We start from the raw sequence: 60,948 nt of genomic DNA on the forward strand, positions 1-60,948 counted from the left end.
GAGGGGAACGCAGTGGCAGGGTACAAGAGGGGGACGCGGTGGCAGGGTACACAAGGGGGACGCAGTTGCAGGCAATATGAGGGGGACACAGTGGCAGGGTACACGAGGGGGACCCAGTGACAGGGTACACGAGGAGGATACAGTGGCAGGGTACACGAGGGGGGGCAGTGGCAGGGTACAAGAGGGGGACGTAGTGGCAGGGTACACAAGGGGGATGTAGTGGCAGGGTATACAAGGGGGACGCAGTTGCAGGGAACACGAGGGGGACACAGTGGCAGGGTACACGAGGGGGCGCAGTGACAGGGTACACGAGGGGGACGCAGTGGCAGGGTACACGAGGGGGGGCAGTGGCTGGGTACAAGAGGGGGACGCAGTGGCAGGGTACATGAGGGGGACGCAGTGGCTGGGTACAAGAGGGTGATGCAGTGGCAGGGTACACGGGTACACAAGTGGGACGCAGTGGCAGGGTACACGAGGGGGACGCAGTGGCAGGGTACACGAGGGGGACGCATTGGCAGGGTACAAGAGGGGGATGCAGTGGCAGGGTACAAGAGGGGGATGCAGTGGCAGGGTACAAGAGGGGGATGCAGTGGCAGGGTACATGAGGGGGACGCAGTGGCTGGGTACAAGAGGGGGACGCAGTGGCAGAGTACATGAGGGGGACGCAGTGGCTGGGTACAAGAGGGTGACGCAGTGGCAGGGTACATGAGGGGGACGCAGTTGCAGGGTACACGGGTGTGACGCAGTGGCAGGGTACACGAGAGGGACGCAGTGGCAGGGTACACGAGGGGGCGCAGTGGCAGGGTACACGAGGGAGTGCAGTGGCAGGGTACACGAGGGGGGGCAGTGGCAGGGTACAAGAGGGGGATGCAGTGGCAGGGTACAAGAGGGGATGCAGTGGTAGGGTACATGAGGGGGACGCAGTGGCTGGGTACAAGAGGGGGACGAAGTGGCAGAGTACATGAGGGGGACGCAGTGGCAGGGTACAAGAGGGTGACGCAGTGGCAGGGTACATGAGGGGGACGCAGTTGCAGGGTACACGGGTGTGACGCAGTGGCAGGGTACACGAGGGGGACGCAGTGGCAGGGTACACGAGGGGGCGCAGTGGCAGGGTACACGAGGGGGCGCAGTGGCAGGGTACATGAGGAGGACGCAGTGGCAGGGTACATGAGGGGGATGCAGTGGCAGGGTACAAGAGGAAGACGCAGTGGAAAAGTACACGAGGGGGACGCAGAGGCAGGGTACACGAAGGGCCATGTGGGTACTTGTGATGTGTGTTAGCATACTAGACTATATTGAAATCACTTCTTTTTTTTTTCTCATCAGGAAATCCTGAAGGCTTTTCCTGATGGTTTCCTGAAGGTAAAAACAGATTACTGTCAGTAAATCCTGATACTTTCCTGATGTCTTTTGAAGCCTTCTGATCAGGATTTCCTGACAGTAAAAACTGACACGGTCGTGTGAATTGGGGCCTTACTGTCGTTTTAAAAAACTTTTTGACATGTCAAAAATTTTGATTGGTCCGCGCCTGGGTGTTCAGACCCTGACCGATCATGAGAATGAGCAGAGAGACCTTACTGCAGTGGTCCGCTCCCAGCTCTTTGTCAGTGAAAGGAGTCTGTCTCATAGATATTCTTTATAAGTTTGATTTATCACGAACACAGCTGGGAGAGGACTGCACTGGGCGCACTCTTCTCCCGGCTAGTTCTCATGATGGGTCAGGGTCTGAACACTCAAGAGAGGGACCGATCAGAACTTTTGACATGTCTCTCTGACAAAACAAAAGGTGCAACAGCAACCCACAGGTGCAAGCGCTTACCGTATATACTAAATTAAAAGATAAAGATATTAAAAATTAGCAAACTATTTGATTTAACAGAGTGTACCATGTTGCCACGTTAAGGCGTCCTCAGAGACACGGTCCCTCACACTAGCAATGGCCTCTCCTGGGCTGAATAAGCCTACAACTGGGCAGATAGGAGCCAAATGATCTCTTTTATAGGAGCCTTGGGACATAGCCACACATGAGGTAGCCACACACCCTACATTCAACACCTTTTGCACCTTTTGTTTTTTGTCTGTACTTAAGCCACAAGCAGCGTGCAGCCTGCAGTGTAAACTGAGTCATAGATGTGCTGCCAAAATTTCCCTTTTTTTATGTCTCTATGACATGCCAAAAGTTTTTTTTTTTTTAAATGACAGTGACACTTTAAGGGTGCGTTCACAAGTACAGGATCTGCAGCAGATTTAATGGCGCAGATTTGAAGCTGCAGATTTGCTTTGAATCTGCAACTTTAAATCAGCACCATTAAATCTGTTGCAGATCCTGTATGTGTGAACGCACCCTAAAGAGGGTATCCCAAGATTAAAAGTTATTACTTATCTACAGAATATACAATATGCAATGCAGGAGTGCAGAACCCAGGATATTCTAGCCTAAAGACTCCATAGTAAGCTGAAACATTGCATAGCTGTTGACATGTGTAAATCAAGCACAGTTGTTTTTTACATCATTTTTGTAGCACTGCGGCTATTTCTTAGTATCCACAAAATAGATGATAACTTGCAGTGGTAGCAGAGCGCATTCTTCCTCCTTCACTTTGTTTTCTGTTATCTTCTAAGTCCTATATAGAGTAAAGGCAGTGGAGGCTGACTATGTGTGCTGCCACTCCATTCACTCGGGGAGCGAGGGACTTCTGTTCTCATGATTGTTGCTGCTCCCAATGGCTGCACTCAATCCAGTTAGCTAGTTTGCAGATTTGCAAAAAATGGGAATGTGTTAATAAAATTAAGGTGATCCGACAATTTTTCCGGATGCTTTCAAAATAACCACAAATTATGAATCCGTCTATAGACTAGGCAATAGGCCTTGTCAGTCATTTTTGCAGCACAAATTATGGATCTGTAAAATCAATGGGGCCTAAATTTGTTCGTAATTGCGCATCCACAATTCCAGACAAAAGTTCATAACATGTGAATGTGGCGATAGTCATGTCATCTAAAAGTCTCAGTTTACTGAGATTAAAAATCTATACCTGCTAGAGATGAGCGAACCTCGAGCATGCTCGAGTCCATCCGAACCCGAACTTTCGGCATTTGATTAGCGGTGGCTGCTGAAGTTGGATAAAGCCCTAAGGCTACGTGGAAATTATGGATATAGTCATTGGCTGTATCAATGTTTTCCAGACCACCTTAGAGCTTTATCCAAGTTCAGCAGCCGCCACTAATCAAATGCCGATCGTTCGGGTTCGGATGGACTCGAACCCGAACCTGCTTCGCTCATCTCTAATACCTGCTTATAACGCATTTACTCTTAATATACTTTCAGTACAATACATATAGCATCCAATAGCCAGCAAAGGAGCAGACTAGCTTAAGCTTACAAACACACACTGGATCCGCAGTGGATTTCACACTGCTAATTCGCAGAAAAATCCAGGATCCCTTGCCTGTCATTTTGAATTGAATTAAGAAGACATATTTGCAGCAGGATTGACACCCCGCTGCGAGTATGTAAGTGACATCCCCATTAAACCCCCAGCCAGCCGGAGCATACATTACCTGCTCATTGCTCCAGCTTGCTTCGGGGGCCCCAGCAAGGGATACGCAGCGGATCCGGTGTGTGTTTGTACCCTAACAATACATACAAGTATAAATATGCACTATTATGAAAAAATAAATCATAGATACAGTATATCTACCCTCAGTGATGTGATCTTTTTCCTCACAGCTATTTTATCTTCTTTTCCTTACCTCTATTCTGGACACTCTTTTTATACACCTTTCCGCTGCTGTACGTGGCCTGTCCTGATTGGTCATATCAATAGAGGAGCATGTATTTTCTAGTTAAACAAGTTTGTTTTCCTCTAAGTATGGCAAAGTTGAAATATGCCACATAGTTATTACATAGTTTAAAAACATACGGTTATTTAAAGGGGTAGTGCGGCGCTAAACATTTATTCACAAAATAACACACATAACAAAGTTATACAATTTTGTAATGTGTGTTATGTATGTGAATGGCCCCCTTCCCCGTGTTCCCCCCCACCCATGCTAGACCCGGAAGTGTGGTGCAGTATACTTACCACATTCGTGTTGACCCCACACAGTTATGCTCAGCCAATCGCGGCTGAGCAGCTGATGACGTGCCAAAGGGGAGCCAGCATGAGGGACGGCTGGAGCGGTCCGGGGGTCGACACGAATGCGGTAAGTATAAAGCACCACACTTCCGGGTCTAGCGTGGGTGGGGGGGAACACGGGGAAGGGGGCCATTCACATATATAACACACATTACAAAGTTGTATAACTTTGTAATGTGTGTTATTTTGTAAATAAATGTTTAGCGCCGCACTACCCCTTTAAAGAAAGACGCAGGGCATGTACAGCTATACATTATATCACTGGGTGCACAGTGCCAACATATAAAATTGACCTTAGTACAACCCACAAAGAAAGAAAGATTGAGTATGTTATAAAGGCAACACTGGCACACCAAAATGTATTGAAAAAGAGGTACAATTACACCAAAAACAACTGTCCCACTAGGGGTTTTAAATGACTTAACCTCTTAAGGACCAGGGTAAATTTTATACATATGACATATTGTACTTTACAATTCTGGTAAATTGGAGTCGATACTTATAACAAATCTTTATGAAAATCCCCAAATTAATGTAAAAAATTATGAAAAATTGCATTTTTCCAACTCAGAGACTTTTCTGCTTCTTCAGAAAATGGTTATGTCACATGAATTAAATATTAAATAGCATTAGCAATATGTCTATTTTATGTTGGCAGCATTTATTAAGGCTGGGTTTACACACAGTATATTTCAGTCAGTATTGTGGTCCTCATATTGCAACCTCAACCAGGAGTTGATTGAAACCACACAGAAAGGCTATGTGCACACAATGGTGAAATTGAGAGGATGGCCGCCATTTAATGGCAAAAATTTGCGGTTATTTTAAAACAACGGCTGTTGTATTGAAATAATGGCAGTTCTATACTGTTATATGGCTGCCATCCACTCAATTTCAACAGTGTGTGAACAGAGCCTTTCTGTGTTTTCAATCCACTCCTGGTTGAGGTTGCAAAATACTGACCAAATACTGACTGAAATATACTGTGTGTGAACCCAGCCTAAACTGTTCACACACAGTATTTTTGCTCAGTATTTTGGTCCTCATATTGCAACCAAAACCAGGAGTGGATTGAAAACACAGAAAGGCTATGCTCACACACTGTTGAAATTTAGTTGATGGCCATTATTTAATGGCAAATAATGGGCGTTATTTTAAAACATCGGCCGTTGTTAAGAAATTATGGCATTATTTGTCATAAAATGACGGCCATCCACTAAATTTCAACAGTGTGTGAACATAGCCTTTCTGTGTTTTCAATCCACTCCTGGTTTTGGTTGCAATATGAGGACCATAATACTGAGCAAAAATACTTTGTGTGAACCCAGCCTAAGGCCATGTTCACATGGCGTAAGAGACCGGCCGTTCCGTGACCCGGCCGGGTCATGGAGCGGCCTTTCTCAGAAAAGATCATCCTGGCCAGTACTGCAGTACCGGCCGGATGATCTTTCACGCCGCAGAGTTCTAATGCGGGTGCATCCGTGCATGCCGGCATCAGAAACCCCAACAGCAAAGTATGGAGCAAGCGGCCACAGCACATAGTGTGCACTGACATGGTTTTCTATGGCCGCTATTCACTAAATAGGGGGGCTTGTGATCGGTCGGCCGGGGGATCAGCCGGGCGGCAGGGACAGAGGCAGGCTGGGAAGGTCCCCCTATGCAGGGCCAGTGTGAGCTTCTGGCACAGACAGCCTGTCACACAGGCCGGAAGCTCACAGTGCAACCCTGCGATGCCCGAACTACTTCCCTGCTCAGCAGCGTGCATGTGACGTCATCACGCCGCTGCTGAGCAGGGAAGAAGTTCGGGCATCGCGGGGCTGCACTGTGAGCTTCCGGCCTGTGTGACAGGCTGTCTGTGCCAGAAGCTCACACTGGCCCTGCATAGGGGGACCTTCCCAGCCTGCCTCTGTCCCTTCCGCCCGGCTGATCCCCCGGCTGGTCCCTCTGCCCCCCCCCTGCTGGTCCCTCTGCCCCCTGGCTGGTCCCTCTGCCACCCAACTGATCCCCCTGCCACCTGGCTGATCCCTTGGCCCCCGACCGCTCCCTCTTCCCCCTGCCTGTCACCCCAGCTGCCCTCCCAACCTCTCCCCTGCAACCCCAGCTGCCCTCCCATCCTCTCCCCCTGCAACCCCAGCTGCCCTCCCATCCTCTCCCCCTGCAACCCCAGCTGCCCTCCCATCTTCTCCCCCTGCAACTCCAGCTGCCCTCACATCATCTCCCCCTGCAACCCCAGCGCAGCTGCCCTCCCATCTTCTCCCCCCTCATCTTCTCCCCCTGCAACCCCAGCTGCCCTCCCATCTTGTCCTTCTGCCACCCCAGCTGCCCTCCCATCTTCTCCCCCTCCCCCTCCCCCTGCAACCCCAGATGCCCTCCCATCTTCTCCCCCTGCAACCCCAGCTGCCCCCCCATCTTCTCCCCCTTGCCCCCCCATCTTCTCCCCCTGCCAACCCAGCTGCCCTCCCATCTTCTCCCCCTCCCCGTCGCCCCAGCTGCTCCCCCTGTTCCCCAGCTTCTCCCCCTTTCTCTGCCACCCCTAGCTGCTCCCCCTCCCCCTGTCGCCTCAGCTGCTCCCCCTGTTCTCCAGCTCCTCCCCCACTCCCTGCCACCCCAGCTACCCTCCCATATTCTTCCCCTCCCCCTGCCACCCCAGCTACCCTCCCATCTTCTCCCCCTGCCACCCCTAGCTGCTCCCCCTCCCCCTGTTGCCCCAGCTGCTCCCCCTGTTTCCCAGCTTCTCCCCCTGCCACCCCAGCTGCCCTCCCATCTTCTCCCCCTGCAACCCTAGCTGCCCTCCCATCTTCTCCCCCTGCCATCCCTAGCTTCTCCCCCTCCCCCTGTCGCCCCAGCTTCTCCCCCTACCCCTGCCACCCCTAGCTGCTCCCCCTGTCGCCCCAGCCTCTCCCCGTTCCCCAGCTTCTCCCCATTGCCCTGGCTGCCCCCGTCGCCCCAGCTACTCCCCCTTTTTCCCAGCTTCTCCTCCTCCCCCTTTTCCCCAGCTGCTCCCCCTGTTCCCCAGCTGCTCCCCCTGTCGCTCCAGCTTCTCCCCCTGCCACCCCATCTTCTCCCCCTGCCACCCCTAGCTGCTCCCCCTGTCGCCCAGGCTGCTCCCCCTGTTCCCCAGCTTATCCCCCTCCCCGTCACCCCAGCTTCTTCCCCTGCCACCCCACCTGCCCTCCCATCTTCTCCCCCTGCCACCCCTAGCTGCTCCCCCTCCCCCTGTCACCCCAGCTTCTCCTCCTGTTCCTCAGCTTCTCCCCCTCCCAGTCGCCCCAGCTGCCCCCTCCCTGTCGCCCCAGCTGCCCCCTGTCGCCCCAGCTGCTCCCCGTTTCCCAGCTGCTCCCCCTGTTCCCCAGCTTCTCCTGCTGCCCCTGTCACCCCAGCTACTCCCCAGCTTCTCTCCGTCACCCCAGCTGTTTCCCCTGTCACCCCCAGCTGCTTCCCTTCCCCAGTAACCCCCAGCTGCCCGCCTGTAGATGAGTTGTGGTTGGAGAAGTCTTCATGATGGCTGCACCAGATGGAGAAGAAAGCAAAAAGTGAGCGACGGCAATCGGAGAAAACGTCACCTGTGAGTCATTAGTAACTGCACTGTAATCACTTCTATAGTGTGCAGAGCCTGTGTACCATTGGGTTCTAAATGGGTCAGTGTATGGTTTGCGGTAGTGTACTGACACAGCCCTGCGGTCACTACAGTACACTAGCACAAACCTTTAAACTAGAATCCAACTACAACAGCTGCAGGTACTACAGCTCCCAGCATATCCTGAGGGCTGCAGACTGTCAGTACATGCTGGGAGTTGTAGTGCCTGCAGCTGTTGTAGTTGGGTCACATACACTGGATCAGAATACATAGATCTGTGGGGGCTCAGTGCAGGGAAGTGACCCCAGAACAGCACTAATAGGGGATAGAACAAAAACATCTACCACTATCCCTATTAGTGATGTTCTGGGGTCACTTCCCTGCACTGAGCCCCCACAGATCTATGTATTCTGCCCTCAGGATATGCTGGGAGTTGTAGTGCCTGCAGCTGTTGTAGTTGGGTCCTATACACTGGATGCTTTGTGGCATATAAGAATACATAGATCTGTGGGGGCTCAGTGTTGGGAAGTGACCCCAGAACATCACTAATAGGGGATAGGGGTAGATGTTTTTGTTCTATCCCCTATTAGTGATGTTCTGGGGTCACTTCCCTACACTGAGCCCACCGATCTATGTATTCTTATATGTCACAAAGCATCCAGTGTATAATGCACCTAGGACCCAACTACAACAGCTGCATGCACTACAACTCCCATCATGTACTGACAGTCTGCAGCTCTCAGGATATGCTGGGAGTTGTAGTACAGTAGTACAATCCTCTGATAACTGCTGCTGTAGGCAGATGTATTGCTGTACCTTCAGGGCTGATGGTTGTCACTCACAGATTGCAGCCACAGGAGCCTCTGCACACAGTGATTTATTACAGGGTTGTCCTCTGAGACTAAAACTCCCAGCATACCCTGAGAGCTGTATAAATGGAGGGTGTTCTGAGATTTGTCACAGATACAGATGAATTCAGGAAAGAAGCGGGTCAGCATATCGCGTTTCACTGGTTCTATATTGGTGGGCCCCAGGTACCCCAGTCCCACACTGGACAGAAGCGGTCCCCAAATTAAGTCCCCGGCCTCCTTCCTTCCTCCATCACGTCTGTTGATGAGAAGAGTGGGCATCAAGCAAAATGGCACCCCAGTACTACTGACAGTCGGGGGTGCCGCTCAGTAGTACTGGGTGCTGGAGTGCCTCAGCATGCAAAGTGCCTAGGGCCTAAATACAGGCCTTCTGCTTGTGCTACAAAGCTAGGACTATGGGGTTCATAATTTTGGGGGGCTGAGGTCCAGATAGGGTCACCTAGCAGCCCGAGGCATCCTCCTTGGACGCCTAGGTGGATATTCATCATCACTGGATGATGATGATGATGATGATGAATGGAGGAAAGAAGGATCCCCCCATTCATCCTCACTGGCCGTTTCGGTGTTGGAGACAATAATAGCGTATGCCTCCTCCGCCAAAAACACTCTCTGGGACATTTTTATATGGGGATTAGTATATGGGGTATGTAAATGTGTACTGTAATGTAGTGGTGTAGTGTAAAACTTTATTTCAAGTAGTGTAGTGTCATGTAGTGGTTTTTACATGTTTTTTTTAACAGTAAGAAGAAAAAAAAAGCCTAAGTAAAAAAAAGAGTTGCTGATAAATGTCGCAGCTTCAGCAGACAGTGGTGGTGGGATATAGAAAAAAAAGTGTGTTTTTTTTAACCAGGAGGGGGGAAAAAACACCACGACAAAAAAGAGTAGTTGCTAATTAGTGGCACACTTATGTGAGACGCTGATCAGCACTTAGCTACTATCAGTGTACTATATACACTAGCAGTAGAACGGACCTGGACGAAAATAGCCGAAGATGGAAGCAAACAGACGAAGATAGACTAAGGGGATGAAGATCAGGTGAGCATGGTGCGCACACACACCTGTTCTGCACCCCTCAGCTAACTAGTTGAGGGGTGCAGACCCAAGTAAAACATATATATATTTTTTTTTTACACTTCTCGCCGTGATCAGCCGTCCGGTCCCAGATAGCCAATAACAGCTATCGGGAGAGTGGCAGCAGGATTTAAATACCGATCGTTTAGACTTTTTTCATATTTCCCTCTACAAAAGTATACAAAAAAATTTAAAATTATTTAAAAAATTATATATATATATATTTTTTTTTTTAATTGTGTAAGAGAAACATACAACTCTTCTTGCACAAAAAACTAGGCCCTCATATGGCTACATTGATGGGTAAAATAAATACCATGCAGACCTGACTGGCCCAGTTATTAACCCCTAGACAACCCAGGGCGTACCTGTACGTCCTGGCAACACTAGGGGAGTTCAGAGGGGGGGGGCCGCACAAAACAATTCCAAAGTGCAAAATTGCGCATTTTTGGTTGCATCAAATGTAGAAAAATTTTAATAAAAAGTGATCAAAAAGTCGTATATGCGCAATCAAGGTACCGATAGAAAGAACACATAATAGCGCAAAAAATTACACCTCACACAGCCCCATAGACCAAAGGATCTGCAGCCGCAGATTTGTCGGCTGCACATCCATGATGCGAATCTCCCGTTCCACCACATCCCAAAGATGCTCTATTGGATTGAGATCTGGTGACTGTGGAGGCCAGTTGAGTACAGTGAACTCATTGTCATGTTCAAGAAACCAGTCTGAGATGATTCTAGCTTTATGACATGGCGCATTATCCTGCTGAAAGTAGCCATCAGATGTTGGGTACATTGTGGTCATAAAGGGATGGACATGGTCAGCAACAATACTCAGGTAGGCTGTGGCGTTGCAACGATGCTCAATTGGTACCAAAGGGCCCAAAGAGTGCCAAGAAAATATTCCCCACACCATGACACCACCACCACCACCAGCCTGAACCGTTGATACAAGGCAGGATGGATCCATGCTTTCATGTTGTTGACGCCAAATTCTGACCCTACCATCCGAATGTCGCAGCAGAAATCGAGACTCATCAGACCAGGCAACGTTTTTCCAATCTTCTACTGTCCAATTTCGATGAGCTTGTGCAAATTGTAGCCTCAGTTTCCTGTTCTTAGCTGAAAGGAGTGGCACCCGGTGTGGTCTTCTGCTGCTGTAGCCCATCTGCCTCAAAGTTCGAGGTACTGTGCGTTCAGAGATGCTCTTCTGCCTACCTTGGTTGTAACGGTTGGCTATTTGAGTCACTGTTGCCTTTCTATCAGCTCGAACCAGTCTGCCCATTCTCCTCTGACCTCTGGCATCAACAAAGCATTTCCGCCCACAGAACTGCCGCTCACTGGATGTTTTTTCTTTTTCGGACCATTCTCTGTAAACCCTAGAGATGGTTGTGCATGAAAATCCCAGTAGATCAGCAGTTTCTGAAATACTCAGACCAGCCCTTCTGGCACCAACAACCATGCCACGTTCAAAGGCACTCAAATCACCTTTCTTCCCCATACTGATGCTCGGTTTGAACTGCAGGAGATTGTCTTGACCATGTCTACATGCCTAAATGCACTGAGTTGCCGCCATGTGATTGGCTGATTAGAAATTAAGTGGTAACGTGCAGTTGGACAGGTGTACCTAATAAAGTGGCCGGTGAGTGTATATTTGTTAAAAATGGTTAGAATTTTTTTAAAAGCCATAAAATAAAAGTTATAAGGGTTACATATCGTTGTAATCGTAATGACTTGAGGAAAATATATAACAAGTCAGTTTTACCCCTGGGTGAATGGCATAAAAACTAACTCCCAAATAAAAAAAAATATTTTGTTTTTTTTTCAACTTTGCCACACATTTAGTTTTTTTCTGGTTATGCAGTGTACTTTATGAAAAAATTCAGCCTGTCATTGCAAAGTACAATTAGTGACGCAAAAAATAAGGGCTCATGTGGGTTTCTAGGTGGAAAAATGCAAGTGCTATGGCCTTTTAGGGCCAGTTCACACTGGAATCCCGCCGTGCTCAGTGTGCTGCTGTTAGTTCTTTGAGCAGAGAGGAGAGGGAGCGGACCAGCTTGCACCCTCTCATTCACTTACAGCAGCACACTGAGCATGGCGGAATTCCGACGATCTTGCTTAGAGTGAACTGGCCCTAAAACGCAAAAATTTTAATTGGCCCAATCCTCTAAGGGGATAAAGCAAAACATGGCATACAAGTGTGTGAAGGCTAGAGCAGGGACAGGAAACCTTTGGCCCTCCAGCTGTTGCAAAACTACAATTCCCATCATTCCTGGAAAACAGAATCCAAAGCTCTGGCTGTCCAGGTATGATGGGAGTTGTAGTTTCGCAGCGGCCGAAGTTCCCCCTCCCTGCCGGTACCGCCATTATACTTATAAAGCTCTTCCAATAACTTCTCTGTGATGTGACAGAGTAGTGCTGTGTTTTATGGTGAAACGAAATAAAGAGAAGGTGTAACCGCCTTCAGCGCAGAGCAGCGCGACAGTGAAGCCGCAGCACGAGCACGCTCAGCAGTTACGTCACTGCCCATGGGCGGAGACTTCAGAGGAAACTTTCTCTTCAACAGCCTCGCTATGGCGTTACTAAAGGCGCTGTTGCTAAGGAAGAAGCTTTGTGTCCGCAGTGGCTGATGGGATATGAGTGGTTCGTTCCCATGGTAACAGTGGACGCGCTTGTTTCAGTATACAGGTTAGGAGGTTTAAACGCCGTGGAAATCTCTCCCTGTTTGCGTCTATGAGGAGGACTTTTGGAGATCCAGTCGCTGTGTTTGTGAAGGTGAAATGCAGCCAGCAATAGAGCAGTGTCCTGAAGCAGAGCAGCAAGAAGTATGGGAGGAGAGTGAGGACAGCCGGAGTACGGAGTGCTGTAAGGTCCCGGAGAAGATATGTGATGGGGATGCGAGGCGGCCAGGTAGGTGACAGTCCTGTACAACACTACCTGCAGGAATACAGCAGCAGCACGAAGTCCCAGCATTGCTCACAGAGACCAATCAGATCATTGCTTTCATGTTACAAGCCTTGAAAAGAATGACAGCTGGATCCTGATTGGCTGCCACACTAACACTTTAGATTGGCCTTAATTTATGCATCATGGCTGTTTTTCCTTCTGATCCATTGAAAAGACAATTTATAAGCCATAGGCTGCTGGCCATATGACCGGCATTTGTCTGACTTGCTGAACTCCTAAAACCAATAGGAAGAACAGTCTACAGTGCCACACCTCTTTATGGGTCATGTCAAGTATTGCAGCTCATCTCTACTAAAGGGAATTGTGCTGAGCTTCAATCTGAACACTGGACCGGGGTGGCACTCTTTTCAGAAGAGACCCCCTAAGGGTATGTGCGCAAAAGCGTCAGAATTCTGACATGGAATCCCGTCTGTGTCCCCCAATGTCTCTATGGGAGGGCGTGCACGCCCCCGGTCAATTGTCAATTCTTTGAGCAGAGAATGACGGAAGGGGAGGCGCGTGAGCTATCCCATAGAGACATTGTGTGACACTGAGGCAGGTGCGATCTCTTCGCCACGGAATTCCGACGTTTTTGCTCCGTGTGAACATATCCTTATGATGTTTTTACACAGAAAGATTTATCTGACAGATTTTTGAAGGCAAATCTCTGTGTGTAAACACACCCTTAGGGCTTTGATTGCACAACACAAACATAGTGCTTGCTTTGCAGCAAGAGGTGAGCTATCTTTGAGCACGCTTGGGTTTTCAGCAAGTTCTACAGTCCAGCCGGCAGTGCCCATCCCCCCCCCCCAATGGTAAACTTCCTCCTAGAGTCAGAGTGGTGTCTACTACTGGATAAATGCTGTCTGCGGCGAGTCAAAACTCCATAACATTTCAGAAACCATAGGTTTAATTCGTCCTTCCTTTAGAAGTGACATCACACGGACGTCAGCCCCCTCCAGCCTGTTTGTGGCTACCGGAGGTGATTGGAAAGCTGAAAACAGGAAAGTCTGGTAGATTCTACAATTTAAATAACTCCCATTGCTTTTATTGGAAGTTGTGCAAGCGGTGTAGCTTCGAGCTATGCTACTTTTAAAGCTCCTATTAAGGTCAATAGGAGTTATGCAAGTTGTCTGTTTTTAGCTTCCCAACCAGATCCAGTGGCCGGAACAGGCTGCATGGGGGCAGAGAGCCCTCTGGGAGCTGCATCTAGATGGACACCTATGACATACCTTGTGGCGTCGTTATTATACTAACTTGCCGAAAGAGTGTGCTGCTGTTTTTACATCTCATAAAAACTGTGTATTTTTTTTTTCTCTTTTGTTCTTTATAGCTGAAAATCCTGCAGGTGCAGAAACTGGTGATCACAATTCAGTGATGAGCTCAGCAAATACTTCAAAAGTGAAAGACAGTGGCCCCAGGTATTTATGTACATACTGACCCCATACACATCATCGGCTGCATGCAGAAGTGGTTCTACAAATACCTCTAAGTATTGCTATAGTGGTTTAGAGATTTACCCAAATGCATATAGCTTTTTAATTATTACAATTTGTAATTAGGCTGGTACAGTTGTCAGCAATGTGCCAACTAGATCAGTAAGCATAATAGTGTGGCTACAGAGCAGTCATACCATTATGGCTGGCAGTTCAGAGATATGGAATGAATAAGATGCCGCTTAGACACTGGAGTATATAACAGGTAGTAACCTGGCTAAAGAGGTTAGTAGGAAGTAGGAAATGTCCACAGCAACCTGATCTAGTGCCAACTGCAACTGCTTGCCGATCTGGAGATGGAACCATTGTGACAGGTACTTTTTAAGATTTGATTTCACCATATCCAATAATTTTCTTTGGCTGGGAATAAGCCGTGCTCGAAGTGTGTGGCGGTAGCTTTCCCTATTGAAATTAACATGCACTCTTGTAACTGGAGATGCCTGCTGACTAAAGGAGTAATTGGCTGGCAGCTATAGTAAATGTGGCTTTAGTTTGCTTTTAGGTGTCAATGTCGTTTCACAAAACTTATGACATGTCATTAAGATATGTCAAAAGTTTTGATCGGTCTGGGTCTAAGTGTCCAGACCCGTATCGATCGGGAGATAGAGCCCGGAGAAGCACGGTCCTCACGTGATCAGTCAGACTTATCATTTGGGCTCCATAGAACTCCATTAAAAGTCTGCCTGATCACGTGACACAGAGCCGGGAGAGGACCACGTTTAGCGTAGTCTTCTCCCGGCTCTATCTTTCGATCGGTATGGGTCTGAACACTCAGACCCAGACCAATCAAAACTTTTGACAGGTCTCTATGACATGTAAAAGTTTTGTTAAACAAATTATTTTGGTCGGGCTGGTCAAAAATTTTATCTGTACAGAAGTATCCTGTTCCTCTCATAACAGCAGATGGCGGTGACCTGAGGATCAGGCATGTTAGCTTTCAACCCACCCTATCTTTTCATCTCACATGAGATAAGCAGATACAAGAGGTGTTAGGCTTCAGGCACTGTCTAAACTCATGCATTATATAAAATTTGCAATGTGCTTGCATTGTTTTGATAACTTGCTGCCATTGGTTACGACCCTCTAAAGTGGGCCAGGCATGCTCAGCTAAACTGCAATATTGGCAGTGGGTCTCCACTGAGGGCCAGGCATGCTCAGTTAAACTGCAATATTGGTAGTGGGTCTCCACTGAGCCTTCAAGCAACTGGGATTGTAGTTACCCCTCCTGTGCTCTCCAGTAGTGATTATAACCCTTCCTGTGCTCTACAGTAGTGATAACCCCCCCCCCCTCTTATGCCCCCAAGTAGTGATAATCCCTCATCCTGTACTCCTCAGTAGTGATAATCCCCCTTCCTGTTCTCCCTAGTAGTGATGATCTCCTCCTGTGCACCCCCAGTAGTGATGATCTCCTCCTGTGCACCCCCAGTAGTGATGATCTCCTTCTGTGCACCCCCAGTAGTGATGATCTCCTCCTGTGCACCCCCAGTAGTGATGATCTCCTTCTGTGCACCCCCAGTAGTGATGATCTCCTCCTGTGCACCCCCAGTAGTGATGATCTCCTCCTGTGCACCCCCAGTAGTTATGATCTCCTTCTGTTCACCCCCAGTAGTGATGATCTCCTCCTGTGCACCCCCAGTAGTGATGATCTCCTCCTGTGCACCCCCAGTAGTGATGATCTCCTCCTGTGCACCCCCATTAGTGATGATCTCCTCCTGTGCACCCCAGTAGTGATGATCTCCTCCTGTGCACCCCCAGTAGTGATGATCTCCTCCTGTGCACCCCCAGTAGTGATGATCTCCTCCTGTGCACCCCCAGTAGTGATGATCTCCTTCTGTGCACCCCCAGTAGTGATGATCTCCTCCTGTGCACCCCCAGTAGTGATGATCTCCTCCTGTGCACCCCCAGTAGTGATGATCTCCTCCTGTGCACCCCCAGTAGTGATGATCTCCTCCTTTGCACCCCCAGTAGTGATGATCTCCTCCTGTGCACCCCCAGTAGTGATGATCTCCTCCTGTGCACCCCCAGTAGTGATGATCCCCTCCTGATCATTCCCTGTTCTGTGCCTCCTGTGCTATTAGCATATCGTGCAACGGAATATGTGTATAGAAGCAGAGACATCAGTCTATTGCTATTCTCTTCTCCTGCACTGCAGTGAGCAGTCATGCATATAATATATGCATGGCTGCTCACTGCCTCCCCTGACATTTCCCACCCCACTCCACCCAAACTGAAGTTAAAAAAAAATTGTGTTAGGTACCTTTATATATGTTTATGTGGTGCAAAACTGATATTTCTTTGCTCTGTGTTACAGTTTCTGGTTAGACGTTAAACTGCAGATTTTTTTGGTCCGTTTTGTCTCGTTTTAGGTTAACCAAAAAGTATCTAAGAGAATTGTGCAAAAAACAGAAATTGTATACAACACCATATCTCAATGACACTTTGTACTTACACTACAAAGGTAGGCAAAAGGCAAAGTTACAAACTAAAAGTTAAACAGTGAAAATTATTAGTGATTAAAGTGGAACTTCAGTAAATTTTCTCTTTTCATTCAAATCAACTGGTGTCAGAGGTTATATACATTTGTAATTTACTTTACTATTAACAAATCGTATGTCTTCCAGTACTTATCAGCTGCTGTATGTCCAGCAGGAAGTGGTATATTCTTTCCAGTCTGACAAAATGCTGTCTGCTGCCACCTCGGTCTCTGATTTTGGAGTAGGTCAGGATGAGCAGTCAGCTATTCTCACACAAAATTGCAACAGTTTTCAGTACAGTATGTGGCCATGTTGACCTAGATTTATCAGCCTGTCTGAGAAAAAAAAACTATTAGCCTATAGCATCCAATTAGAGCTTTGGTTTCATTTTATTAAAATAGTATGAGAAATGAAAGCTGAGCTGTGATTGGTTGCCATGAGCAGACCAGACAGTTTTGTATCTGGGTCACTGGATGAGATTTATTAAAGTCTGTGTAATAGACACTAGTGTAAACTTCCCACAGCAACCAATCACAGCTAAGTTTTCAACACTAGTAAAGTGAAAGCTGTGCTGGGATTGGTTGCTATGGACAGTTTATACCAGTATCTATTTTACAGACTTTGATAAACCTGGGACATTGTTTTTACAGGTGAAACATGTCTCATCTGTAAATGCTGTATGGTATACTATTACAAGCAAAAAAAGGATTGCCGGACGGCACTGTGTTGGCTCAAAGGCTCAAGTCGGTGCACGAACTCAGGTAGCCAGACCCAGGCTTCCAAATCCACAACAAAGTTTGTATGAGGCGGCACTCCAGTATATAGTGAATGAAAAAGGTTTTTATTCACCCATCAATGTGCGACGTTTCGATCTCTCATGAAAGATCGAAACGTCGTACACTGATGGGTGAATAAAAACCTTTTTTCATTCACTATATACTGAAGTGCTGCCTCATACAAACTTTGTTGTATACTATTACTAGGTGTGCAGCACCATTATTACAATGCTATTTTGTAGCCTTAGGTTCCTTGATTCCAGGGCTGTATTTGTATTGTAGCTATGCCTCCCTTTCCTGAGATATAGGGATTTTACTACTTATTTTACTTTGGATTAAGAAGGGATATGAATGCTAGACTCTGGGTTGACTATGAATCACGTCCCCTCAGTCTCATATTCACATCTAGAGTGTGATTCCTGTTCCTTCAGCCTCATAGTCCCCCCCCACCACCACCATATATATACCCCTTTTTTTAAATCAATAAATAAGTTCACATCCACCTGACTTTACAGTCTGATATAATACAGCATAATTTTTTGGGGAAAATGTTGATTACAAGCTTCTCCGCATGTGTGTGTGTGTGTGTATTAGGCTATGTTCACACTACATAAAACTAAGGCCGTTGTTGCCGATGACAACAACGGCTGTCGTTTTTGCGGGGTGGAACAGTGCCTTACTTTCAGTGGGATCCCGGCCGGAGCGTATACACATCGTGTATTCATTCGCTTGCCTCACTGTCTGCTATGGGAAGCTCTGATGCGGGGGAGCTCTGCGGCTGGAAAGATCATCCGGCCGGTACTTAAGTACCGGCTGCGATGATCCGGCCAGAGACCGGCCGTTCCGTGACCCAGCCGGGTCACTGAACGGCCAGTCTCATACGACGTGTGAAGATAGCCTTATTCTGTAATAATATATGTGTTTTGTTCTCCACACCCACTGTAGGATTTATGCGTTTGGAAAACCTGGAGGAATACACAGGCTTAAAATGTCTTTGGCTTGAATGTAATGGTCTGCAGAGGATTGAGAATCTAGAAGCACAAACAGAACTGCGCTGTCTTTTTTTACATCAAAACATCCTAAATAAAATTGAGAATCTTGAACACCTGCAAAAACTTGACTCGCTCAACCTCTCAAATAATTATATCAGGACTATAGAAAACCTGTGTGAGTGCTAAGAATTATTGGTCTGCTTATGAATATGATATTGGTATCTTTTTGATCAGCCACTTTCATATGAAGCTAGAAAAATGATTGAATTGATGGCTATACACAGTAGTTAGATGACCACACCTCATATTGGTGGAGTCGGTGACTATGTGTTGTGTATCTCCAGGCTGTCCACCAGATAAGGATGAGCCATGTTAAATTTCAGCTTATCTGAAGATTTATTGGAGATAAGTGGCCTCAGATTATTCCCCTATCACCGTTTTTATGAAAATGCACTAACAGCCATGTTTTTAATTGAAAAAAAAAAAAAGTATGAAGTATCTGAAATATGGCCAACTTTAGCCGGCAATTACTAGCTGTATACATATGAACCGAGTATGAGATTCCATATCGTAGTTTTAGGGTATTCTGACAATACAGTATGACATTTATGGACTAGGATGCATAATAAATCCAATCCAATAGATAGGGGTTTCCTCTTGGAGAAAGGTGCATTATTTGAGAAAGGAAAAAGAAAAAAGTTGGGAGAGGAACAGTATCTGGGTATATAGGAAAAACTGAGATCTTAATTCTAACGTGATACTGTTGTCATGGTGTTTGTATTCCAGCTTGTCTTCCAGTTCTGAACACTCTACAGATTGCTCACAATGAGTTACATACAGTAGACGACATACAGCATCTTCAGGACTGCCACAGCATTAGTATCCTTGATTTATCCCACAATAAACTGGATGATCCTGCAGTAGTCGATATCCTTGAGAAGATGCCGAACTTGGTAACCTGTGCTTGAAGCTGGCTGCATGCAAAACACATTTTTATATTTTTATTCAGAAAAACTTCAAAACATGGTCTTATTAAGTAAGCAAATTGTCATACATAACTTTTTTCCTGCTTACTTTCTTACTTTTTCTAACACCATATTTTGAACTTTGTTTTTCTGAATATTTTAGAAAATTATTTTATTACCCCACAGCAAATAATTTTAACAGGAGATTCATACCCTTTCCAATATTTATCTTTTGTGTGTATACTGTCCAATTAAAAAAAAAAAAAGTCCAGAAAGAAAAGATGGCACCTCTTCCCACACTGACTCCCTTTATGATATCTTGCTTTCTCTGCAGCATGTATTAAATCTGATGGGAAATGAACTCATTAAGAAGATTCCTAATTACAGAAAGACGATTACTGTGCGGTTAAAAGGGTTAACGTATCTGGATGACAGACCTATATTCCCAAAAGAAAGGTAAAAAATATCTACAACCTGATTCACTGTGAGATAAGAGAAGATGTGACTTCATGACTGTAATTCTTCTGACAGAGCATGTGCAGAAGCCTGGTACAGAGGAGGACGAGAAGCTGAAATAGAGGAGAGAGAGCGATGGGAGACCAAAGAAAGGAAGAAAATCCAAGATAGTATTGATGCTTTATCTGAAGTGAGAAGGCAAGCTGAGGAGAGGAAGCGCAGAAAGAAAATGGAAAAAGAAGGTATCAAATATTGTACATGTTGAAGGCCCTTGAATTTTCTTAGGGTACTGCAAGGCCTAGTTCACACTTTTTTTTAAATCAGATATTTTTAGTCAAATATTTTTCTTTAAGTTCAATGAAAACCATACAAGAAAGAATATTTGTACTGTCAGGCCATGTTCACACAGCGTAAGAACTCTCTGAAAAGATCATCTTAAAAGGTCTCTGAAAAGATCATCCCGGCCTATACTGCAGTACCAGCCGGATGATTTTAGGGCCGCAGAGTTCTGATGAGGGCGCATCCGTGCGCACCCGCATCAAAACTCCCCACTGCACACTATGGAGCGAGCGGCCAGAGCCCATAGAAGGCAAGGCAATGTATATTTTCGTACAAAGTATGGTCGCTCTTGCCGATTGCAACAGCGGCTGTACTTTTATGAAAATATACGTTGTGTGAAAATAGCCTAACATAGATATCAATATACAAAGTAGTAAGCAATAAAAAAAGAAAGAGACACGAGAACAGAAGTAAAATAAAGTATACTGGTGTGTGTTCAATAACAATATGGCATAAACCCGACTTTAGTAGGTAAACTGTAAAATATATAAATCAAGAGCATATGTGGTAATCTAACCTGCAGTCAAATAGAAAAAAAGCACACATGCCCATGCTAAAAATGAATACACAGAGTACTTGTGTATAGAATAAGGCAAGAAGCTAACTATCAATAGGAAAATAACTAACATAGACAACTATCTTAAGAAGTTACAGTGGTGCCTTGGATTACGAGAAAAATACTCTTAAACCAAAGCAAATTTTCCCATAAGAAATAATTGAAATGCAGACAATTGGTTCAACACCCTAAAGATAATTATATTTTATTCTAAATAACATGTAAAACAAATAATACAAACATTTAGAAACGGCTGAATCAGTGATATTATAAGTTACTTTACAGTAATGGAGAGGATGGGAAACACAAGGACTGACAGAGACTGCAGGGAGCATGATGGAATGAGCAGGACATATGTGGGCACATACATGCAGCTCTCTGTCCAGGGAGAGAGGGGTTACAGCTAAAAGCTAAGAAATTACCTCCACAGTCCTGCCCCTTAATCTGAGCCCCAGCCTGAAGTGGATCTGCTATGATTTGGAAGGTGAGGGAGACTTCCATGGTCCGAGTACAGTCCTGTAGACCCCCTATGCAGACCATGCCCCTCCTCCACTCGCGCTCCCACCCAGTACAGGAAGCTCTTAAACCAAAGCAATGCTTTTACACCAAGTCACAATTTTGCAAAACAATCTTGCAAAACACTCTCAATCCAAGTTACTCTTAAACCAAGGTACCACTGTACTGAGAAACATTTCCAATGAGTTTCCATTACTGGCAGCAGTAAGGGGCGAGACAGACTCTGCCACCATTAATGGCTGTGTCTGGAATTGCAGAGCTTCATAAGCCCTGGTCCTGGCACAGTTAGCTATCACTGACACTGCGAAAACTGTGTCAGGAGTGGTGCAGACGCGTTGATTGACAGTTACCCTTATAATTCTTATTCAGTGGTGATCAGTTTTCTAATTTAGTCCATTATATGCCTTAAGTAATATGTTATATGTTGTCCTTCACTGCTGCATAGGAAATGAACAGACAAGTAACACAATGGCCACTGAGGTGGAAGAGAGACACTGCAGAAATGAAGAGTCTAAAGAGAAGATTCAGAGATTTGTTGAAGAGACTTTAGAGGCCTGTGCGGAATTGACCAGCAACATAAGCAGTGAATCACTGAGAGGTCCACTTATACAGGTTCTGGAGGCAGATGAGCAGAAGCCGGCTGAGAAATATGCTGACATAGATCATGATCACTACGCATTTAAAGAAAGAGACTACAAGGCTGAGAATAACAGATTGCAGAGTGTGGATGCAGATTCTAGTTGTGTCATAAATGGTAAGCAAAATGAAAAGCAGTACACTGTGGGGGACATTTATCAACCCTAGTGTACTTGTACGCCAGTCTTAAATAAAGCCCCTCCCCCTTTTCCCAGGCCGGAATTACTAAGAGGAGCACACCTCTTACTACAGCCGACCTGCCCTGCACCCGGCGCAGGCATTGCACAATAATCTACACCCACTCTGCCGAGTTCAAGGGTTCATGAGGCTCTGACTGTTATTGCAGTTTCCATTTCGTTTCTTAGCTTCTTCTGTTTTGTATGCCACACTATATCTGTCATTATTGTTTTTACAATTAATACACAACTGATTAATCACATTATATTTTGTTTTTAGAATCACAGGAGGAGATAAATAAAGAAGGTTCACTGACCACTGGACTGGTTGATGATGAAGATATAGAGAATGTTCCTCTGAAGGCCACAGAAAAGCTTTATATTGATGTAAGGGACACTGACCCCTCAATATACCACTCACCTAAATATGGGATGAATGCTGTTGGAATTTAAAGTATTACTCTCTCTGTGACATGTTGCACAGACCCCACCAGTCACTAGATGTAGCCAGGAGAATAATATGGCTGTGCACTTCATTCCCCGGGGTTATCGCTCTGTGAAATAGAGAGGACGATCAGCCGATGATCGTGTCATCGGCTGATCATTCATTTAGGGCCAGACCTAAAATCATCGTTCCCCCACCGTGCATCGCTACGGTTGAATAGTGGTGCACGGCGGGCGACCGACGATTTGAGAAGCAGCATCAGCATACATTACCTGTCAGGTCTTCTGCTCTGCTCTGTCCTCCTCCCAGGGTCCCGCACGCTCTGGCTTCAGAATGGCCTGTCAGCTGACGGAGCGCTCAGCCAGTCACAGGCCGGGACCCCCGCGGCCTGTGATTGGCTGAGTGGCCTGTCAGCTGACAGGCCATTCTGAAGCTAGAGCGCGCCGAACCCAGGGGTTAGGATGGAGCGGAGCAGAAGACCTGACAGGTAATGTATGCTGCAAGGGCTGCAAGGACATCGGTAATGATGTCCCTGCAGCCCTCGCTCAACGATCATTGGGCCGTGGAATAGGCCCAGTAAACGAGTGGCGATCTAGCAGATCGGCGCTCGTTTACATCTTTGATCGGGCCCTGCTCGGCCTGTGAAATAGTACCCTAAGACCCCTACTGATGAAAAGTTAGATCATTCAGGAGACACAGAGAGACATCAGAACTATTGTCCATAATGACCAGTTTAATCAGAGTTTACTCTTCCCTATAGGCTAAAGTAATGAAAACAGCCACTTAATGGCAATGATCACCATGTCCACTTGTTAAGGCACCTTTTTTTCAAAACTGCATCTGTCTGACAGACTTGCAGAGTGGACACTGAGGCCCAGATTTATCAAAGTGTGTAAAAGAGAAGCTGGTGTTAAAGTGACACTGCCCCCCCCCCCCCCTTTTGCATTTTGACATCTCTACACAGGTGTAAAGGGTAAATTTAGCAGTTTTCATACCTTATTTTATAACATACATCATGGTGCTTGTTCCAGTAAAAAGTGATCTTTTATTATCTGCGGATTGTGCTACCTGAGTGGGGCTTCACGGCCAAAGTGCCACCTAGCCCCACCCACATCATCACCGTTGGCCCGCCCCCAGTGGCCATTGGGATGGGGCGACCTAGAGGGGATGGGGCCTAGACCTTTAGGCTGGCCTGTTCCAATGGCCGTCAAAGGGTCGGGGCCTATGCGCCGATGACGTCACAGGGGCAGGGCCTACTGTAGCGATGTGGGCGGGGCTAAGTGGCGCTTCGCCCATGAAGCCCCGTCCAGGTAGCACAATCCATAGATGATAAAAGATCACTTTTTACTGGAACAAGCACCATGAAATATGATCTAAAATAAGGTATGAAAACTGCTAAATTTACCCATCACACCTGTGTAGAGAAGTTATAATGCAAAAAGATTCTGATAGTGTTACTTTAACTGCCCATAGCAACCAACCAGCTCAGTGTTCAGCTGGTAAGATAACATAAAGCCACACGACCACACGACTCTCAGAAAATCTCTTTCAGAGAATCTGAGGCTGCCACACAGCAGCCGCAGAAATCTAGCTCTTAGCTGGTGTAGATTTTTGCCATGGTTTATGCCTGCTAGCAGGCATAATTTATGATAAATCAGGCACAGGAGGAGGCCACTCCTCCTCCCTGTCCGGCCATTAGGCAAGCAGAGTGTACTAGAGTTACAGATCTGCTCCTTTTTCCTGAAGTTCATGATTATCATTTACAGACGTCATTATCAACAGATGGCCGTCATTTCGCGCCAAGATCACGTTGTGGGAACATAATCGAAATGTAACAATTTGCTTTCTAACACAGGATTTACCAGATTTGGAAGATGTGGCCATTGATGAGCTGCAGGGAGCCATTACTACTAAGAAGGTAAGTAATACCATTGGGGCTAGGTTCACACACAGTTAACTAAAAACAAAATACGGCTGTAATTTTAAAGGAAAGTAAAACTATGTGAACATTTGTATTTTGCATAAAGAGATAAGTAATTAGCATGCACAGTGTAGAATATAGGCTGTAATCGATTACAACCGTCCCCATAGTCAACATGCTCATTATTTACCACGTTTTTTATCTCAAAAGTTAGTGTTAGCTGTTATTTTACAATGATATTTGTGGAATAATGTCTGTTATTTTAAAATAACAGCCTTTATTTGGGCTCAAAATAATGGCTGTCCAAAAAAAAAAAAAAACCTGTCATACAGCCAATAAAAGATGTTGTGTGGTTGTAGCCTAAGTCTGTGTTAGATAAATATACAGTGTGTGTTTTCCAGCATTGAAACAACTTATATTCTAAAGCTGGTCATACATTTTTAGTTAGTGTGTGTTCACGTTACGTTTATGCCCTTCGTGGCATATATATTTCCATGTATATGCACACCAGCAAAATAAAATGCGATGTATTCATGTACAGACAGGCATAGGCCCTATTGATTTCAATGGCCTAAACCTAGTGACTACATTTAGGTTGTGCCCAGTAATATACATGTTCTGATATAAAAGCTTTAAAGAAGCATTCCACATTTTTTTTAATTTCTTTGCCCGGTGCAGGCTGGTGCATATATCATTGGTAAGTATATGCACCAGCCTGCGGCTGGGGCACAAATAAATAAAAAAAATGTGGAATGCTTTTTTTAATGCAAAATCTGCTGTTTTGGCAGCTACATTGCATTTCTTACATTTTACAAATCTCACACATAGCGAATATTTTATGTCTTGCTATCTGTAATCATTTGATATTACTACCTAATGGAAGTTAATGCTTATTGAATATAGTCATCATTGTGTCTGTGTAACACTGGGCCTCATTGATCAAAACTTGTCTTGTCTTTCAAAGTACCCAGTCAGCTTTTGTTTACCTGTCATGTCTTTTTACAGGTATATCGACCAAAGATTGAAGTGATATCTGCGGACAGTGATGAGAGTGATGGTGAATGGGAGAAAGAAGACATGACCACAAGCATGGGGGACAATGAGCAGCCTAGACATCATCTACTAAGTTTATTTACCAAAAATAATGTTGAATTGTCAATGTCTTCAGATATTCAATCAGAGTCAACATTCCCACCTAAAAGACCCCTCATCCAGGAAATAGTTAATGAAGACCTGAATGATAGAGACCATACAGGCAGTCAAAACGGGAATCATGATCTAGATTTACTGGGTTAACAAACGTCAGGTAATAATCTACTTACTCTTGCTTACTCATTTAGGTCTCATGCACATAACAGAATGAAAATAGGCAGCCTTGTACCTTGTCTTGCTTTTAGAAGAAACTTTGTCTGCACACATGCTGCTTTTTTTTTTTTTTTTTTGAAGGCATGGTACTTTCCTATCTCTAAAAGTTTTAAAAAGATAGGGGGCAACAAGCTGATCAGGAGGGGGCCGGGGTCCTACAGCTGTAAACCCCACTATTTAAAGGAATAGAGGATAGTTGTATAAAAAGAGCTCTCTCTGCATGTGTGGCCAGCACTGCACTCACTTTCTTCGGGGCATCCAAATGTTGACAAGCTCGTGATTTTTGGGAGTCACATCGGTCATACCCTGACCGATCAGCTAGTTATATTAACTTTTGAAGCTATAGCAAAAGAAAATAGGGAAAGGGCGCCTCCTAGTGCAATATCGTAGTCAGGAAATTGTGCACAAGATATCTCAAAATGTGCTCACCTTTTTGTGTTGTGCGAAAATTATAGGCACAACACTATATCACACATAGCTCCAATACCGCAACTCAGCCCAGGATCCTAAGCTTGAGAAAGGCACGGATGGATTATAGTGCCGAAACGCGCCGCTACTTTTAATAAATTTGTTTTATTTTTGATACTGTTATCTCGGTTGGGAGTCATACTTATTGGTAGTTATAACTGCTAAATCTACCTTTGACTACCCTTCTTTTACCTGCACCGCCACAATAGAGGATCTTGTTTGGTTCCTGAAGTTCCTTAAGGACTTTTGAAGCTTGAAATACTCCTTTAGGGTGCGTTCACACCTACAGGATCTGCAGCAGATCTGCAGCAGATTTGATGCTGTGTTCAGTTATTTAAATGAAATCTGCTGCAGAAAATCAGCTGCAGATCCTGTAGGTGTGAACGCACCATTAAAGGGGTTGTCCTGCATTAGATAACTTTTATTATATTGCTGCTGGTATATAGAATACAATAAAGCGCTTATCCTTACTTCTCCATGCTCCCCTGTTGTCCTTTTGCAGTGTTGCTGTTGTGCTCGCTGACTGCAAAGCCACCGCTTGTCTCGAGAGTAATAGCCTGCTCAGCAAATCACTGATTGAGATGGGACAGCGCCGCAGCCATTAAAATTATGAGTGGGCTGTCATTACCCAGATGAGTTTGTCTTGGAATTGGAGGCTCTGCAGTCAAAAGGGGATACCAGGGGAGCACGGAGAGGTAAGGATAAGCCCTTTAAGACACATGTTGGTCATATTGTAAAACAAGTGCATGAGGCTTAAAAGGTCACGTAGCAGGTTTAGTCCTCACTATAACGTGTATTGGGGGGATGGGTCTCTCAAGACTCAAACAACAGATGATAGGGGTTAGACGTGATGGAATTCCACTCCCAAACCATTTTTTTTTCTCAGAGAGATAAGCCACTGCCAGAGCTTTCTGGCTGCAGCTTACCCATCCCCATAGAGATTGTTTAGTGGACAGTTATTGAAGGTGTACATGCAGTAACCTTGGTTTGCTAGGTGTTGTTAGCAAGGGACTAGGTGTTGTCGTACCAACTAAGCATTTGTCATAGTGGCCAGGATACTAAGGGTCCCAATACAAGGGCAGATGACGGCTCAATCAGTACTGTAAATCTGCTAGATCGGCGCTCATTTATTGGGCCTATTACGCTGCCCGATAATCGATCATTAAGGGCTGCACAGACATCATTAGCCCTTGCCCAAACAGTTTACATTACCTCTTCACGTTCCCGGTCTCCTCCTGCTCTCTGCTACCTCCCTGGTCCCACATGCTGCAGCTTCAGAGCGGCCTGTCTGAGCTGACAGACTGCTCAATCAACCACTGGCTGTGACTACCGGCTGAACCTGCAGCGTGCGGGAACTGGGAGGAAGCAGAGCACAGGAGGGAAACCTGGACAGGTAATGTAAACTGTTTGTTGAATCGTCAGCTGTCGGCCGCTCATCGCTATTACACGTAGCAATGCACGGTCAGCAGCCGATGATTTTAGGTCAAAGCCTAAAGAAACCATCAGCCAATGGTAATTTCTTTGGCTGATCGTTCTCTCTCTTACACGCAATAATCAGCCAAATTGGGGCGATTATCGCTCCATGTAATAGGGAATCTTCAGTGCAATACAGTGGAAAGTGGAAGGAGTGCGCAAAAGACAATCACAAAAATGGGCATACAACAATGTCCTTTCTCTTGATGGACAACACAGAGTGCTTTCCCTTGGTGCTTGAAGTGTGAGTAGTAAGTAGTAGGTATTAGGTAGGTGTTAGGTAGTACTTAGGTGTGGTAAAGTTCAAAGGCCTTGCCTAGTAGTGCAGAACTCTGCCGGGACAACTTGTAGTGTATGACTTTGTCAGACACGACAACTTGTAGTGTGAGGACCAGTTTGTGTCAGGAAAGCCCACGGAGTGTCAGGTCTGATAGTATGAGTCCCAGAGTTGAACAACGGGGGGTAGCAAACCCCTCAAGGTTTCCCGAGTAGGTTAAGCAGGAATCAATGGAGTTTGTCGACTTAAGCACTTTGCTCCACTGCGGATCAATCCTTGATAAGTGGATTGTCATGAGTATCTGTAGGACAGTTATCCCAGGTGTAGGGAGGGTTTTGCTAATTGAGTTACCCTACCTTTGGTTTTAGCACTGCATAGTTGTTAGTGCAAAGTCTCTCATGTGAATATGTAATCTGTGGTTCCTGTCAAAGGCCCTGGCCCTCAGGCCAGGCCTGGCATAAGCTTCAGCAGGAACAATCTCTTTGTCTCTCCAAAACTGAACCAAAAAAGCCCTCCTATCAGGAACTAGCTTTATAGGGGTGACCAGGACTAACCTCCTATTGGTGAAAGTGCTAGAAAGAGGTGAAGTGTTACAGTGTGATAGGTGAGGAAATATGAGGCACCTAAGCAACTGATTGGACAACAGATAGACAGTATGAACACCGTTATCCCTTTACAATCCTTCAGCTGTGCACAAGAGTAGGGGAGAAGTGAGACACCAAGTGGTAACAGTGCAAAATGACACCCATCATCCCAAAGTGTGGCACCTGACAGAGATACCTTTTGATAGGTGGAATAAAGATGTAGAGTAGTGGCACACCTGTACTGAAACAAGACATATAGGAACCTTTTAGGCCTAAATCTAGTCGCCTTAGTTGGGGGATGAACTATGCTCATGTTTTACATATTTTCTGGGGATGGCGTGAACTGAAAAGGGGGGTTTGTTGAAGGGGGTTATATGCATTTTAGTACAATACAGATTATCCCTGTTTAGAAATAGCATAGGAAAGTTGAAATCAGCTCACCTTATTGATTTTGTTCGGGTCTCAGTGCATTCGGGAGGTGGCACGGTTCCTGCGGTGGCTGACCGACTATGGACACGATGAGTATATTAAAATAAATAATTATTTATTAAATCATAATATAATCTATAGGACAATCCATGCTGTGTGGTAATATCGACGCGTTTCGCGCATGCGCGCTCAGTCATGATCTGGTGATTAGCATACAAACACGTGTTTAAAAGCAAATTACAGCCCATGGAAATGTTCCAAGTTCAAGTGTTACAAATAAAGTGGGTGGGTGCAATTAGTGGTTAGACTAGGTGTTTGCACTACCTACGCAGTATAGCGGCTAATTCACATGTATATACCAAGCTCCAACTACATGGAATATTTCGCTTATAGTGAATATATAGTCACAACTGCTGAGTGTTAAGGAGATATAGAGCATAGTATAAGTTACATTATGTTCTAGATAGTATAAATTGGAAATAAATGCATGTTTGTATGCTAATCACCAGATCATGACTAAGCGCACATGCGCGAAACGCGTCGATCTTGCCACACAGCATGGATTGTCCTATAGATTTTAATATTATGATTTAATAAAGTTTATTTATTTTAATATACTTTGGAGTGCCAGAACCACACTTCTTCCAGTTCATCGTATCCCTGTTTAGGCCTGGTTCACATCACGATTTTGCCGTTTAATGTATCCGTTCTATGATTAAAAAAAAAATGGATGGTAAAAACGGATGCTGTTGCATGCCATACAGTTTGATCCGTTTAGTAAATAAGCACCAATCTTCCCCCTGTTCACTTGTGCAAAAAAAAAACAAAGAAATTGAGGGTCCTAAAAACATCCAAACTGAATATTATATTTTATGTGTATGTGTGTGTGTGTGTGTGTGTGTGTGTGTGTGTATATATGTAATTGATTTTGAATTAATGCTTTGCTTTTATTTCCTTTGCAGAGAATTGCAACTATGTACATAAAGTGCTTAAAGACTTATCAACCTTTGGGAAGGAGACTACAGAGACTTATACATATGATTTGAAATAAAACACAAAAAAAAAAAAAAAAGCTCGATTTTTTTTTTTTTTTAATTACTTTGACAAAGCGTCCATTTTTTATCATACTATTTATAACTATTACGATTGTGGGCAACATTTTAGATACAGAGAATATGAAACTCTTTCTGCAAAAGTAAAATGTCACACAAACTACTGGTAGAGGACGTTGGGACTGACATAAAACTCCAACGTTATCAATAGCTATAGCAATGGTAGCTCTAGGGTCTATTGAATACAACTGCTGGCTGGTGTTTGCATAGTATGAATCCAGAAAGCCTCACAGTTATTTAATAGGGCTATCCAGTTGCCACCGCGTCTGGGAGGTGGGACCTGCTCAATGTAGAAAATTGAAACTCTGGATATACAGAGTTCAGGTGTGTATGCAATTTAAGCAGGTAATCCAATGGGCCCCTGCATATGCAGAAGATGTCATCGGTATTTTTTTGCCAAGTGTGGGCAAACTCAGTAAATAGTTGGTGAGGGTAGATGTAACTACTTTAAAAAAAAAAAGGTCAATGTATATGAAGGGGCCACCTTGGACCCCATCACTGTCCCTTGGGTCTGGAAGTAGATCTTGTCACCAAAAAGAAAGAAGTTATTAGTACAGTTTTAAGTAATTCAAATAACATTGAAGGTTAAATGTGTTAATTCCTATTTTGTAAAAGCTGCAATCCAGATAAATTATAGATATTTTGTGAGTCATCAATTGCACAAGAGGACACAATCTGATAAATGAAATTAAAACTATATTCAGTATATAGCTATGTAAGGCTTCTGTGTCCTCTTCATTTTAAAGGTTATTGTATGAACTATAATATTATATTAATTATCATCTTTACTCATTGGGTAAGTATCCTGCCTAATACCTACACCAGTTATTGTCACTGGTAGCAAAGGTAGTAAAGTGATTATGGTGCCAATTGATAGTATTGGTACTATGTAGAAAATTGTCACCAGCACACACAAATGCTTTTGTAATACTTCTAGGCCATATGGTTTTATTGAAGGGTTAACAGTTCCATGCTATATAGATTGGGACATAAATTTTTAGTAGGTTAGGCTGTATTCACATGTTCAGTATTATTCTTAAGTCCGTAGAGTGCTCCCACACAATCCGCTAACAATTACTGATCCGTATTGCAGCCATATTTCCGTAAATCCTTTTTTTTACTGAGTGCACAATACTAATTACCATATTTTCTGATGTATATGATGACTTAGGATATGATGACTGGGATACAGCCTATAGCTATGGCTATATCCCAGTTTTCCAGGCGATCCTCAAGGTTGTATCCACCCTCTCCATGGAGCGGGCAGACAGCAGGAATCAGAAGCCGATAGTTCAGGTTCATACGAACCTGAACCTCAGCCAGTTCGCTCATCCCTAGCCGTGACAAGTGCCTCCGGTTCACCACCATCAAGCCCAGCTATACAACACCTAGCAACCCCTGGTCACCACAATGCTTTGCGTGGCATCACAAACAGAATACAAACTATAAAACTGTGCAGGAAACCCCAAAAATGTAATTAAAGGCTTACCTTTGGATTTGAGCGTTTTGGTGCAACTTTGTAAAAAATTGGACACTGTCACTTCAAGAAGTGCGTTTTTACTGCGGTACTGCAGAGCCGACCGCTCATAGTTTAGCTACCTTGTGGATTACAAATAATACCCCCAGAGACTGTGGAAAAGAAGCCGGGGGTGGATTTGTTTATTGTTACCCAGGATTACAATTGTTACTGATTTGTGGAACTATAAGTACCCCAATAGCAAAGAAAAAAGTGGGAGAGCAGATCATCTGTATTTTATTTTATTTTTATTTATTTTATTTTATTGATGGTATTGTCAAAAACAGGAAACATACATATAATATGCAGTTTATCTGTATTTTATTGTCCTGTGGATTATGTTTTGCCCTGTGGATTACAATCACAAGAGAAGGAGCAAGACAATTTATTAGGGTGCGTTCACACCTACAGGATCTGCAGCTGATTTTTCTGCAGCAGATTTCAGTTAAATAACTGAACACAGCATCAAATCTGATGCTGTGTTCAGTTATTTAACTGAAATCTGCTGCAGAAAATCAGCTGCAGATCCTGTAGGTGTGAACGCACCATTAATTGTCTGTGTGGATTATAAAAATACTTTGTACAGCAGAAGAGCCGGAGCATTGTGTCAGCGCAGCACTACCAATTTCTGCTGCAACACACTCTTCTGTCCGCCTCAGGAGGGGTTAATGGTTCACTAGCAGAAGCGCGGGAAGAGCTCAGCACTGCTTCTGACCAAAGCGACGGTTAGCGCTGCCACCCTCAGAGTAGAACGTAATACAACCAAATGGCAATGGCAATACAACCAAACCCCATGTTATAAGACATTATATCGAATTCTCTCTGGTGCATAGTAACCCTCAGTCCCAGAATGTGCTGATGTGGCCGTCTATATACAGTATGATGTTTTCCAGCTTCAAATTCCTTTAGGAAAATAAGTGAACGGAGCAACAATTAACAGTTCCACAATCTTCCAGAATATAATTCTGAAACTTCTATAAGTCTTAGATGATGTTAATGATGTCATCATTGAATGTCGTCAAGGATGTCCAGTGATGTCATTGTTGATGTCATAAGTGATGTCGTAGATTATGTCTTAGATGATGTTAATGATGTCATCATTAATGTCATTGATAATGTCATCATTGGTGATGTTATTGATGATGTCAAAGATAATGTCATCAGTGATGTCAATGATGTCATTAGGGATGCCATTAATGATGTATTTGATTATCTGATGAGGTCATCGATGATGTCATCAGTGATGTCATCGTTGTAGTTAAGGATGTCATCATCAATGTCATTACAGATGTAAATGATGTCAGTAATGTCATGATGTTGATAATGTCATCAGTGCTGTCTTTGATAATGTCATAATTGATATCGTTGTTGATGTCATTAGGGAAGTCAAAGAAGTCATCAGTGACGCCCTTAATGATGTATACAATGTCATAGATGATGTCGTCGATAATGTCATCAGTGATGTCATCGATGATGTTGTTGATGATGACATCAGTGATGTCAACATTGATACTGTCGATTTCATCAGTGATGTCACAGATGATGTCATTAGTTATGTCTTCAGTGATGTCATCAGTGATATCTTCAATGATGTCAGTGATGACATCAGTGATTTCGTTGATGATGTCATCAGTGATGTCTTTGATAATGTCATAATTGATGTCGTCGATGATGTCATCAGTGATGTTGTTAAAGAAGTAATCAGTGTTGTCATAGACAATTTCATCAGTTTTGTCATGTATGATGTCATCGATGTTGTCATCAGTGATGTTGTCAGTGATGCCATCGCTTATGTCATCAACAATGTCATCGATATCATTGGAGATGTGAATCGTTATATCGTCGATTATGTCATAAGTGATGTCATCAATGATGTTGACGATGATGTCAATGATATCACTGATGGCATCAGTGATGTTGTTGATGATGTCATTGTTTGTGTCATCTGTGATGTCGATGCTCACCTCATTATATATTGAGGTGCAGCCTGTTTTTCTACACTCATTTCTGTGTTTTCTGCATCATGTTTTTCGGAGTTTAGTGGCTAGCACTCAGCTAGATTGCATTGATGGTGCCTGCAGAGGAGGTTTCTTATCAGTGATGTCATGTTGATGATGTTATCAGTGATTTAATCACTGTGATTTTTACTTTTATGGAAATTTTTTTAAACTTTTATTGATTTTTTTTTTTACACTTTTTAAGTCCCCTTAGGGGACTTTTACATAAAAAAATTGAATTACATTCACTGACCACTGCTATGCCATAGCATAGCAGGGATCAGTGTTATCTGTGATCTTCTGATAGAGCCTGCCTGTGGCCTGGTGTCAGACTGTATCAGAAGATCGGACTGCACAGAGGTAAGAAGTATACACCCGGCAGTCAGGCAGTGCGGTCAGGACCCCCGCAGACACGCTGCAGGGGTCCTGACCGGTAAGTGACAGGAGATGCTCCTGTCACTTACTCTTAAGTGCCCAGGTCGATGTTGATGATATCATAAGTAATGTTAACAATGATGTCATCAGTGATGTTATCGATAATGTTATCAATGATGTCATAAGTGATGTCATCGATGATGAGGATGTCATCAGTGATGTTATTGATACTGTTGATGATATCATCAGTAATGTTATTGATAATGTTGTTGTTTATGTCATCAGTGATGTCATTGATGATGTTTATGATGTTATCAGTGATGTTATCGATAATGTTGTTGATGTCATCAGTGATGCCATCGATGATGTCATTATGTTGTCGATGATGTAATCAATGTCATCAGTGTTGTTATTGATGATGTCGTAGATGATGTCTTCAGTAATGTCATTAATTTATGTAGTCTATCAATATTGTCGATGTCAATTGTCGATTGATGTTGTCATCAGCTATGTCATTGATGATGTTGTCAATGATGTCATCAGTGATGTCATTGATGATGATGTCATAAGTAATGCTGTAGATGATTTACAGTGATGTAATCGATTATGACTACATGAGGACACAGGAGGGGCATTATGACTACATGAGTGCACAGGGGGGGATTATTAGTACATGAGGAGAAGGGGGATTATAATAGTGCGGAGGTGCAGAAGGGATTTCTTTAAGCATTAGGGTAAAAGGGAGGTATTTACAGTGTGGAGGAAGAGGGGGGACTATTCATGTTGGGGCACTGTGGACGGTGCTTCTCAAACTTTTTCTACTGGAGCCTTACCCAACAGACCAAGGCAATGCCTGGGCCTCACCAGACTGACCAAGAGGGTGGCTGGGCCTCACTATCTGTGGTGAAAGTCCATTTAAAAGCTGAAAATAATGCTAGGGCTACCTTTCACCCATCTCCCACACTCTATATACTAATAAAGCAAGTACAAAATAAATTAATAATGTTGCTAAAATGGAGATTTTGGAGGACTGTGCAGATCATAGTTACTTTTGTGAAAATTGGCTCCCCAGCTGGGCCTCACCAACAACTAGGGGGCGCCTCACTGGTGAGGCCCGCCTCACAGTTTGAGAAGCACTGGTATAGGGGTTAGAAGGGTGCTGGAAAAGTGTGGAACCTAAAATATTTGACTGATAAATGCTGTGGGGACAAGTCATGGCTCACAGAAGTCTTCAGGATGGCCTAAACCGAATGGAGAAGAAAAGAGACAGTAAACGACTTTGATAAGAAAAGACATTGCTTGTGTGTGACTGGATGTAACTGCACCCTGATCACTATATTGTCACTGTGGGGGTAATGCTGCACTCTGTACAGTGGTTTTTATTCAGTAGCAGTACTAGTGGTATTGTTAAGCCATTAAGCAGGGGTAGCATGTTCAAGATGTGACAGGATTTTTTTCCCCTTTTGTAGTGGTAATATTGGTGACGTTACCTGACTAGACGATGGACTAGTTGTCCAAAATGGCTGTTGCATCCAGGTGTATGCCTGCTCCTTACATCCCTCTATCCCTCTCCATGATTGCCATTGAAAGCAAGTAAAGCCAAATTCTTCATGCATGCTTCTCTTTCTTCATGTCAATTTATATGTTTCAGTGTTGCACCACTTAGCTGTCACTGGCTACATTAAGGGATATCATCGCTACTTGTGGTTTACTTGCCAGATGTCTCCTCCAGTATATTGGGACTGTTAACTCTACTGGTGCTGGTCTGTTTTCAATATTGGTGATAATATTTAGTCACTTAGGGGTAGTGCTATGTGGTCATTGTGTGGCAGTATTATTTGGTGTTTATATGATGATCTCAGTATAGTGGGCTTTGTTCAGGAGCACTACGATGGTAATATGTATGGTGATTTTCTGCATGCAAAACTGATTTTTGGAGGAGGGGGGGCACTATTTCAGTTCTCGCCTTAGGCAGCAGAGAGGCTAGAATCGTCCCTGGACATTGGTAGTGGTTCAGTGCATGGAAAGCACCAAACACTTCTAATGTATATTATAGTGGGTTTGGTCAATAGTAATCTCAAGCCCACTTTGTGTAAACTGAAGAGTAAAATAAATAAATAAATGTGTTGCATGAGTATTGCCAGAAGGCATTGCAGGAGTAATGCCAGGAGATCTTGCAGGGATATTGCCAGGAGGTGCTGCAGGAGTAAGGCCAGGAGGTGCTGCAGAAGTAATGCCAGGAGGTACTGCAGGAGTATTGCCAGGAGGTTTTGCATGATTAATGCCAGGAGTTGTTGCAGGAGTATTGCCAGGAGGGGTTGCATGAGTATTGTCAGGAGGTGCTGCATGAGCATTGCTAGGAGGTATTGCATGAGTAATGCCAGTGGGTGTTGAAGGAGTATTGCCAGGAGGTGTTTGAAGGTATACAATACTATATTTTATAATGATTTAACTAATTACTATTCTCAGGGCTGCTCTCTTACATTTAAAGCTTCAATTGCACAGTCCGACTTCTGAACCCCCTGCCAATCTCCGTATCGGGCCCCGGCTTTTGTATTATGAATAGAGCCGCGGGTACAGCACGTGACTCCTGGCTCTATTCATTCCTATGGAGCAGATGGAAAGAGCGGAGAACATCGCTCTTCTGTCGTATTGGTCTCTTTATGTTGTCTCTATAGTAATGAATAGAGCCACGGGTCACGTGCCATGCTCACGGATCTATTTATAATACATAAGCCGGGGCCTGATAAGGAGATCATCAGGGGGTACAGAAGTCGGACCCCCCCACAATCTGTTTTTTTCCCTAGTTTCCCAAAGTTTGTTTTTCCTGGAATACCCCTTTAAGTCACACATTTGGGCTGTGTTCACACTACGTATATTTCAGTCAGTATTGTGGTCCTCATATTGCAACCAAAACCAGGAGTGGATTAAAAACACAGAAAGGATCTGTTCACACAATGGTGAAATTGAGTGGATGGCCGCCATATAACAGTAAATAACTGCCATTATTTCAATACAACAGCCAATGTTTTAAAATAACAGCAAATATTTGCCATTAAATGGCGGCCATCCACTCAATTTCAACATTGTGTGAACAGATCCTTTCTGTGTTTTTAATCCACTCCTGGTTTTGGTTGCAATATGAGGACCACAATACTGACTGAAATATACGTAGTGTGAACCCAGCCTTAAGGGTAAAGTTTTTTTATTCTGTCTCTGATTCTCGCTTATAATTTGATCTGCTAATAAAATAAAAATTTGGTGCAAACTCCCTCTTTCCCTGGTAGGAGGCACTAATTTGACCAAAATAATTGAATGCCACAATTCCTATACATTCTACATAATGCCCCGGTTCCAGAATACAATCTCTCTATAGGGATCTTAGGGGATAAAGTCGATCAGAGTGCTTGACCCTCACAGTTTTGCTCTTGAAAAATGTAGCATGAGGAGTGATTCCTGTCTATTTTTAAAAGGTAGCATCCCAGACTAGGCCACCAGATGCTCCGAATTATTCTTGAAATGCACAACCCATACTAAGTACACCCCCTTGTGGCGTAACCCTAGCTTTTCACACTTGAATAGTCTTGAAGGAGCTTCATTATGGGAAGTTAAAGGATTGTGTGCCCTATGACATTTATACATTAATGGCACATTCAAAACTTTTGCAGTCTGATTTAGACCTGCCGCATTCTGTATTATTTTTAGATACTTACAGCTTAGGCATGCGGTGGAGACACAGTTTGGGGGTGTATCTCTGGAATTTTCTCACACTCCTTGCTGGATTTGGTTCTTAAAGTCAATGGGGAAGATTTATGAAAGGGTGTAAATATACACCTGGTGTAAACTGCCCACAGCAACCAATCACAGCTCCTCTTATATTCTACCAGAGTTGAAAGCTGAGCTGTGATTGGTTACTGTGGGCAGTTTACACCAGGTGTATATTTACAACGTTTCATAAATCACCCCCAATAACTCTAAAGGTTTGATTCCAGTTAGTTAGAAGGATTTGTTGGATTCTTATCATGAGCGCAGGCCCCTGTTAGTCAAGGAAGGATGGAAAAGAAATGTGGGCCCCATCACAGACAATGGGCAGATATATTGGCTTTGACCCCTAAATTAGCACAGGCTGCCTGTAACAGTAATACTTCTTGCTGTTTGCTGGCTTTTAAGGCTGCCTGTTGAGCTCCCTAAGAAATACCTACCCCTCCTCTCACCCCTCTCAGATCAGACCAAACAAGCCTCTTGCTTCAGTTTGCAGCTCCCTGGTTGGGTCAGAAAGGAATGGAGCAAGACAATGGCGTAGCTACCATGGAGGCAAACCACGCAGGTGCTATGGGGCCCAGTCAGCAAAGCGTGGCCTGCCTCCATGCTAGCCATACTAACAGTGCTTCCCCCACACATCGTCCCCAGAGCCCTTAAACATCGTCCCCAGAGCCCCTGCCCCCCGCTTATTGTCCCTAGAGCCGCCTGTCCCCCACACATCATCCCCAGAGTCTCTCCTGCACAGAGTCCCCAGAACCACCCACACAGTGTACCCACAGCCACCCACTCCCCGCACAGTGTCCCCATCCCCTCACAACCTCCACAGCCCCCCACCACCTACCTCAGTGGGGATGCCCGCATATCAAAGCTGACACCCCCCCACCCCAGGACCGCAAGCCCACACAGATCTCAGTGATAATGCTTGCATCACCCTCATCACTCCCCACCACAGACCTGAAAGAAGAGCAGAGGAAGGCAGGCACAGCAGCCTCACAGGACCAAAGGAGGACAGAGCGAGAACCAGGACAGGTGAAATAACCTCTAGAGAACTACAACCCCACCATGTCCTGCTAACAGTTCATGGTGGGAGTTGTAGTTTTGCAGTCTGTGGACATTCAGGTTGCAGAACTTCAACCTCCATCATGCCCTGTTGACAGTTCATAATGGGAGATTAGAGGATGACACAGTATAAGAGGGGGAGAAGCTGTGGCACAGTAGAACTACATCTCCCAGCATGCTGTGTGGTAATATGCAGAACTACATCTCCCATCTATCTCTTATCTGTCTATCCATGTATAAATATGTGGTGGGCTGCTCTGCAGCAGCTGCGACCGGTCACTTGCTAGATGGTACTGTGTGAGTACACTACTGTGGTGGTTGGTTGGTGAAGCATAACTCAGCCAGGTGGTATGTTGTTGTGATGCCAGTGCTAACTCAGCACACAGGTATGAAGGCACACCTTCTTTGTGGCTGGCTATACCCTTCCCCAATGGTCGGTGACCTGCCGGGTTGTGATGGATTCCCTAGGCGCTTATAACGGTGGTCCAAAGTGGAGTTATGACCCACCCGGATTGTCGATACCGCCACCCACAGAAAGGGGAGATGACCCAAGGACGATGTAGTTTGTGTGTAGGTGCTGGTGCAATAACCACTGAGACCCAGTAGAGTAAATAAACTTGTTCTTTACTGGTAGATCTGGTAGATGATACAAGTGAATAGTGTAATACAATCTTGACTTTACTTGATCTACATCTAGAACTCTTGAGGTAGAAAGTAGAATAGCAGTGCTGGCTTGGTTGCGTGTTGAGAAGAGTAGAGAGAGTTCAGAGTACCAGAGAGGAGTAGGTCCTGAAAGTCCCATCCCAATGTAGTACTGTGCTCTGTTGGAGCTTTAGAAGAAGAAGAATACTTGAGAATAAGATTTGAAAGAAGAAGAATGCTTGTGCCTGTGTTTCAACCTTTGTAGCTATACCACCTTTTGCCCCGCAGTGGCGAGTTAGAGCCAGAGCCAGGTCCCTGGCTTACTCAGCAGGGATGCCTGATCTGTGTGTCTTGCTTCTCTGAGAAACAGAAGAGAACTGACTAAGTGTGGGTCAACACTTCCTCTCCCCATATGACAACTTCCTACAGGGTGTGTAACAGCTCCTGTGAGTGGTGGAGAAGAGAGTGCAAGGAGAAAGAAAGATTGGGATAGGCAGAAGAGAAGAGCAGCTCTAATTAGTGTGCAGATGAGAAACAAACAAACAATAACCCTTAGTTCACTACAGCTGTGCAACATACATATAGGTATACACATACTACTGACATCTAGTGGCAAAACTTATACATGACTTCATTACCACTTTACTTTTGAGTTACAGGCTTTTGCGAGGGGTGTTCAAACTAGCAACACCCGTGGTGGCACACCACAAATATATCTACATATCATTTTTCTATCTATATCCTGTCTTAAGTATATACATTTGTCCTGTCAGATTTAGTTAGAGAATATGGAGTTATGTGCTGGGAATTGGGGACAATTTTATTAAAAGATGGCCTGGCAGAATGTGTTGCAGAAGTTGATGTTGTGGTGTTTCTGTGACATACAGTGTGTTTAGCCAACAATTTACTCACTCAATTTGCTCCTGTTGTGATGTAATTCAGGCCACCAGGTAACAAATGGGAGAGAGACTGATAACAAGTCAGTGACTAACTGACTGACTGGCCACCGAGGGTGAGAACGCTGGCTGAAGTTGCCCTTCTCTTGCTGCGCCTGCACCTGCACAGCCAGCGATTCCATTTGGTATGGCGCAGGCATGGTCGGGCAGTAAGGCAGCCCTGCTGTTACTGTGCCTGTGCGCCACTTACACATACATACATAGCTCAGTAGCTCTTTGGCTGGGCAGGCCTGCATAGTCACGGCATATAAGTATGCCTTATTTGCATGTGAAATGAAAACCAACTGCCAGTACTAATGGGACAGATCTGGTGACTGTGACTGAACAGAGTATGAGCGTTGCAAGGAAGTGGATTCCTGGTGGGTCGTTAACAAGGGCAACAGGTTATCAAACTTAGCAGCACATGAATGGCTTAGTGATTCTATATGCCTCAAACTATACATTTTAAGGAATGCTTGTAAATTTGAAATATGTTACATTTAACATAATGCATCACTATAGACTTAATTTTCTTCATGACACCATTCATTTAAGGTGAGAGGGCTGTGGGTCTGTACAGGAAAGAACTACAAGGTACAAAAGTCTGTCTGCCTACAGCTCCTACTAGGGGAGCTAGCTACATAAAGGAACTTTAGTTTCTTTTCAACTTAATCAGTATGCAGTTAGCGCTCACTGGACCCCACAGAAACAATGTTTTCCTTCCAAAATCGCTTGGGGTGCTTAGGAAATGTTAATGTTGATAGTGTGCAGGATTCTTTGACATCTATGACATTTTAGATTCTTATTTTAAACACGTTAATCAACATTTTACAACCTTCAGTTTCCTTGTAAAATGAATAACCTCCCCCACAAATAAAAGGATTCTTTGTGACAGCACTTTATGTATTTTATCCTGTCTCATGATGCCTGCACACAGCTTTACTCTCCTGTTTACATGCACTTTGTTTGGTAGGATTTGTCTATGATTAATATTTAAGATCAGCTGTTAAGATTTGCATCAATATTATTGATTATATCTATCACCTATCTATCTATCTATCTATCTATCTATCTATCTATCTATCTATATGCCTCTATTAGACTATTTTAAAACCTGTTGATATATGTCCAACCACATATTATGTGATTGTGTGCACTTTCTTTTACTAAATCGTCCACTTTATGCTTACATTGATATTGTAGATGTATTTTTAGGGGATACCAGGCTCCTCTCTCTCTTCTGTCTCATTTGACATTAAGAGACTCTGCTGCACACCGTCCTACTAATATGATACAAGCGCAACATCTGCTGTGCATCCTATGGATGACAGAGCAACTATCCCTGCAGCATTAGCAGCAAATTTTAAAATTTTCATTAAAATTTCCAACTTTTATTTTTTGGAAGGCCAATTTGTTTCTGAAGCAGATGTCTGTATGTTTAAAAAAAAACACCCATAAAACACCCAATTTTAAACATTCAACCTCTTAAAAAATTTCACAACAAGGTTAAGTAACTTTAATAACTTTTTAAGCGCTGGTGAAATTTTAACTTTAAATTTTTTTTATTTATTTATTTATTTTTTTTTTGCATATTTTCAATTGTAAGCTAGGTTCACACACCGTAACATTAAAGCTAAATATAACAGCAATTTTGAGTTAAAATTAAGCAGTGTGTGAAGAGATTTTTTTTTTTTAAAAAAAGTCTGTATTTTGATATATATTTTTGTAAATAAAGAGCAAGTTTATTATTTGGACGGTCGTAATTGATTATGACTGTTATTGTATACGGTGTGTGCACTGCCAGCCAATTTGCCATTGACTTCAGTGAAGTGTCTTATTACAGAGAAAATATGGCTGTAGTGTTTCCTTAAAATTATCACTGAATTTTACCCTTATTTTATGGTGTTTTTCTGCACATACTTAAAAAAGACATCAAGTTCAACCAAGGGGATGGATGAAGGGAAGAGGGATGAATGATAGGTAGATTTTATACATATGCATTATGGTGTGTTTAGATTTAGATTTTTGAAGCCAAAGCCAGTAATGGAGGAGAAATCTCAGTCTTTCCTTTATGACCTGCTCTCTGTTTATAGTCTGTTCCTGGCTTTGGTTTCAAAAATCTGTCAGATAAATCTGTCTGTGTGTTATGTATTTGTTACCCCAAATCTGAAGTCTTTATAAATATGCTACATGTGGCCCTAGCGCACTTCTTGCCTCAGAAATAAAGCTCCCTCCTATTTTTTAGGTATCAGACGGGCCTCATACTGCCTTAAAATTTTATAAAAAAGCCAATTAAAATGTTGTGGTGTTGCAGCAGTCGGACCCCCACGATCTCTTAGTTATGCCCTCTACTGGGCATACTCTGGATAAGGCATAACAATCCTAAATGTGAATACCCCTTTATGGTGCGTTCACACCTACAGGATCTGCAGCTGATTTTCTGCAGCAGATTTCATTTAAATAACTGTACACAGCATCAAATCTGCTGCAGATCTGCTGCAGATCCTGTAGGTGTGAACGCACCCTTAGGGTATTATATTCCTGGGGAATCTGTTTAACATTGAATAAAGCTCGCAATCCCTGTGAAACAATACTGGTGCTATTCTGCATGCGAGAATGCGCTCTTTATGCATTTACTTTACTTGCATTTAATTCCTCCTTCTCTGTTTCCTAGGTATAGGTTACTGCCAGTTTAACTGTATTGATGTTCTTATCCGGAATTTGTCTTTTCCAAGTCCAAGTGTTCGGCCTGTAAAACACTGGACAACTGTAACTGATATACATATTGAAATGAAACTGTACACCGTCATTGATCTGGTAACTTAATGATAGTAACTTGTTTCTTCTAAAATTGGCTTACATTTGCATCAGATAAAATCCTGTCAATTTTGTTGTGTCCCTTTTATCATGACTGGCCTCCAGGCCATGTCCATAGCTAGTAAAATGGAACTGCTGGGGTGATGTTACATAACAGGGCTGTGATCCTAATATTGAAGATTCCATTGCTCTGTACATTATACATTATGTTTCCACAATGTCTTTGCAGGTGAAATTTCAATATAATGTTATTTAATAAGAAGAGTCACAAATAATATTGATGAATATAGTCACATAGTGATCTGTAGAAGTCCTGTCCTTCATTCATATTTCACAGACATTTTTGTCGCAGAAAGAAAAATACCAGAAAGGGAGCTAGGTGAATAAGGAGACTATTCACTAAAAGACTAAGGAGACTGAAACAAAAAGAGGAGTAGTAAATATAATAAGAGATGGTAATATCACCCAGTACTCTATAGTGATAGCTAGTGTCCATCTAGTGTCCACCACTGGAGCGCTGCTCCGGGACCCCCGCCGGGCTCCGGAATCTCCACCAGAGCAGACGCCACGACCCAGCTGATAGACGGGACGCCGCTGCAGTCACTGATTGGCTAAGCATGCAATCCATTATGCTCCTACAATTCAGGAAAAAATGGCTTCCGTCGGGTGTCCTGGAGCATGCTGCAGATTGCAGGCATGGGGAGAGGTAAGCAGTGCTTGATAATTATTTTCTCCCCTGCCCCTGCCGGCTGTCAGATATTTGATACAGCTGGACTTTCCCTTTAAGCAAGAAAATCCCCAGATATCCTGTTTATAAAAGATGGGGTTTTAATACACAATATTTATTTTCCTAGGACACAAGCTTGCAATCTTTAACTTCAGTAGTTTGGTTCACCATGGTAAGATATCTATATTAAGTATACGTAAAATAAATATATACTGTAGACATAAATTTAGTCATTGAATAAAAAAGCTTTCTAAATGCACAAAAAAATGCTAAGACATATAAGAATTTGGTGCAAGGTCCATCTGTTGCTGCCTAAGTGTATAAATCAATAAAACTTAAAGGGGTATTCCCCCCCAAAATTATTTTTGAATTAATACATTGCCCACCCGTAGCTTTCCATCTTTCCAATATAAAGTTATTATGGAATCTGCACAGTTTTGCTGTTATCTAGAAGCATTCACCCCCACCGTTTGCATAGAATCATCAGATCTCAGTCCAACCCGACACGCTCCCTGCTCCTGGCCCGCACCCTCCGAGACGGCATCACGTGTCCTCCCTCTCTTCAATGGGCCGGGTTAGTGCCTATAACCAAGTCAACTGAAGAGAGGAAGAACAGTGAGACAGTGACAGCAGCAGCTCATCATCCCCCTTAACCCAGTGGCATCTGACCGGGCACCGGCGGGCCCCCCCGCATCTGACCCTCGGCCACCTGCATCATCCGCCTGCGGCACCCGTCTCCTGACCAGTCTTCCTGCCCCCCCCCCCCGCATCTGACCCGCTCATCATCGGTGTCCGCCCGCGTCACCCGTCTCCCCCGTCTCCCCCCCCCCCCCCCGCATCAGGCACGATGAGCGCCCCCCCGGCATCTGACCCGCTCATCATTGGTGGTCGCCCGCGTCACCCGTCTCCCCCCCCCCCGCATCAGACACGATGAGCGCCCCCCGGCATCTGACCCGCTCATCATCATGGCCGCTCATCATCATGGCTATGCCACTCATTCAACTCTGCTATATCGTTTATTCAACTCTGCTATGCCGCTCATTCAACTCTGCTATATCGTTTATTCAACTCTGCTATGCCGCAAATTCAACTCTGCTATGCCGCTCACTCAACTCTGCTATATCGTTTATTCAACTCTGCTATGCCGCTCATTCAACTCTGCTATATCGTTTATTCAACTCTGCTATATCGTTTATTCAACTCTGCTATATTGTTTAATCAACTCTGCTATATCGTTTATTCAACTCTGCTATACCGCTCATTCAACTCTGCTATATTGTTTATTCAACTCTGCTATATCGTTTATTCAACTCTACTATGCCGCTCATTCAACTCTGCTATATCGTTTATTCAACTCTTCTATATTGTTTATTTAACTCTGCTATATCGTTTATTCAACTCTGCTATATCGTTTATTCAACTCTGCTATTCCACTCACTCAACTCTGCTATGCCGCTCACTCAACTCTGCTATGCCGCTCACTCAACTCTGCTATGCCGCTCACTCAACTCTGCTATATCTTGTGCATATCAGCTCTGCTACATCGCCATCTCAGCTCTGCTGCATCGCCATCTCAGCTCTGCTACATCGCCATCCCCGCTCTGCTGCATCGCCATTCCCGCTCTGCTGCATCGCCATCTCAGCTCTGCTACATCGCCATCTCAGCTCTGCTACATTGCCATCCCCGCTCTGCTACATCACCATCCCCGCTCTGCTACATCACCATTGCCATCTCAGCTCTGCTACATCGCCATCTCAGCTCTGCTACATCGCCATCATCAGGCAGAAGCATTGCATGATGGGGAATGTAGTTTCCTATCTTGAATATAGACCATCTTTTAGAAAAACGTGTAACTCGGGAACGGCAGCAGCTAGAAAGTCAGGAGACGGCTCAAAATTGGGGGCATTTAATTTTTTTAGCTCTTGAGGGGAATACCCCTTTAATTCCTAGACCTTGCAGTCAGTTGTGCAAATTGTCTCACATATATAATATATATATATATATATATATATATATATATACTCACCCCTGCATGATGAAGAGCACTGTAAATTGTGAAAATGATTATTTACATATGTTAATAAGAATGAAAGAAAAGCATGGGCATTATAAACAGATAAAATATACTATGCAGTGTACAACTCATTTTGTTTTGCAGGCATGGAAAAATGAATTCATACAATGGAAGCCAGAACAGTTTTGTTCCATTGATAAGTTAATTTTGTCTAATGCTGGATATTGGCAGCCAGACCTGTATATTTATGAGAGGTAGGTCTAAAAGATACTGTACACACATCATTATAATATAATATCTAACAACAACAGATTGTCAATATAACCTACGTATCCTGCTTCTGTCTGTTGATAAAGGCAAGTAATGTAGGACTTGTTCCTTTGGGCTAGGGTTTAATATACAGACCCAACTAATGGGGAAATAGTTTTGGTTCCATCATCGGGGAGAAGGGATCATAACCCACAAATTCATTGCATATCCAAAAATAATGGCTTGTTTCAGATGCACACCTGATTTAGCTTCTATCCCCTATGCAAACTCCTTCTGTGAAATTTAAAGAGGCACTGTCACAATTTTTTTTTATTATTATAAATCAATAGGGATTGTGATTGCTAGTAACTTTGTTACTAGCTTCTTTTTTTACATTTTCTATGTTAAACATATATAACATATATTTTCTAGTAATCACGGCCGTTGTTGCAAATAGTTACAAATTAATCTTGTTTGCTCTTATGGGACTGGATATCTGGAGCCAGACATCCTTCTTTCCTCGTCTCTGCATTTGCTGTGTGCGAGAGAATGGTTTCCACAGCTTCATGCAGTAAAAGTAGAAAATCTTTATTTAATTTCTTAAAAGCGTGTACAAAAAGATTTAAAAAGATGCGCCGACACGTTTTGGAATGACTATTCCTTAAAGGAGAAGTCCAGCGAAAATTTTTATTAAAGTATTGTATTGCCCCCAGGAAATGCTTATAAAGTGCTTTTTTCCCTGCACTTACCACTGCATCAAGGCTTCACTTCCTGGATAACATGGTGATGTCACGACCCGACTCCCAGAGCTGTACAGGCTGTGGCTACTGGAGAGGATGATGGCAGGGGGACACTGAGGGACACAGGGCACTGGAGGGATGCTGAGCATCCCTCTGCCATCATCCTCTCCAGCAGCCACAGCCCGCACAGCTCTGGGAGTCGGGTCGTGACATCACCATGTTATCCAGGTGAAGCCTTGATGCAGTAGTAAGTGCAGGGAAAAAAGCTCTTTACCGGACTTCTCCTTTAATCATAGCAATATATAGTGCTACTTTACAGACTTATATACACAAAGAAATGACTTCCAAGATCAAAAGTCCCTCCCCATTTCCTGTGTGCCATGCAGCTGTCCCGTGCACCATCCAGGTTTCAGTGAGCTGCCTTACTCTCGATCCATATACACTCATTATGCATTAGCCATGATGTGTCCAGCCTATGGCTACATATATGACAACCACACTCAACACAAATGTTTAGAGTGTGGTTGTCATATATGTAGCCATAGGCTGGACACATCATGGCTAATGTCAGGATGGTATCTTTGCGGAGCGTCATGCGTCCCTCTGCTCATGCTGTGCGGCCGAGAAGGTGCTGATTTTCTTATCCTGTTTCTGTGTTTTGTTTGCAGTGTGTGAACACTGGTTTATATGCTCACCTTTGTTGGGAGACACACCCGACTTCACCTGCTGAATTCTGTCTGGCCATGTCATGGTTAATCTGTGTTTGGGTTCTGCTGTGACTGACAGGTCATCCTGCCAGTGGATCTGTCTTGTTCTCAGGTGTCTGTGCTTGGAGATCAGGGGGATGGTCCAATTACATTCTGGACCAGAATCCTGGCCTCCTATATAACTAACCCAGTCTGTGCTCTCATTGCCGGATATTGAGCTTGTCTCTGCCTGGTTCTGTGTTTCTATTCTTGCTCTGTTGATTCTGACCCTGCTTTGCCTTTCTGACCATTCTTGTTTGCTGCCTGCCCCTGACCATACTGCCTGTATATTGACTTTGCCTTCGGATTGTGATTTTGTACTTTTGCTGCCCGTTTGTTGTGACCCGGACTGTTGACCATTCGTTATTGTGTTTTGTCTGTCTGTCTTGTCCTTGTGTCCCACCTAGCCAGCGCAGGGACTGCCGCCCAGTTGCTCGCCGCCATTTTAGGGCGGATTGTGGCAAATAGGTAGAGGACAGTGGGCGGGGCTGAGCTTAGGGCTCACTGTTTGTCTTGTCCTGCTGTCCGGTTCCTAACAGAATATCTGGCCTAATATATATACTGCCCACTGGTGCCATGGCTACTGTGGAAGATCTTGCTACCCTTGTTTCTGAGCTGGCCAAACAGGTCCGGCTATTGGCCCAGCAGCTACCAGCTACCACTCCTGCCACCCCAGTGGTCACGCTCAAGGAGCCTGACAAGGGTTCAGGGGACCTGAACACATTTTTTACCTTTAAAGAGGCTTGGCTTAGTCACCCCACCCCTAGCTCCTTTGAACAGGCCATTGCTCTAGCGATTTCTATTGATCGCACGCTCAGGGAACGTAAAAATAAATCAAACCAAGATTCCCCCTGTGTCACTGATGTGCCTTTCTCTGTCCCCTCTAAACCATTGCCTTCTATAACTCGTCCTCTGGTCACTCTGGAAGAACCTTCGAAACTGGACCAAGTTAAAAGCTCCCTGGTACGCAAAGAACACAGAAGAAGGAATGGACTCTGTTTTTACTGCGGTGACAGCGGACATTTCATCAGCTTTTGTACCAAGCGTCCTGCAAGGCCAGATCATCGGCGTCCAGATGACTACCAGGAGGGTCATCTGGGCGCGCAGGTGGGTGGAGTTTGTGTGCATTGTCCTGTTGAAGATGCCATCTCTATGAATTCTTGTAATGTGGAAGTTGGCTCTGGGTATCCCACTGAGGATACCATATCTGTGTCTTCATGTAATGCTGAAATTGGCTCTGTGTCTGGTACCGATTTGAGCGGTTATGGGAGATCTGTCAGGAGACCAGTTGTCCATCACTTGGAGTCTGATTCTGATGAATGGGAGACGGACGATGAGATCTCTAGCGATGTGGAGACATGTATTGTAAGAGGTCCGTTTCCTCCCAGGTCTGGTTCGTCCTATGAGGGTCCTGAGGCCCCTCATAAAAGGGGGGGTACTGTCAGGATGGTATCTTTGCGGAGCGTCATGCGTCCCTCTGCTCATGCTGTGCGGCCGAGAAGGTGCTGATTTTCTTATCCTGTTTCTGTGTTTTGTTTGCAGTGTGTGAACACTGGTTTATATGCTCACCTTTGTTGGGAGACACACCCGACTTCACCTGCTGAGTTCTGTCTGGCCATGTCATGGTTAATCTGTGTTCTGGTTCTGCTGTGACTGACAGGTCATCCTGCCAGTGGATCTGTCTTGTTCTCAGGTGTCTGTGCTTGGAGATCAGGGGGATGGTCCAATTACATTCTGGACCAGAATCCTGGCCTCCTATATAACTAACCCAGTCTGTGCTCTCATTGCCGGATATTGAGCTTGTCTCTGCCTGGTTCTGTGTTTCTATTCTTGCTCTGTTGATTCTGACCCTGCTTTGCCTTTCTGACCATTCTTGTTTGCTGCCTGCCCCTGACCATACTGCCTGTATATTGACTTTGCCTTCGGATTGTGATTTTGTACTTTTGCTGCCCGTTTGTTGTGACCCGGACTGTTGACCATTCGTTATTGTGTTTTGTCTGTCTGTCTTGTCCTTGTGTCCCACCTAGCCAGCGCAGGGACTGCCGCCCAGTTGCTCGCCGCCATTTTAGGGTGGATTGTGGCAAATAGGTAGAGGACAGTGGGCGGGGCTGAGCTTAGGGCTCACTGTTTGTCTTGTCCTGCTGTCTGGTTCCTAACAGCTAATGCATTATTTATGTCTTTGTCCATATCCTTTGTGACTAACATCCTGTTATGTGTAGTTTTAACCACCTTGTATGTACATACACTAATACCTTGTTTGTTTTGTAACATTATCACTTAGATGCCATGACTAAGGGCCAGGTTAGGCCCGAAATGCATCGGCTGTCGTTTTAATGAAACACTGAAATAAAATTTGAATGATTTTACGTGAGCTGAAGGAATCCAGTCTTTTCTTCTTTATCATACTATATGAGACTACTGGGGAGGTCTGGCTACTATATGAGACTACTGGGGAGGTCTGGCTACTATATGAGACTATTGGGGAGGGCTGGCTACTACATAAGAGACTATGGGGAGGGCGGGCTACTATATGGAACACTTGGGGGGCTGGCTACTATTTGAGCACTACTGGGAGGGCTGACTAATATGTGAGACTACAGGGGAGGACTGGCTACTATATGGGACCCTTAGGGGGCTGGCTACTATATGAGACTACAGGGTGGGCTGGCTACTATAAAAAAAACTATTCGGGAGGGCTGGATACTATATGAGAATACTGGGGAGGGCTGGCTACTGTATGAGACTACAGGGGAGGGCTGGTTACTATGAGACTATTGGGAAGGGCTGGCTACTATATGAGACTATAAGGGAGGGCTGGCTACTATTTGAGACTATGGGGGAGGGCTGGCTACTAAATGGGACACTTGTGGGGGCTGGCTACTATTAAGGCACTATCGGGAGGACTGGCTATTATGGGGGGCAATCTTGGTTGGGTTGGCTACAACATGGGGCAGTATTGGGGGGGGGTTGGCTATTACATGGGTTTGGGCTTAATCATATCATAGCAATTTATCATGTCATTTATCCTAATGCACAACAGTGGGAGACGCACACCACTGACAATGCCAGGACCGCCTTATTCACGCTTCAATAATTATCATGGTTGGCCCGCGACTTTTTCCACTTTTTTTATTTTGGCCCACTGTGTATTTGAGTTTGACACCCCTGTTCTAGATGGTAATTAGCTTTACTGAGGCAGAATTACATCATAAAGGATGATTTTTATATGTGCTAGACAACTAATATATACAGTTATATGCTTATAAAATTACAGTCGTGCCTTGGATTACGAGCATAATTGGTTCCGGGACTGAGCGTGTAATCCAAATCCACTCTTAAACCAAAGCAAATTTTCCCATAAGAAATCATAGAAATGCAGACAATTGGTTCCACACCCCAAAAATTGATTTATTATTCTGCATAACATGTAAAACAGATGAAACAAACATTCAGAAACAGCAGAATATGTGATATTATAAGTTACTGTACAGGAATGGAGAGGATGGGAAACACAAGGGCTGACAGAGACTGCAGGGAACATGAAGGAATGAGCAGGGCAGATGTGGGCACATACATGCAGCGTTCTCTGTCTGGGGAGAAAGGGGTTACAGCTATGGAGAGATTACCTCCACAGTCCTGTCCCCTGATGTAAGCCCCAGCCTGAAGTGGATCTGCTATGATTTGGAAGGTGAGGGAGACTTCCTAGGTCAGAGTACAGTGCTGTAGACCCCGCTATGCAGACCATGCCCCTACCCCACTCGCGCTCCCACCCAGTACAGGGAGCTCTTAAACCAAAGCAATGCTCTTAACCCTTAGACGACCCAGGGCGTATAGTTACGCCATGGAAGTCTGTCCCCAGACGACCTAGGGCGTAACTGTACGCCCTGGGTGTTTCTCCGGCTATGAAGCGTGCTCCGGAGCGGAGCGCGCTTCATAGCAGGTGGGGGCCGGCTGCAATCAGCAGCCGGGACCTCACCGGTAATGACACGCTGCAGCGATCGCGCTGCCGCGTGTCACTAACTCCTTAAACGCCGCGACCGCGGCGTTTAAGTGTAAGTGACAGGGGGAGTCCCCTGTCACTTACCGATCGGGACCCCCACAGTGTGATCGGGACCCCCACAGTGTGATTGCTGTGCGTTCCGTGCGTTCCGATCGGCGATCTGCTGCACTGAGCCTGCACAGGCAGGCTCAATGAGCAGATCGCCGATAACACTGATCAATGCTATGCCTATGGCATAGCAATGATCAGTGTAAAAATCAAACTAATATATGTAAAAGTCCCCCAAATGTGTAAAAAAGTTAAAAACACCAATACACTACCCCAAAACCCCTCCCCCAATAAAAGTTGAAATCACCCCCCTTTCCCATTATATAAATAAAACATATAAAAATAAATAAATAGATAAACATATAATATACCGTAGCGTGCGTAATTGTCCAGTCTATTAAAATATAACAAGCGACATTGCGAATGGTAAACTGCGCAGACGAAAAGAGGGAAAAAGTGCACGGATTACCGATTTTATGTTACATTATATATAAAAAAAATTAATAAAAAGTGATCAAAACGTCCGATCTTCACAAATATTGTATTAATAAAAACTAGAGATCATGGCGGAAAAAATTACACCCCATACAGCCCCGTAGGTGAAAAATAAAACCGTTATAAGCGTCACAATAGGCCCATTTTATTTATAATTAATTGCCAAAAAAAAGGATTTTATTTAAAAAAAATATATAACATTAGAGAATCTGTGTAACCTGCATATGGTTGTGTTCGGACTGACCTATAGAGTAATAGTATAATGTCGCTTTTACCATATAGTGCATTACGTAGACACAGGAACCCCCCAAACGTTACCATATTGCATTCTTTTTTACGATTTCACCAATTTATATCTTCATAAATAATATATTTGGAATTCCATCATACATGTTATGGGAAAATGAAAGACGCCATTACAAAGTACAACTATTCCTGTAAAAAACAAGCACTTACATGGCTTGTAGATAGAAAACTGAGAGTGCTAGAGCTCTTAGAAGGGGAGGAGGGAAAAACGAAAACACTAAGATCAAAATTTGCGCGGTCCACTGGGTCATTTTGGGCCTGGTCCTCAAAGGGTTAAACCAAGTCACAATTTTTAAAAACTGTGAGCTCTTAAACCAAAATGCTCTTAAACCAAGTTACTCTTAAACCAAGGTACCACTGTATATGGAAGTGATATATAATCTGTACCATGTGTGCCACAGTTACAGTGGAACATTCTTTACTGCAGTCTGCCCTTACTTGGCAAGCTGCGAGGGCAGATGACATCACTTCCTGTACACACCCACAGAGTTTAGGAGAACTGCAGATAAAGTTAAAAAAATTAAAAAGATTTTTTTTAAAAAAAGGATCCAGGAAGGATGACAGAAACTGCCTAAGCAAGTCTGCATGTATTTTTTAACACACTTAATGACAGATTCACTTTAAGAACATGGGCATGGAGCACGGAGAGCTCATCTAGTCCTTCCTCACAAAATGGGTTGTAGTTTATGTAAATTTGCCTAAAAAGAGTCCCAGGTGGGCTGTTCCTGTTGAGAGAAAAGGTGGGGGTTCAATTTCTTCAGATGATTTTAAAAATGAGAGTTACATATAATGAATAAATTAATAAATGTTTGGAGTTATGACTATATCTAGCAATTGCAACAATGGCTGTTTTTTATGTTAGGGATACAAAAATGATGTTGCAAGATGATGTGTAGGGTTTCCTTCCCAAAAAAAGATGGTGAATTTGTTCAACGGTCATGGAAAAGTTGTTGAGGGAAAGTAAATACCAGTTTCTTCTGTACAAGGTGAAAAACCCTGCAACATTTTTAAGAGGGGGGGGGGGGCATTCTAATGTTTTTTATGGGGTCTTCTGTATTTACAGCATATTTTAGGAATGATGACTTTGGGGCACATTTATCAAAGTGCACTTTTTTTTAAGTTTTTGTGCGGCATTGAGCACGGGAAGGTGTGTCTACCCTATGTGCAGAATTTATCAATTTTTGCACCCTGATTAGCCAAAGAACAAGCTGAAAATCTATGCCAGTTCCAAGCTGGCATAGATTTTTTTAGCCTGTTGTGCAGCAGCCTCTGCTCTGCTAGATTTATCAACAAGCGTGCACCTCTTGATAGATCCAGCATCAGGAAACTAGCAAAATTTTAAATTATCTGTGTGTAATAAAGAAGTGCACATTGATAAAGGTCCCCCTTTGTGTAGTGAATTGTAAATTGTTATGTATTTTCCAGGATAGAAACTATGGACAAGTCTCCACCAGTACCGTTCTATCTAATTGAGAACAATGGATACACTAAAAGAGTAATGCCAATTCGGATAGTTAGTTTCTGTAAGCTAAACATCTTCAAGTTTCCATTTGACACGCAACGGTGTAATATTACATTTGGTACATATGTTCACCCAGGTATGTTTATTTAACCCTTTCCCTCCCTGGCCACTTTTGGTTTTTGCATTTTTTGTCCTCCTCGTGTTTAGAAGGCCAAAGTGCTTGCATTTTTTCACCTACAGACCCACATGAGTCCTTATTTTTTGCGACACCAATTGTACTTTGCAATGACAGACTTAATTTTCCATAAAATATGCAGCAAAACCAGGAAAACAAAGTCATTTTTCTCACTTCGGGGAGCTTCATGTTTACGGCATTCGCCCTGTGGTAAAACTGACCTCAAGTCAGTACGATAAAAACAATAGGTAACTTATAAAACTTTTATTTTATTTGATGGCTTTTAACTAATTTAAACCTATTAAATGTGTTTAAATTGCTCTTTTACCATCCCTAGAACACTTTTATTTTTTGATCTATGGGACTGTTTTGGGTGTCATTTTTTGCACCACGCCATGATCTGTACTTTCTATTGGTAGCTTGCTTGCTTGTATATGCGACTTTTTGATCACTTTTAATAACAATTTTTCCAGATTTGATTTGACAAAAAATCTGCAATGATCAGGAATGTGATAATTTAATCTTTTGGGCAACTACGCATGCAGTGATCTCAAATATGTTTATTTATTTTTATAATGGGAAAAGAGGGTTGATTTAAACTTTTATTATGTAATGGGATTTTTTAGTTATTAAAAAACTATTTTTTTCCTACATTAACCTTATTATCTATGAGATCAGTGCTAGATTACAATGGGCTGTTGGACAACGTTCAATTTTTTATTTTTTTGAAGATGACTATAAAAGACTACTTTTTGGTACAAATTTGGGTGGTTGGCTCAAGAAGGTTTCACTATATATTGTTTGTTTGTGTGCCGTCACTGTGCATGGAAAGGGAAAAACTTGCAGGCTAAGTTTATACCACCTGTGAACTGGTTTAGTTTGCAACAGGAACCTTCACCAGAAATTGTCCTAGAATTACCAAATCCAAGCACAAACTTGTTATTAAAAAAAACCCTGAAGAATTGCAAAGCACAAAAGTTTGTTTTTCTTGGCACACTGCTACAAATATTGGGGGCCCATTGACATCTACAGAAGTATTCTCTAGGTATTCTCTGTGACCTGTGCAGAATACACTGTGCATGGAGCTGTGTCCTTGCAGTCGGATACACGTCTTCCTGTGTATCAGGACATTTATGGATGATTAATGGTAGGGCCGCATGATTCTCAAGCTATGTAATAGCCTCTGTAAACTAGTGCTAATCTAGGAGATTGGTACTTGTTTATATCATGACTTGGGCTGTCTAATATGGCTTTTAATGGACAGAGTTAACACAGCATGACTTCAGGATTTTTTTAAAAAATATACTGTAAATCATCATTGACTAATCTGCAGCTCTCTAGCTGTTGCAAAACTGCAATGGTCATCAAAGCTTTGGCTGTCCAGGCATGATAGTAATTGTAGTCTTGCAACAGCTGGGGAGCCACAGGTTGGATACCCAAAAGACCAGCGTAAAAAAATATGTTCACTGCTCACAGTTGAGAAGTTTCTAACCAACTGTACAGATATTCCCAGTGTCCATTACTCTCAGGACAGCAGTCTCTGCAGTCACGTAGAGGCACAACCAGGCCTTCTGCTAACAGGACCCCACTGGCACACTACTTTTTTTTTTTTATAACATTGTTGTTTGTACTTCACAGCTCACAATGTTCGCATGTTGTCAATGTTGAATTCCTTTGAGGTGCTCAACAATACACTTGATGTCTATGTTGGCCAGGGTGACTGGTACCTGTTAGATATCACAGTAGCAAATGATACTGTGTTGTCTTATGGACAAGCATTCAGTACAGTTTACTATGAGGTAAGAGACACCGTAAAACAGCAGCATTGATTTAATGCATTATTATTTCTTCAATCATGATAATTGTTCAATTATTGCTAATCACTCACACATTGGTAGGTCTGTTTCTCTTGGTGCACAACTGGCTCGTCAGGTTAGAATTTTTGTTTTTAACTGCTGAATAGGGCTGGGGTTAATTTTTGGCCAGGTGGGTTTTTCTCAGTTCCAACAAAGTCTAGTTGGACTTGTTTTTGGGTTTCAGTCTGCGCTTTAGCTATTGCTCTATTCCTTGTGGATGGCTATGCTAATACAGTGCAAAGAGTGCACAGAACTAGAATTGCTAGAACTGAAACTCAAGAGATGTAAATATATATATATCCTAAAACATGATCATTTAAGAGGCAATTTGCTGCAATTCCCAGCACTGTCAATTTGAAAAGGTTTACATACTCGCAGCAGATTTTTCATTCTGCTTATTTCCAACATATACCCCATAAAAATAACCCTCTAACTACAGTACAACGACCTTATATCTGCTGTAAATATTGACTTCTGAGAAGCCCTAATCTGGTCCTATGAAACCCTGAATAAGTAAGATGTTGCAACTATGCAATATTTGCCTTGGGGTATGCGCATACTGAGGAAAAGGTGAGGAATTAGGTGAGGAACTGAAGAGGAATCCGCTATTATTTCAGCTTGAAATTCCTCCCTTAAAATATGAACAGAGCAATGTCCCATTGTATTCGATGGGATTTCCACTCTGTTGTTCACCCTGCAGAACTTCAGAGCAGAAATTTCTGCCGCAGATCTGTTTTCTGCCTTCAGGGTGGGTTCACATTGAGGAATTCTCGCGGATAAACTCCACGAAATTCCGCCGGCTGTACGCGCTCATGGATGCGCGCCTTTCTGCCGGCTCCATAGACACCATTTTATGGGCCGGCTGATTCCGCATTCCTCCAAAAGGAGGAATTCTTTCGGCGGAATGCGGAATCAGCCGGCCCTTAGAATGGTGTCTATAGAGCCGGCGAAAAGGCACGCGTCTGTAAGCGCGTACAGCCGGCAGAATTCCGCTATCCACAAGTTATCCACGAGAATTCCTCAATGTGAACCCACCCAAAGAATTGACATGTCAATCCTATAGAAGTCAATGGGGGCTTAAATTCCGCTTGAATTCTGCCCAAATTCAGCTCCTATTCTGCCAGAGAAGAATAGGCGAGGAATTTCAAGCAGAAAACTTTCTGCTTCAATTCCTCGAGAATTGCTCAGTGTGCATATACCCTTTATGTAGTATTAATAATATTTTTGTAATCCAAGTTCTGGCAAGTTCCCCTTACTGCAAGATATAGACTGTATTACAAAACATTGTAGCCTACTTTCCATGTAGACACGCATAAGCTACTACTAATAATTGCAATTTACAGCAATTGTCATGCTTGAGATTTACACAATTTAAGGCTATGTTCACACTACGTAAGTTTCCGGCCGTAGCGCGTTCCGTGAATAAGCGGCAGGAAACTTACGTAGTTTGCGTACAATGGAAAGTATACGATGTACGGCTGCACAGTTCACACTACGTACGAACTTACGCCCGGATCGTACGTGGCGCCGTAAAAAATGAACCAGACCATTGTTTGCAGATGAAAATGCCGTAACTTACGCCCGTAGCTTAACATGCGGTCGCGTACGTAGTGGTGATTTCTTAATTTTTGCAGCTTTTTGTGCCGATCCAAAAGGTTCTGTAGGGTGTCCGGGGCTAGGCAAAGATTTCCAAGTAAAAGACCGCTGTCAGATCGCTATGTAGGGCGCTCGGGAAGCGTAAGTAGACTACGGGCGTAAGTTCGCGGTCCATACGTAGCCGGCTGCAAGTAGCGTAAATCTCCGGCTGGAGTTTACCGCGTATATGTCCGGCCGCGAAAATATGCGGCCGGACATATACGCAGTGTGAACATAGCCTAAAACAGTATATGATTTTATTTGTAAGATTAATATTAAGCACTGGTTATCTAGGGATAGCTACAATACCACAGACAGGGCAAGCAAGCACCTGACACCAGACGTTAATAAATATTACAGACTATAAATCCAGGTGTGGAATTGGTTTAAACTGATTGGAGAGGGGGGAAGGGAAAACAATAAATTGTTTTCTAATTGTATTCTATTTTGACTTTTCTTTTTTCGCTAGATAACACTACAGCGGGCACCTGTAGCTTATGTCATGACACTTATTGCCCCAGCTTGCTTAATGGTTCTAATGGATATTATTAGTATGTTCATAGTGATGGAGTCTGGGGGGAGACTTGGTTTCAAAATAACCATTGTTTTGGGCTTCTCTGTGCTCCTTTCAATTCTGAACACCATGCTCCCAAGCTCTGACGTGCCTCCACTTTTAGGTATGTTGCTCTTTTAGTATGTCTTGGTGAACATAAGAGGGTAAAATACAGGTATATGTGGGCCAAAGTGGGTCCCTTATCTGTTTATGCAAATTTTCATAGACCAGACCACTTAAGCCCAGTGCACATTGCCATCTCAGGGTTACATTAAAGGGAATCTATCAGCACCTATGGAGGGGGAGTGGTGATGACTTTGTGCCGCACTTTGGCCCGCCTCACCACTACCTCATCCCAGCTTGTATTGAATATTCATGGTGCCCGTCCCCCGGCCTCATAGCGTCGGCATCTGTAGCTTCCTGGTTCAGTGTAGTGCGTGCACGCTCCCGCTGCGTGATTCGCGCATGCGCCGTGTCGGAGCGGCACAGGCGCACTGAGGGCCACTGAGGGAGCGTGCGCGCACTACACTGAACCAGGAAGCTACAGATACTGTCGCCAGGAGGCTGGGGGAGGGGTGCCATTAATATTTAATACAAGCTGGGAGGAGGTAGTGGTGAGGCGGGCCAAAGTGCGGCACAAAGTCATCACCACTCCCCCTCCATAGGTGCTGACAGATTCCCTTAAAGGGTCATTACAAAGTACAATTACAAGTAAAAATTACAAATTACAAGTAAAACATTTATGTGCACGTTCTAATAACATTCTATTTCTTACTTTTTGTTAGGCATATTCTGCTGTGTGTGTATGGCTGCCATGACAATCAGTATAATAGAATGTATTACTATCTCCTCCATGTTAATGCTCTCTGAGGCTGAACCAACTGTCCCATCCTGGATAAAATCCTGGATCTTGAGGCACCTGGCACGTGTCCTCTGCTTTAAAGAAGAGTTCTTTATAAAATATGGGATCATCTTTTCAGAAACAGAAAAATGTAAGTAGATGTATGTGACAAAGAAAAAAGGATAATACTATGGCGCCCAATTGAAAAACTAGATTTAGTTTAACGCATTAGAGTCATTTTTATTATGCGGTCAGCCATCTTGCCTGAGATGCTTTTAACAGCATTTAAACATATGCTTTTCAGTATGCCCCATGGACATAAGAACAATAGACTGGAGGGGACTATGAGAGAGTAGGAAACAGCTGAAAAGTTCAGGCTTAGGGCCAGTTCACACTGTGCAAAACAGGCGGAGCTCCCCGTCACGGAATCCCGCCTGCCTCAGTGTCACACAGTGTCTCTATGGGGATATTGTCACCCTGGGGAGGGGGGGTCCCATACCCGCCTCCAATGCATATAGCCAGGCTGGTGCATGAGAACTGGGACATTCACTTTAACAATTACCTGATTTAAACAATGGGTTATTTTCTGATTCTCGTACATCTTCCTAGATGAGAATAAGAAGGTGCTAGAAGAACAAAGCTTGGAAACTAAAAGAAAGCCCCAAAGAGACAAGGAGGACAACTTGGATGTAATACTGTTAAAGATGCTACTGTTAGAGGTCTTAAAGATACATAAGAAAATTGTTGATTCTAGAAAAATGGAAAACATCAAGACAGAATGGCATGCTGCAGCCCTCGTACTGGAGCGATTTGTCCTCATAATATACCTTCTTACTGTAGTCATTTTACTTGCTGTTGTACTTATTATCTGGTTGACATAATACACTATACACTATGGTACCAAAAACATGTTTTACCACCAATTATTATTGCCTATGGATATTAAGCCTTAAATTGTACCACTTAATTGTAAAATACAATGTCTTAAAAAGGTTGTTTGGGGGTATCTTTTTTTTTATATATGTCTGTATATGGTATAAAAAAAAACAAAAAACAAGATATCCTACCTGGGCCCTCGCAACTGCCAATATTCCAGCTCCCTGCACCTCACTGTTACTTCCTGGTTCCTGGTGACGCGTCAGCAAATCACTGACTGGCAAGACAACAATACAGCATGTGATTGGCTGAGCTGGGCAGTTCCTGCATAAATGACTCGTCCCTAGGATCCAGAAAGTAACAGCATGGTGGCTCAGTGTCTGTCATTACTTATATTATCAAATAAACTATTTTTCTAGAGTCCTGCAAATTTTATCTGTTGTAGGACTACAAATCCTACCACACATGTACATGTTAGGAGTTGTAGCCCTGGATTACATACAGTATACACTACGTTAGCCATTCTACAGGTGGGTAAGGTTTCAATGAGCAAGGATTCTTTTGCAAGATTCCCTCAGCAAGAAATAGATGGAATGGTGACTGACATGAGGTGAAGTAGCCTCTCTCCTCTCTATTTACATCACCCAGCCACAGTATATCTTTATAGTAAAATAATAACTATATTGTTCCTTTATTTATATAGCTCTAATTTATTCTGCAGTGTTGTACAGAGATTGTAGTCACTCATATTGGTTCCTGTCCCCAATGGACCTCACAATGTTTTGGAGTGTGTGACAAAAACCATGCAGACTTTGGCGGGCATACATGCAGCTGTTATCCTTGTGATCCCAACACTACAAAGAAAAAAGGCTTACCTCAATGCCACCCACTAGTATTCATGGGGCCCCCTAGCAAAACACAGTATGGGCCCCATAAATCCTAGTGTCTAGAGCAGATTGTATGTGAGAGGGCGTTGTATCTAGTACCATGGAGGCAGGTCACGCTCTGCCAGAGTGGGCTGGGCTCTCCTGCCGTACGGGCCCTATAGAAGTTGCATGGT

General features: G+C 43.8%; 2 protein-coding genes across 5 annotated transcripts; both read left to right on the forward strand.

The window, feature by feature from the left end:
• Nucleotides 1-12,188: 12,188 nt before the first annotated feature.
• On the forward strand, nt 12,189-30,000 carry DNAAF1 (dynein axonemal assembly factor 1). Of its 4 annotated transcripts, XR_011362764.1 has the most exons (13): nt 12,189-12,569; nt 13,939-14,026; nt 16,468-16,559; nt 18,297-18,518; nt 19,130-19,296; nt 19,643-19,764; nt 19,840-20,006; nt 21,621-21,929; nt 22,268-22,374; nt 24,288-24,350; nt 25,359-25,659; nt 26,689-26,881; nt 29,912-30,000. XR_011362764.1 is itself a non-coding variant. In XM_069968466.1 (12 exons), exons 1-11 carry the CDS (start codon nt 12,440-12,442, stop codon nt 25,647-25,649), a joined length of 1,758 nt encoding a protein of 585 aa, XP_069824567.1. In that variant the 5' UTR covers nt 12,190-12,439; the 3' UTR covers nt 25,650-25,659; nt 29,912-30,000. The 4 variants fall into 4 exon arrangements, 3 of the variants coding, with proteins under 3 accessions (XP_069824568.1, XP_069824567.1, XP_069824569.1); XM_069968466.1 differs by lacking the exon at nt 26,689-26,881 and having other exon boundaries at nt 12,190-12,569; XM_069968467.1 differs by lacking the exons at nt 18,297-18,518; nt 26,689-26,881.
• A 10,699-nt stretch (nt 30,001-40,699) lies between these two features.
• LOC138789284 (5-hydroxytryptamine receptor 3A-like) lies at nt 40,700-59,966 on the forward strand. The gene is made up of 9 exons (XM_069967888.1): nt 40,700-40,727; nt 43,022-43,164; nt 44,019-44,063; nt 46,051-46,160; nt 53,916-54,088; nt 55,766-55,926; nt 58,088-58,295; nt 58,957-59,163; nt 59,622-59,966. The coding sequence occupies exons 1-9, from the start codon at nt 40,700-40,702 to the stop codon at nt 59,891-59,893; spliced, it is 1,347 nt and encodes a 448-aa protein (XP_069823989.1). The 3' UTR covers nt 59,894-59,966.
• Nucleotides 59,967-60,948: the final 982 nt, after the last annotated feature.

This window comes from Dendropsophus ebraccatus, chromosome 4, assembly GCF_027789765.1.
Source record: "Dendropsophus ebraccatus isolate aDenEbr1 chromosome 4, aDenEbr1.pat, whole genome shotgun sequence".
In the NCBI taxonomy this organism is placed as follows: domain Eukaryota; kingdom Metazoa; phylum Chordata; class Amphibia; order Anura; family Hylidae; genus Dendropsophus; species Dendropsophus ebraccatus.

What these genes read in the sequence shown, in the direction of transcription:
- DNAAF1 (XM_069968466.1), top strand. Translation starts at nt 12,440, where the DNA reads ATGCAGCCAGCAATAGAGCAGTGTCCTGAAGCAGAGCAGCAAGAAGTA. An exon ending in TTTGTACTTACACTACAAAG is followed by an intron (nt 16,560 to 18,296) that starts GTAGGCAAAAGG and finishes CACCCACTGTAG; the next exon opens with GATTTATGCGTTTGGAAAAC. An exon ending in TTCTAGTTGTGTCATAAATG is followed by an intron (nt 21,930 to 22,267) that starts GTAAGCAAAATG and finishes TTTTGTTTTTAG; the next exon opens with AATCACAGGAGGAGATAAAT.
- LOC138789284 (XM_069967888.1), top strand. Translation starts at nt 40,700, where the DNA reads ATGAGCGTTGCAAGGAAGTGGATTCCTG. An exon ending in CAGTAGTTTGGTTCACCATG is followed by an intron (nt 44,064 to 46,050) that starts GTAAGATATCTA and finishes TTTGTTTTGCAG; the next exon opens with GCATGGAAAAATGAATTCAT. An exon ending in TGACGTGCCTCCACTTTTAG is followed by an intron (nt 58,296 to 58,956) that starts GTATGTTGCTCT and finishes ACTTTTTGTTAG; the next exon opens with GCATATTCTGCTGTGTGTGT.